Here is a 72,089-nt window from a genome sequence, read left to right as displayed (position 1 = left end):
TGCTGGAAATGATGGAGGGGGTGCTGGAAATAAAGGTGGGGGCTGCACATGATGGAGCAGGCCTGCAAATGATGGAGGAGGTGCTGGAAATGATGGAGGGGGCCGCAAATGTTGGAGGTGGCTGCAAATGATGGATGGGGTGCTCGAAATGATAAAGTGGGGCTGCAAATGATGGAGGGGTGCTGGAAATGATGGAGGGGTGCTGCAAATGATGGAGGGGCTGCAAATGATGAAGGGGGCTACAAATGATGGAGGGGGCTGCAAATGATGGAGAGGGTGCTGGAAATGATGTCGGGGAGCTGGAAATGATGGAGGGGATCTGGAAATGATGGAGAGGGTGCTGGAAATGATGGAGGGGGCTGCAAATGATGGAGGAGGCGCTGGAAATGATGGAGAGGGGGCTGCAAATGATGGAGGGGGCTGCAAATGATGGAGGAGGTGCTGGAAATGATGGAGGGGGCAGCAAATGATGGAGGTGGCTGCAAATGATGGATGGGGTGCTGGATATGATAAAGTGGGGCTGCAAATGATGGAGCGGGCTGCAAATGCTGGAGGGGGTGCTGGAAATGATGGAGGGGGTGCTGGAAATGATGGAGGGGGTGCTGGAAATGATGGAGGGGGTGCAGCAAATGATCGAGGGGGTGCAGCAAATGATCGAGGGGGTGCAGCAAATGATGGAAGGGGTGCTGGAAATGATGGAGGGGGTGCTGGAAATGATGGAGGGGGCTGCAAATGATGGAGGAGGCGCTGGAAAGGATGGAGGGGGCTGCACATGATGGAGGGGGCTGCACATGATGGAGGGGGCTGCACATGATGGAGGGGGCTGCAAATGATGGCACGGGCATGCAAATGATGGAGAAGGTTCTGGAAATGAAGGAGGGGGCAGCATATGATGGATGGGGTGCTGGAAATGATAAAGTGGGGCTGCAAATGATGGAGGGGGTGCTGCAAATGATGGAGGGGGTGCTGCAAATGATGGAGGGGGTGCTGCAAATGATGGAGGGGGTGCTGGAAATGATGGAGGGGGCTGCAAATTATGGAGCGGGCCTGCAAATGATGGAGGGGTGCTGGAAATGATGGAGGGGGCTGCAAATGATGGAGGAGGCGCTGGAAAGGATGGAGGGGGCTGCAAATGATGGAGGAGGTGCTGGAAAGGATGGAGGGGTCTGCACATGATGGAGGGGGCTGCAAATGATGGAGGAGGTGCTGGAAATAATGGAGGGGGCAGCAAATAATGGAGGTGGCTGCAAATGATGGATGGCTTGCTGGAAATGATAAAGTGGGGCTGTAAATGATGGAGGGAGTGCTGGAAATGATGGAGGGGAGCTGGAAATTATAAAGTGGGGCTGCAAATGATGAAGGGGGCTACAAATGATGGAGGGGTGCTGGAAATGATGGAGGGGTGCTGGAAATGATGGAGGGGGCTGCACATGATGGAGGGGGCTGCACATGATGGAGGGGGCTGCACATGATGGAGGGGGCTGCAAATGATGGAGGGGGCTGCACATGATGGAGTGGGCTGCAAATGGTGGAGCGGGCCTGCAAATGGTGGAGGAGGTGCTGGAAATGATGGAGGGGGCCGCAAATGATGGAGGTGGCTGCAAATGATGGATAGGGTGCTGGAAATTATAAAGTGGGGCTGCCAATGATGGAGGGGGCTGCAAATGATGAAGGGGGGCTGCAAATGATGGAGGGGTGCTGGAAATGATGGAGGGGGCTGCAAATGATGGAGGGGCTGCAAATGATGGAGGGGCTGCAAATGATGGAGGGGCTGCAAATGATGGAGGGGAGCTGGAAATGATAAAGTGGGGCTGCAAATGATGGATGGGGCTGAAAATGGAAAATGATGGAGGGGGCTGCAAATGATGAAGGGGTGCTGGAAATGATAAAGTGGGGCTGCAAATGATGGAGGGGGCTGCAAATGATGGAGGGGGAGCTGGAAATGATGGAGAGGGTGCTGGAAATGATGGAGGGGGTGCTTGAAATGATGGAGGGGTGCTTGAAATGATGGAGGGTCCTGGAAATGAAAAAGTGGGGCTGCAAATGATTGAGGGGGCTGAAAATGATGGAGGGGCTGCAAATGATGGAGGGGTGCTGGAAATGATAAAGTGGGGCTGCAAATGATGGAGGGGTGCTGGAAATGATGGAGGGGGCGCTGGAAATGATGGAGTGGGAGCTGGAAATGATGGAGTGGGAGCTGGAAATGATGGAGGAGGTGCTGGAAATTTTGGAGAGGGTGCTGGAAATGATGTAGGGGGTGCTGGAAATGATGGAGGGGCTGTAAATGATGGAGGGGGCTGCAAATGATGGAGGAGGCGCTGGAAATGATGGAAAGGGGGCTGCACATGATGGAGGGGGCTGAAAATGATGCAGGGGGCTGCAAATGATGGAGCGGGCCTGCAAATGATGGAGGAGTTGCTGGAAATGATGGAGGGGCTGCAAATTATAAAGTGGGGCTGCAAATGAGGGGGCTGCAAATGATGAAGGGGGCTACAAATGATGGAGGGGTGCTGAAAATTATGATAGAGGGGGATGCAAATGATGGATGGGTGCTGCAATTTGCAAATTATGGAATGGGGCCTGCAAATGTTGGAAGGGGCTGCAAATGATGGAGGGTGCCTGCATATGATGATAGAGGGGGATGCAAATGATGGAGGGGGGCTGCATATAATGATGTGAGGGAGGGGATAGGGCACTGCACATGAACGAAAGGGGACTGCACATGATGAAGTGGGGGTAGAATGGGGGACTGCAAATGATTAAGTGAGGGGGTAAGGGGGACTGCAAATGATGAAGAGAGGGGGGAAGGGGGACTGCAAATTATGAAATTCTGCAGACCGGATATAACTACAAGAGAAATGTGCTGTCTTCCAGGTGCAAAAATTAAAGATGTGTCTGACAGGATATCAGGACTCTTCAGACCTACAGATGACTACCCATTCCTGCTACTACATGTGGGGACAAATGACACCGCAAGAAACGACCTGGAAATCATCTGCAGAGACTTTGAAGACTTAGGCAAGAAAGTGAAAGAACTGGGAGCGCAGGTGGTCTTCTCTTCCATCCTCCCAGTGGATGGCCATGGAACAAGGAGGTGGAATAAGATTCTGCAGGTGAACAACTGGCTACGTCGATGGTGCCGTCAGCAACGATTTGGATTTCTGGATCACGGAGTGAACTACTTATATGATGGACTACTTGCTAGAGATGGGGTGCACCTTACGAAGACTGGAAAGCATGTATTTGGAAGTCGCCTTGCTACACTTGTAAGGAGAGCTTTAAACTAGAACAACATGGGAAGGGAAGCAAAAGACCAGAAAAAGCCATACACCTGACAAATGCAATTGAGAACTCTGCTATTAGAAGTGGAAAGGAAGAACAAAGACGTAAGAATCTAATTAATAAAAATAATGGAGAAAGAGAAACCAATCACAAACTAAAATGTTTCTATACTAATTGTAACGATGTATAGTAGGTTTCTATGAAGACAGTGGCTAGATGATAGAGTCACAGACACAGGTATACGTGAAAGTAGTTTGTATTAAACAAGCAGCACAGAACAGCACAGGTGCTGGCGGAGCCAGATAATGACAGCAGTGGTAACAGCAGCAGAACTCAGTCCAGTAGATAGCAAGTTGTACACCAGCACTATGTAGATGTAAGCAGACACAGTCTTAAGAATGCAGGCAAGGACAGTCACTTAGCCCTCTCCCTTGCGGGAGGGGAATCTTCGGGCACAGTGCAGTGGCAGAGAAAGTCACTAGGTAATAGATACTGGATGTGCAAAGGTAGCAGGGATAGTCTCTCAGGTGGAACGCACACAGCAGTCAAGATCTTCAGCGCATACCGTGAGTGCTGTAGTAGCGGTGAGCGGTGGAGGCAGGGCTGGAAGGAGCCTTCAGGCCGACACCGTCAGAAGGTCCAGGCAGCGGCAGTAGGCAGCAGGTAATCCAGGTGGATTCAGCAGGAAGGAAGGAGGTAGCACAGCGTGCAACTCCCAGCTAGCAGATCAGGTACAGAACGAGATATACAAGCAAGGTAGTAACGTCCAGGAAAGCTATTTAAACCCGGCGGGCGGGACCAACAGGCGGTGATGTCACAGGAACCAGTATGGCCGAACGAAGCCAGGCTTAAGGGCAACAGTAAGGGCAAAGTCCGGAACACAGCAGAATAGGAACGATGCTTACATTATTCCCCCCTTAAAGAATGTCCTCCGGACAATCTTCGACCAGGCTTGTCCGGGTACCTTAGATGAAACTGCTCCAGCAGCCGCGGAGCACAGATATTCTCCACCGGTTCCCAGGAATTCTCCTCGACAGAGTATCCTTGCCACTTGACCAGGTATTGCAACTTCCTTCTGAAGATCCGTGAATCCAGAATCTTCTCCACGACATATTGTTCATGTCCATCAACGAGCACTGGAGCTGGAGGAGAGGAAGTACGCCCTGGGAAAGAATTTGGTACAACTGGCTTTAGTAGTGAAACATGGAACACCGGGTGAACCTTCCAGGCAGGGGGTAATTTCAGACGCACCGCTACCGAATTCACTAGAGCCACGATCTTGTATGGCCCTACAAACTTCTGCCCCAGCTTGACAGTCGGTGCCCTCACCCTCAGATTCTTGGTAGACAACCAGACCGTATCTCCCACCCTATACACCGGAGCCGGCCTCCTGGTACGATCTGCTGCTCTCTTATACCTTTCCTGCGCAGTCGTCAAGGTGGTCTTCAGAGCTTCCAAATTCTGCTGTAAGAAAGAAAGATGGTCAGACACAGCAGGCACTGCAGCCTCCTTGGGGAACTGCGGCAAGATGCTTGGGTGGTAACCCTGATTAGCAAAGAACGGTGACTGCTTAGTCGAGGAGTGCTGCGAGTTGTTATATGTGAACTCTGCCAGGGGAAGCAGATCTACCCAATCGTCCTGCAGATGACTTAAGTAGCAATGGAGGTACTGCTCCAGGGTCTGATTCGTACGTTCCGTCTGTCCATTAGTCTGTGGATGGTAAGCCGAAGACAGACTTACTCTAATATCCAGAGCCGCGCAGAAACACCTCCAGAACCTAGACGTGAACTGCACCCCACGATCCGAGATCACCTCATCCGGGACTCCGTGCAGACGGACCACCTCTTGAATCAACAAGTCTGCAGTCTGTTTTGCTGTGGGTAATCCAGCGCAAGGGATAAAGTGTGCTGCCTTAGTGAGGCGGTCCACGACCACTAGAATGGTGTTCTTACCCTTGGAGACCGGTAGTTCAACAATAAAGTCCATTGAGATGGATCTCCAGGGACGAGATGGTATAGGCAAGGGTTGTAACAACCCGGAAGGCGACGCACGAGGCGTCTTGAACCGAGCACATACCTCGCAGGATGACACGTATCCCTCCACGTCCTTCCGGTACGAAGGCCACCAGAAGTACCGAGCCAGGAACTCTTGGGTCTTTGTTATTCCACGATGTCCCCCAATCTTAGAATCATGGATCAGTCGGAGGACTTCAAGTCTTGTCACCTCTGGTACATACAGCCGATTCTCCTGTAACCACACTCCTCCATTGTAATTTAGGCTTACTTCGGGGGTAGGTTGCCTTAGCAACGGATCTGCTACGTATGCTGCTTTGATCTCAGACAGAAGATCCTGATGATGGATTGCAGAGATGAAATGAGCGGGAGACACAACAGTACTAGGAGACGACTTAATCACTTCCTCAGGAGCAGCAATCCTAGATAGCGCATCTGCCTTACCATTCCGTGCCCCCGACCTGTAGGAGATGATGAAGTTGAATTGGTTTAGAAACAAGCTCCAACGTGCCTGACGTGGGTTCAAACATCTTACGGACTGCATGAATTCCAAGTTTCGGTGGTCGGTAAGAACTGTAATCGGAGTTGAGGACCCCAGCAGCAAGTGTCTCCACTCCTTGAATGCCGTCACAATCGCCAGTAACTCCTTGTTCCCTACGTCATAGTTCTTCTGCGCCGGGGATAGCTTCTGAGAAAGAAAGGCACAAGGATGAAGAACTGCCTTCTCACCTCCTCTCTGTGACAACACTGCGCCGATGGCGACATCCGATGCGTCCACCTCAAGAGTAAAGCTCAGGTCTGGGTCTGGATGTCTTAAGATGGGAGCCGACACAAATTTGTCCTTCAGCCGTGTGAACGCCTCCTGGGCTTGCGGAGTCCACCGGAACGGTACCCCCTTCTTGGTCAGTTGGGTGATGGGAGCCACAATCTCAGAGAAGTTACGGATGAAGCGCCTATAGAAGTTGGCGAATCCCACAAACCTCTGAACTTCTTTCACCGATCCTGGCGCTGGCCACTCCTGGATCGCTCTGGTCTTTTGATCATCCATCTGGAGACCCTGTGGAGAGATGACATAACCGAGGAACTGCACTGTTGCCCTGTGGAACTCGCATTTCTCCAACTTGATGTAAAGATGGTTATGCAGCAGGCGTTGCAGCACTGTCCTCACGTGGAGCCGATGTTCCTCGAGATCACTGGAAAAGATTAAAATGTCATCGAGATACACAACCATAAATACATCAAGCACATCTCGGAAAATGTCATTAACAAAATGCTGAAAGGTTGCAGGAGCATTTCGTAGTCCGAACGGCATGACCGGTGATTCGAAGTGTCCATAACGGCAGCGGAAGGCCGTCTTCCACTCATCTCCAGACCGAATTCTCACGAGATTGTAGGCTCCCCGAAGATCCAGTTTGGTGAATATCTTAGCCTGCTTCACCCTCTCCAGTAGTTCAGAGATTAAGGGTAGCGGGTGCCGATTCATGACCGTTACCTTGTTTAAATCACGGTAGTCCATGCAAGGACGCAGACCCCCATCCTTTTTCTTCACGAAGAAGATTGGTGCACCCGCAGGAGAAGTAGACGGTCGGATGAAGCCCTTGGCGAGATTCTCGTCGATGAAATCCTTCAAGGCCTTTAATTCAGGACCAGACAAAGGGTAAATACGCCCGAATGGGATCTCCGCCCCAGATATCAGTTCTATCGGGCAATCATAAGGCCGGTGGGGAGGTAACATATCTGCCCTCTTCTTATCACATACCTCTGCCAGATCCTGATACTCCATTGGTAATTGTCCCTCAGTCGTAGCTACTACCTTGGGGATAGCAGCGACCTTAGGAATAGCGGGGTTGCTGTTAGAACTTGGAGGGAACTGCACTTCCCTGGTCTCCCAGTTGATGCGAGGATTCTGAACCTGGAGCCAAGGTAACCCCAGGATAATAGGAAAGTGAGGAGAAGATATTAGTAAAAAGGACAAATGCTCCACATGGTCCTCTCCAATGCATACCTTCACCGACTCAGTCTCCATGGTTACCGGTCCCGATGTAAGTGGTGACCCGTCTACTGTCTCCATCAAGACTGACGACTCCCTCTTCACTGCCCTGATTCCATGCTTCCTAGCAAACGCGATATCCATGAAGTTTCCACTGGCCCCAGAGTCCAACATGGCGGCGCTCTCGACACACCGACCCTGGAAGCAGACCCTCAAGGATAGGTAATAGTGGGAATTCTTCTTAGTAGCGAAGGAGGAAACGACGGATGTCATCGAGATCACCACTGCGTTCAATGGAAGAGATGCCAGCGAATTCATATCGGCAAAGTCCAGGTCTCTCTGATTGTCTCTGCCCCCCGAATTGTTCAGATCTAGGACGCAGGACTCCCCCGCCTCGGAGTTACAATCAATGATAGCTGCAGCCGTCTTACGTCTCCTGACTGGACACTCGGAGATGAAGTGACCGGTCCCCCCGCAGTAGAAGCACAGGTTTTCCTTAAAGCGATGCTCCTTGCGGGCATCAGGAGGATTTCTACGTACGGCATCCACCTGCATCGGTTCGGGCTCGGGCTCGGGATTCCTCCTGCTGGTGACATCTCTGGAGGGAGAAGAGAACGGAACAGTGTTATTAAACCGTAGATCAGACCAGCGCTCCTGTCTGCGCTCAGAGAGTCGATTGTCAATGCGGATGCAGTGGTTGATGAAGTCCCCAAGAAGCACGGGCGAGTCCCCGCGTGCCAGTTCATCCTTAACTGCCGTGGACAATCCCCTGCGGAAGATGGCCTGCTTGGCTGCCCCGTTCCAGGTGGTGTCTAAAGCCCATCTACGAAAGTCCAATGCATACTCCAGCACCGAACGCTTCCCCTGCCGAAGGGTCAGCAGCGTCGTCTCAGCAGTATTAGCTCGGTTCGGGTCATCAAACATCTGCGTCATTGCGGCAATGAAATTGTCCATAGAGTTAAGCAGAGGGTCGTCGGTCTCAATCAAAGGGTTGGCCCACGCGAGCGCCTTACCAGACAGCAGCATGACTATGGTCAGAACTTTGGAGCGTTCCGTAGTGAACTGTGGGGCATGAGCAGCAAAGAAGATCCGGCACTGGTTCAAAAATCCTCGGAATTTATCCCTCTCGCCAGCGAACCGGAAGGGTGGAAGCTTCGGGAAGGTCGGTGTAGTATCCCGGGCAACACCTGCTACCTGCGTGGCTGGGGCCTGTTCCAGAGCAGCAATCCGATCAAGCTGCATAGGAATCGCTTGCTCCAACGCCAGAACACGATCACCCTGAAGAGGAGCTGCTTGTTCCAGCGCCGTAATCCGATTTGCCAGTCGTTGCAACTGTGCCTCTGCTGCCCCGGCGTTGTGTTCGATACGTTGCTCCAGCGTGTCCAGCTGGGTCCTAATGCCTGCCACATCCTGCCGTATCAAAGCAAGCTGCTTGCTTACACGTTTCTCCAGGGACTCTACACCTGCGGTCTCCATATTGGTGGCTTGTATATCCTGTAACGATGTATAGTAGGTTTCTATGAAGACAGTGGCTAGATGATAGAGTCACAGACACAGGTATACGTGAAAGTAGTTTGTATTAAACAAGCAGCACAGAACAGCACAGGTGCTGGCGGAGCCAGATAATGACAGCAGTGGTAACAGCAGCAGAACTCAGTCCAGTAGATAGCAAGTTGTACACCAGCACTATGTAGATGTAAGCAGACACAGTCTTAAGAATGCAGGCAAGGACAGTCACTTAGCCCTCTCCCTTGCGGGAGGGGAATCTTCAGGCACAGTGCAGTGGCAGAGAAAGTCACTAGGTAATAGATACTGGATGTGCAAAGGTAGCAGGGATAGTCTCTCAGGTGGAACGCACACAGCAGTCAAGATCTTCAGCGCATACCGTGAGTGCTGTAGTAGCGGTGAGCGGTGGAGGCAGGGCTGGAAGGAGCCTTCAGGCCGACACCGTCAGAAGGTCCAGGCAGCGGCAGTTAGGCAGCAGGTAATCCAGGTGGATTCAGCAGGAAGGAAGGAGGTAGCACAGCGTGCAACTCCCAGCTAGCAGATCAGGTACAGAACGAGATATACAAGCAAGGTAGTAACGTCCAGGAAAGCTATTTAAACCCGCCGGGCGGGACCAACAGGCGGTGATGTCACAGGAACCAGTATGGCCGAACGAAGCCAGGCTTAAGGGCAACAGTAAGGGCAAAGTCCGGAACACAGCAGAATAGGAACGATGCTTACACTAATGCACAAAGCATGGGCAACAAACAAGGAGAATTGGAACTACTAACACAGGAACAGAAATATGATGTAATTGGAATCACTGAAACTTGGTGGGACAATACACATGATTGGAATACAAGACTAGAAGGATACAACTTATTTGCAAGAAATAGACTTGATAAACGAGGAGGGGGTGTCGCATTGTATGTTCGAAACGCGTATATCTGCACAGAGATTGAAGCTTCAGAGACTGGGAGTTCTGTGGAAACTGTTTGGGTAAGAATACAAGGACAGAACAATGGAAAGGACACCATTGTAGGCATTTACTACAGGCCGCCTGTGCAAGCCGAAGATATAGATGAACTCTTTATGCATCAGATGGCCAAGTTCTCCAAAAAATATGACATAGTTGTCATGGGAGATTTCAACTATCCAGACATTTGTTGGGAATCTCTCTCAGGCAAAACTAACAGGTCAAGGAAATTCTTATCCTCTCTTGCTGACAACTTTATCTTCCAAAAGGTAAGGGAGAAAACAAGGGGAACTGCTACCTTGGATCTAATCCTTATAAACAGGGAGGAAATGGTTGAGGAGGTAAAAGTGGCTGGGACCCTAGGAGGTAGCGACCATGCTATTTTAGAATTTTGGATTACTAGAGGTGGAAGACCTGTGAAGACTCAGACGTCAAGGTTAGATTTCAGAAAGGCAGATTTTAAGGGATTCAGAAAGAGAATTGGAGGGATCCAATGGCTGGATATCCTTAAAGACAAAAATGTCCAGGAAGGATGGGAAATCTTGAAAAATGAAATTCTCAAAGCACAGTTGTTAACAATTCCGAAAAGAGGGAAGAATAGGAAGCATTTAAGGAAACCAGGATGGATGAACACAGAACTTAAGCACATGCTAAAAAGGAAGAAAAAAATGTTTATAAAATGGAAAGAGGGAGGCATATCTAAAGAAGAATATAATGCTGTCTGCAGAACCTGCAGGGCACAAATCAGATTATCTAAAGCTGAAAATGAACTGAGGCTTGCAAGAGATGTCAAAAGCAATAATAAAGGATTTTGGGGATATGTCAAAAGTAAAAGAAAAGTCAAAGATGCTATAGGATTTTTACAGGATGAAAATGATGAAATGGTAAGACAGGATGTTGAGAAGGCTGAACTTTTAAATTCCTATTTTGCATCTGTTTTCTCTCAGAAAGGAAATGCAACATCAACTGTTATTCACTGTCCTATTAAGGGAATAGAAGAATCCAGGATATCTATAAACAGAAAGATAGTGAGGAAACACTTAGCTAACCTAAATGAATTCAAGTCTCCAGGTCCAGATGAATTACACCCCAGAGTACTGAAGGAGATAGCAGAAGAAATTTTTGAACCCCTCTCCATAATCTTTGAAAATTCTTGGAGAACAGGAGAAGTGCCAGAAGACTGGAGAAGAGCAAATGTTGTTCCTATCTTCAAAAAGGGGAAGAAGGTGGACCCAGGCAACTATAGGCCGGTGAGTCTGACTTCTATACCAGGAAAGATCTTTGAACAAATTATTAAACAACATGTATGTCAATACCTGGATAAGAATGAAGTGATTAAACAGAGTCAGCATGGGTTTGTAACTAATAAGTCATGTCAGACTAACTTAATTTCCTTCTATGACGGTATCACTGATTGGGTGGATCAAGGAAATGCTGTAGATATAGTATATCTTGACTTCAGCAAAGCATTTGACAAAGTCTCTCATACAATCCTTATTGAAAAAATGACTAAGTATGGAATGGACAAGGCAACTGTTAGGTGGATTCATAACTGGCTTAGTGATCGGACCCAAAGAGTGGTCGTAAATGGCTGCACATCCAGTTGGAAGAATGTCTCAAGTGGGGTACCACAGGGCTCTGTCCTGGGCCCTGTATTGTTCAACATCTTTATCAACGATTTAGATGAAGGAATTGAGGGTAAACTGATTAAATTTGCTGATGACACAAAGCTAGGAGGGATAGCTAATACTAGAGAAGAGAGAGAGAGGATTCAAAAAGATTTAAATAAACTGGAGAAGTGGGCAGCAACTAACAGAATGGTTTTTAACAGGGAGAAATGCAAAGTACTACATCTGGGCAATAAAAATGAAAAAAGCATATATAGAATGGGAGGAATAGGGCTAAGTGACAGCACATGTGAAAAAGACTTGGGTATACTAATAGATCACAGACTGAATATGAGTCAACAGTGTGATGCAGCAGCAAAAAAGGCAAATGCAATTCTAGGATGTATTAACAGAAGCATACAGTCTAGATCACGTGAAGTCATTATTTCCCTCTACTCCTCTTTGGTCAGACCTCATCTGGAATATTGTGTCCAGTTTTGGGCACCACATTTTAAAAAAGACATCAACAAACTGGAGCAAGTTCAGAAAAGAGCGACCAGAATGGTGACCGGTCTGCAAACCCTGTCTTATGAGGAAAGGTTGCAGGATTTGGGAATGTTTAGTTTGCAAAAGAGAAGACTGAGAGGAGACTTAATAGCTGTCTACAAATATCTAAAGGGATGTCACATTGTAGAAGGATCAACTTTATTCTCATTTGCACAAGGAAAGACTAGAAGCAATGGGATGAAACTGAATGGGAAGAGACACAGATTAGATATTACAAAAAACTTTTTGACAGTTAGAGTGATCAATGAGTGGAACAGGCTGCCACGAGAAGTGGTGAGTTCTCCTTCAATGGAAGTCTTCAAACAGAGGCTGGACAGACATCTGACTGGGATGATTTAGCGAATCCTGCTTTGAGCAGGGGGTTGGACCAGATGGCCCAGGAGGTCCCTTCCAACTCTACGATTCTATGATTCTATGATTCTATGAAATTAGGGACGGGGACAGCAATTGAATTGAAGTTGGGGGATGGGGAGAACAAATGAGGACCTGGGGGAGAGCAAATAATTAATTTTCAGGGTGATGGGAGTAAATGTATTGAACGTGGGGGGAAAGCAGGTGATAATGAATAGAGTGTGGGAGAGAGAGAAGACATGACAATGAATTGGGGCGGAAGGGGCATATAAATATAATGAATTGGGGGAGCGGGAGGCACATAGTGGGAGACATTGAGAATGCAGTGACTGGTAATGATTTGGAGGAAGACTACAGGGGCTAATTAATGTATATATTTATTAGGTGGGGAAAAATTGCTATTTATTGTTGGTGGGGGCGCAGTGGTGAATTATAATTTATATTTGGAACGGTGGATTATTATATTTTAATGGTGGGTGCATGTCTGTATTTAGATGTGTAGTGTAGAAGAAAAGGGGAAAATGGGGAATGTGCTCTGGAAGCAGGGCTCTAGGTAACTTTGTGTTATTTTATGCAGAGACGAGTCCTGGCTGAAAGAAATGATGGCGGTCTGCGCTGCATTAAAAAGAAAAGCAAAGATGAGGGACTTCAGCTGGAGACGTCACTGGTGAGTCAGTGTGCTACCTGTACACTGACACTATACACTATAACCTGTTCACTGTGCACTATATACAGAGGTACTGTGTATAATGTCACAGGTAATCACTGTATTATCTGAACACTGACACTATATACAGAGCTTCTGTGTATAATGTCACAGGGAATCACTGTATTACCTGGACGCTGACACTATATACAGAGCTTCTGTGTATAATGTCACTGGTGATCAGTGTATTACCTGTACACTGACACTATATACAGAGCTCCTGTGTATAATGTCACTGGTGAGCTCTGTATTACCTGTACATTATATACAACGCTCCTGTGTATAATGGCTGTAGTGTTTTTTTAATTAATAATCTGTATTGTAGTATTTGGTCACTATATGGTGGTAGTATGTGATCTGGTTATGGTGTGGCGGTATTTCTCCCTGTATGTGGTATTATTTGGCACTATGTGATGGTAATATGTGGTCTGGTCATGGTATGGAGGTATTTGTTCCTTATATATGGTTTTATTCGGTCGCTATGTGGTGGTAATATATGGTCTGGTCATGGTGTGATGGTTTTTGTCCCTTGTATGTGGTATTAATGTTCACTCTAAAAAATATATGTGACTCATTCCCTTAAAGAAAAATAAATAAAAATAAACCGAAAAAGAATATTGGATATTTTAGGAAATGTTTAAGAAGTAAGAGTAGAATATCGTCCGTCCAAAAGAGTCTACCTTGTTGTGGTGGTGGCTTAAAAATACTTTTGGCCAAAACAAATGCTGCTGGTTATGCATGTGATCTGGTGTTTGCTGGGAACTGTTAATAGATTGGTGAGGACGTGGTGTAGAAGATGAGTTTTTCCAAGATCGGGCGGTGGGACTGTGGAAGGCTCGAGGTGTGGAGGCAGAACTGGGGTGGAGCCTGGGTGGAGTCTCAAGGGGTCCCGAAAATTTTGCCAGTATGGGGCCCCGAAATTCTTAGTGGCAGCCCTGACTGTAATCATGTGTGTGTTCTGCAGGACTGGTATCTACCAATATACAGTTCCTGTAAGGTGGGACTAGTGCTCTTTTAAGTAGCTTTTGTTTTTTTTATTTATTTAGTAACAGCTTAATGTGTTTCGGTCATTATGTAGCAGAAGGTGTATGGTGGTGTCATTGGTCTGATTAGCGTGTTTTGTTATGTAGAGGTAATGGTCATATTATATTATGTATTCGCGGTGTGGTGGTGATAGTAGAGTGGGCATTGTGCAGACGTATTGTTTTGGCCTTTTATAGTAGTAATATTGATCATATTGGTCTTTGCACTGTGTGTTTCTGGGTAGCAACAGTGGTATAGTGTAATTATATATACATGCTATTTTAAGTGGCTAAAGGTTGGTCTTATGGGGAGACATGCACTTTGGGGCTTGGGCCCTTCAGATTTAAGGACCCTTCCATGCCCCTGTCACACTGTGTGTTTAAATGTCCGTGTTTCTGGAGTTGTATGTTTGTAAGTAAGCTCATTTATGGTGCCATATCTAAGCAGTAACCTTAGTTCTGATACTGTATTGATGTAGTAATCTAGATTCTGGTACAACATGTATGCCATAAGCTTGGTTCTGTTTCTGTATCTTTTAGTAGACATAGTAAGCTCTGTTCTGCTTCCTTATCTCTGTAGTAAGCTCGGTTCTGCTCCCATATCTCAGGAGTAAGCTCCATTCTGCTCCCATATCCCTGGAGTAAGCTCTGTTCTGCTCCCATATCTCTGTAGTAAGCTCGGTTCTGCTCCCATATCTCGGGAGTAAGCTTCCGTTCTGCTCCCATATCTCTGTAGTAAGCTCTTTTCTGCTCCCATGTCTCTGGAGTAAGCTCTGTTCTGCTCCCAAATCTCTGTAGTAAGCTTGGTTCTGCTCCCATATCTCTGGAGTAAGCTCGGTTCTGCTCCCTTATCTCTGCAGTAAGCTCGGTTCTGCTTCCATATCTCTGTAGTAAGCTCGGTTCTGCTCCCATATCTCTGGAGTAAGCTCGGTTCTGCTCCCTTATCTCTGCAGTAAGCTCCGTTCTGCTCCCATATCTCTGGAGTAAGCTCGGTTCTGCTCCCTTATCTCTGTAGTAAGCTCTGTTCTGCTCCCATACCTCTGTAGTAAGCTCAGTTCTGCTCCCTTATCTCTGTAGTAAGCTGGATTTTACTCCTTTATTTCTGTAGTAAGCTTGGTTCTGCTTCCATAGCTCTGTAGTAAGCTCCGTTCTGATCCTATATCTCTGTAGTAAACTCGGTTCTGCTTCCATATCTCTATAGTCAGCTTGGTTCTGTTACAGTATCTATGTAGGCAGCAAGCTTGATTGTGCTCCCTTATCTCTGTTGTAAGCTCTGTTGTGCTCCCATATCTCTGTAGTAAACTTGGTTTTGCTCCCATATCTCTGTAGTAAGCTTGGGTCTGCTCCCCTATCTCTCTAGTAAGCTCGGTTCTGCTCACATATCTCTGTAGTAAGCTCCTTTCTGTTCCCATATCTCTGTAGTAAGCTCTGTTCTTTTCCCATATCTCTGTAGTAAGCTCCAGTCAGTTTCCTTGTCTACGTAGCAATCTTGGTTCCGGTCTCGTGTCTATATAGTCATCTTGCTTCTGTTACAGTATCTATGTAGGCAACAAACTTGGTTCTGCTCCCATATATATATACAGCTAGCTCCATTCTGTTCCCATATCTATGTACCAGCCTGTTATTGAAGCTTGTTATCTCTGCTGCTTTAATGCACATACTAAACACCAACACCCCCCCCAATTAAAAAAAAAAATCCCTGAATTGCTGGTTTTTGTTCATTCCACCTCCCAAACATTGGAATAGAAAGTGATCAAAAAATGCCATGTGCTCCAAAATGGTACCAATAAAAAATATCAATAAATAGAGAGATCCAGCGTTGAATGGATTGGCTAAAAATAACTTTTATTATGTGGTTACTTAAAAAAGGGAAAATTTTCCACACATTTATAAATGCAGAAAAAGCTCCATATAGATGGCGACAGATCAACGCGTTTCGACTTGAGTCTTTGTCAAGATTAGAGTTGAGCGAAATGGGTTGGTCAAATTCAAATATCACCGACTTTAGCTAAAGTCTGGTTTCGCCGATCGAAACCCGACCGTAGCGTGAGGTCGGCCATGAGGTCGCCGAGCGCCAAAGTCGTGTTTCAAATAATGCTTCCAGCACCTTTTCTCAGGCAATGATGGAGGACGCACACTGTGGGCAACGTGATGACATGGGCAGCGGCCACCACCATCTTAGAGAAGGGCATTGAAGTGATTGGCTGGCTTTGTGTGGCGCCACAGTGGGTATAAAAAGCCGTGACCGCCGACCGCCATCTTACTTCTGCCGATCTTAGAATAGGGAGAGGTACTGCTGCTGATTCTGAATAGGGAGAGCGTTAGGCATGGAAAAAGTAAAAAAATTGCTTCTGCTGATAGCGCTTTTCACTGTACAGTTAGTGTGCAGTGAAAGGGGAGGATTTTTGTTGTGTGCAGCAGCGCTGGTGGTGATTAGGCTGCCTTTTAACGCTACCTGATAGCTGCATTGCTGTGTGCACACTGCTGTTCAAACTGCTTTTTTCAAAGCACTCCAACTTCTATTATTTTGTTCTGGTGAATTACTGAGCGTTCATTTTTTTACACACCATATAGCGGTGTACGCTCCTCACTCACTACCGTGTACCGGCTGGTATCACGGACAAATAGAAGCTATCTGGGTGTGACTCTGGAAAAACAAGCAGAGGAGATTTTCCATTTTTCCAGACCTACACCTTATAGAGCTGTCTGCTTTTCCAACAGTTTTGTATATCTGCTGTTTGATTATGGTCAAAACTAGACAGAGACAGCGTGTGTCACTCCGTATAAAAATAGACGGAGATTGACAATTTTCCATACAGACACCGCATAGAGCTGTCCGATTCTCAAACAGTATTGTATATCTGCCGTTCGCATTACAGTCACATCTATACAGAGACAGCGTGTGTGTGTGTGGCACTCCGTAAATACATATATGGAGATTGTTAGTTACACAAAAAACGCATGCAGCTGTACACTTCTGATACAGTTCCGTATATCTGCTTGTTGGATTACGGTCAAATACATACTGAGAGAGCTTCTGTGACTAACAAAATATATACGTAGATGTAATTTTTTTAATACACCTTACACAGCTAGACGCTCCTCATACAGCACCATCTCTCTGCTGGTATTTTTGGTACATTTTCCCAAACATGAGGAAGTATGGTGGAAGAGGCCGCGGACGTGGACAGGGGGGCGCAGCTGGTACTGATGGTGGTGGTGCATCGGCTGGTTCTGGCAAAAGCACAATAGCAGCTAAGGCAGGAGGTGTTGAGCCTGCGTCATCATCTGGTCCAAGAAGGCCTGTAAGGTTCCCTTTTCTTGGAGTAGGAAAACCACTTTTAAAGCCGGAGCATCAGGAACAGGTTTTGGCGTACATTGCCGAAACAGCCACCAGCTCTATTGCCTCCTCTTCTGAACGTTCGAAAACTTCAAGCACGGAGTCATCAGTGCAGGGTTCTGGTCAGGAAAAACACCTTTCCTTGTGTCCTTCACCCCCACCAAAAGTTAAGGATGCGGCAGCCCACACTTCAGAATACTCTATGCAGCTCTTTTCACATACCATGCGTGGGTTATCCAGTCAAATCCTGAATTCCCCACTCCAAGATTAATCTGACATGGAGTGCACTGATGCACAGCCACTGCTAGATGATTCTGCTGGTACATTGACCCAGAGCACTACATTGCCCTCGCAGTCTACTGAACCAGAATCTGACCCTGAAAAAACTCAGGTGCCCCTTCCCGCATGCTATACCACCTTACACGGTGACACAGAGGAAGGTAAAGAGGAAGGTGCAGATGACTTTGAAGAGGAGGTGATGGATGACCCAGTTCTTGACCCGGATTGGCATTCATTGGGAGAGGAGGGTGGCGCTAGCAATAGTTCAGATAAGGAGAAGGATCCGCAGCAGGCATTGACATCGCAGAAGCGGTTATCTGCCAGGCCCGTAGCTGTCCAAAAACGTGGACCAAAAACTAAAAGAGTTGCAGGACAGCTTGGCCAGACGGTCAGCTTAGCACAGCGTGGAAGGCCAGAAAATGTATACCATAGTAGGAAGAGTGCAGTGTGGCACTTCTTGGTCCAAAATCCTACTGATGAGGCAAAGGTTACCTGTAAGAAGAGAGGAAGGACCTTTAGCCGAGATAAACAACTCAGAAATTTCAATACCAGTTGCATGCTTAGACATTTAATCAACATGCACTTGCAAGCGTGGACGGACTACAAAACCTCAGGTAGCACATGTGCACCTGCTCCGACTGAAGGTAGCCAGTAACGCTCCATCGCTTCCCTCACTGTAAGACCACCGCCACCATTAAGCACATGACCAGCACTAAATGTGGAGGTGTCATTGCAAGGCCAAAGCACTCAGGGAATCACAATGGTTTTGCAACACAACACTGAATCTAGGCCATCACCACAAAATACCATCACCAACCCCCCCTCACTCCGTCCGGTCCACCGCTACTTCCCCCATATGCAGCTCTCCAGTCCAGCTCACCCTACCAGACACTCTTAGTAGGACAAGAAAGTACTCATCCTCTCATCTGCGTACACTGTGTTTGATTGCCTACATTGCCAAACTAATCTCATTAGAGATGATGCCCTACCATTTAGTTGAAAGCGAAGCTTTCCGCGAGCTCATGGCCTACGCAGTCCCACGCTATGACCTACCCAGTCGGCACTTCTTTTCTCGAAAAGCCACCCCTGCCCTCCACCTGCATATGAAAGACCGCAATGTCCATGCACTAAAACAGTCAGTGAGTGGAAAGGTGCACCTCACAACAGATGCATGGACCAGTAGGCATGGCCAGGGCCATTACGTGTCCATCACTGAGCACTGGGTTAATGTGGTCGATGCAGGCTCCACAGGAGACAGCAGTGGTAGAACAGTGCCGCCTAGCCCACGGTATAGGAAACAGTTGGCTGTAGGTTTTCGACCCTCCTCCTCCTCCATAAGTGAAATCTCGTCCACAGAGCGCAGTCGCACGAGCACTCCATCCGCAGCTGGCAGTGTTGCACACGAGGTGTCCCACTATCGAACGGCTAGTGGTAAGCGTCAGCAGGCTGTGTTAAAGATGATGTCTTTGGGCGACACACCACGGAGGTACTGGCCGACTACTTGCAGCGACAAACTGAGTCATGGCTGGCAGTCTACATCTTGAGGCAGGCAAGGTAGTCAGTGATAACGGCCGTAATTTTGTGGCAGCCATAGCCCGTGCAAAACTTACACACATACCTTGCCTGGCTCACACTTTGGAACTGGTGGTGCAGTGCTTCCTTAATAATTATCCGGAGTTAACATCCCTGCTACATAAGGTGCAAAGACTCTGCTCGCACATCCGTCGCTCAAACGTCCACTCCACTCGTATGCAGAAGCTGCAGCGTTTGCTCCACCTCCCCAAGCACCGCCAAATCATAGACGTTGCCACAAGGTGGACCTCCACCCTGCACATGGTTGAGAGGCTGTGTGAACAGAGGCAGGCTGTAATACATTTGTGGGAGGATACACAGGCAGGCAGTTTGAGGGAAGACATGGAATTGTCGGGTGTGCAATGGTCAAAGCTGAAAGACCTCTGTAAAGTCCTTCAGTGTTTTGAGGAATGCATACGGCTGGTAAGCACAGATGACGCCATCATAAGCATGAGCATCCCACTTATGCGTCTGCTCATGCAAAGTTTGACGCACATTAAGGATCTTGCATCTGCAGCGGAGGAAGAGGAGGGAAACCTTGCTGACAGTCAGCCATTGTCTGGTCAGGGAACTGTCCTGGATGAGGAGGAGGATGAGGGGGATGATTATTTTGGGCAGGAGGATGCTTCTCAGGGGGCAAGAGAAAATGTTGGCGGTCCAAGGTCAGGTACAGTGTTTGTGCGCGACTGTATGGATGTGGATTTGCCAGAAAGTGCTCCTACACCCAGCAGTGGCAGTGCATTATTGACACCTGGAACATTGGCCCACATGTGCGATTATGCCTTGCAGATCCTAAAAAGGGACCCCCGCATGGCCAGCATCCTTGATCCATACTACAAAGGCAAATTACACAACATTATGCCACAGGAGAACCTAGAGATAATATTGGCTAACAAACAAGCAACTCTGGTAAACCGTTTAGGCTTTCCCAGCACACAGCAGCGGTGCTGTTTCTCCCACGAGCCATAGTGGGCACAATTGAAGAGGTGTTCGTGGTGCACACAGCCGAAGTGGCGTTAGAGACAGGGGTTTAATGGAATGATTTCTCAAGTACCGCTCACACGACTGCTAATACTGCATCGATTAAAAGTGACAGGAGACAGCAGTTGTCAACTATGGTTACAAACTACTTCTCCGCCCATATCGATGATGTCTCTCACAGGTCATTCCCCTTTGACTATTGGGCCTCTAAACTGGACACCTGCCTTCCCCTGATGACACATAGGTTGCCAGAAAACGGCCTCTCTTTTGTGCTCCTCTTCCTCGGACGTGCCCAATTCCACCATTTGCAGCAGCCGAATGTCCAGCCTACACATCAACATATGCCATTATTTAAACCTCCCTAAATCGGCTGCCCACCCCCCCAAGGGCTGGGGTCAACACCTGGTGCACCCAGGCAAGTGCCGTTGCTCTGAACAGGTGGATGGGCCCACTGATGGCCGACGGCACTGGCACAGGGCCCCTCATGGTACAATACAGTGTCTCTGATGGTGGGGGGGCCCACTCGCCGTCAGACACACCAGCGTACTATGAGGGGCCCTGTGCCAGTACCGTCGACCACGAGGGTGCCCCCCCTGCTTGGTCATGGTCACAGCACTTGCAAGTTGCAATACTTACCTCTCCCTGTTCCACCGCTGTGTAGTCTGGGCAGTTAAATCCTTCACAGGGATGGGAACTAGAGATTTGGTGTATTGATCGATGATGGTTAAGATGTAGCTATGGCCTGTCCTTCTGGCCTCTACCTTCAGATGATCAATGGCTACCATTTGTAATGGACGTCAACTTAAAAGCGGATGCAGTGGTGCTTTATGATCACCTTTCACAGTTGTGATAGTCACAGATGTGTGACATTCCTGCCACCATTTTTCAATGTCTCCTCTCATGCTAATCCAATAGAATCGCCTACGGCCTGTAGCTTCTGTCTTTTGCACTCCAAAATGACCAGACACATCATGATAGGCAGTGAGGACCATGTCTACATCTCTCCCTGTGATCACAATTTGATGGAGACAAGTGACGGTGATGTGATCCACTCTACTGCGTTAAAGCAATCCTTTCTTCACAAAGAATCATTTTTGCTGTCTCCACAGACACAGTAATTGAGGGTCTGCATCGCCTCTCCAACATCTACCAGGAGGTTTTCCTGCGATGAGTAATTCCCAAATTTCTGATAGCACTCGACTTTCCGTCTGTACTTGTATCCATATTGTTTCCAGTGGCTGAGAGTCTGGACTGGCTTACTGAGATTTAAATATATACGAAGATTTAAACGTACCACAACACTGTATACTGTTCAATAGAATACAATTGTGGTACACATGGTAAGTGGAAAAATAAATTTACATACTGAGATAATACTCACACATCAATCCTATACCATGGAAGTATGGAGGACATGAAAGGACAACTGCACTTAATGTAGAGAAAGACCAGTATATATGCAGTCAAAAAAGTCCAATAAAACATAATTTTATTCAAGAATACATAATGATAAAAGTATGGGCACAGAGTTGCATGGGAAAGGGGGAAGGGAAATGCCACATGCACAGATTGGCAAAATGCAAGCCGTATAAAGCACAAAAATACATACAGGCCCTGGATAGCCCACCAGCATAGAATCACATTAGTCAAGTCTATATATATAGTACCAAAAAGAATGTACAGCCGGTAAGTCCAGCAAGGGATGCTACATAGAATAAAATAGAGAGCAAGTGCTCAGAGAAAAAATTATTATAGCACATAGACATGAACAAGCGTACAGCTATTGCTGGCATTAAGATAATACATACAGCGACCTTAGGCAGGTAGCCTTTATTGGGCACTGAATGATCATGCAGCTATTTACTGCTATTCAGATACTGCATGCATAGGCATAAGGCCTTACCTAGGCATAAAACAATCATACAGCCAAAGTGTTACATAAAGGGGCCTTAGGCATATAGCCTTACCTGGGCGCTGTCAGTAGGTGTGCTAATGGCCAACCCCGCCGGCTGTTAGCACACCTAGTGTTATACACTTCAAATGCTTTTCCCTTTTTCTACTTTTTAAATTCTGGTGTAATACATACTGAGCCTGTGAGTGTCTGTGTCTGACTCCAGAAGTATAGACGGAAATTTACAATTACCCCTAGACTGGATACACCTGGTATGTGCTGATACAGTACCTTTGTTCAAAATTTTTTATTACGGTATCATCCATTGTGAGTGAGCGTGTGTGGTTTACGCCTTCTATATTAACGGTGAATCGGAGATACCAATTTTTACCCTATACTCGATACAGCTTGTATCTTGTTATACAGTTCCTTTGTTTGACATTTAGTATTACAGTCAAATCCATACTGGGTAAGCGTCTGAGAGTGACTACGGGACTATGTATACGGAGATGTCAATTGGACCCTATAATATATATACTTGCTATCTTGTTATCCAGTACCTTTTTTACAACATTTTTCATTATGGTCAAACCCAGACTGAGTGAGGGTCTGAGGGTGACTCCGGAAATATATACCGAGATTTCAAATTTGGCCAACACTGTATACAGCTCTACGCTTCTGATACAATAACCTTTTTTGCTATTTAGATTCTGGTGTAATCCATAATGAGCCTGTGAGCATCTGTCTGTTACTCCGGAAATATATTTGGCCGTTTGAGATTGCTCCAACACTGTATACAGCTGTATGCTTGTGTTACATTACCCATTTACAGCTTTTGATATTCTTGTGTAATCCATACTGGGCCTGAGATTGTTTGTGTCTGCCTCCTGAAATATATACGGAGATTCAAAATGTTTACACTATACTATATATACCTTGTATCTGGTGATACTGTACCCTTTTTCAACTTTTTATTTTATTGTGTACTCCATACTGAGCCTGTGAGCGTCTGTGTATGACTCATGAAATAAATATGGAGATTTACTGTTATCCCTAGACTATATAGAGCTGTTTGCTTCTGATACAGTACCATATATCTGCTGGCATTTTGGGTCCATTTTCCAAAACATGAAGAAGTATGGTGGAAGAGGACGCGGACGTGGGGGGCCACCTGGTACTGATGGTGGTGGTGGTGCATCTGCTGGTAGTACCAAAAACACAATAGCAGCTAAGGCAGGAGGTGTTGAGCCTGCGTCATGGTGTAGCTCTGGAAGGCCTGTAAGACTCCCTTTTCTGGGAGTAGGTAGACTGCTTTTAAAGCCGGAGCATCAGGAACTGTTTTTGGCTTATATTACTGAAACAGCCTTCAGCTCTGTCGCCTCCTCTTCTGAAGTTTAAAAAATGCAAGCACTGAGTCTTCAGTGCAGGCTTCTAGTCAGGAGCAACCCCTTTCATTGTGTCGTTCACCCACACCAAAAGTGAAGGATGTGAAAGCACACACTTCAGATTACTCTATGGAGCTCTTTTCACATACCATGCCTGGGTTAATTAAAAATGGGGCTCATCATATACTGGAGCATTCCAAATGGGGGACATCAGACACTGGAGCAGCATTTACTGGGCTCATTATACACTGGAGCATTAGAAATGGAGCCCATTATATATGGAGCGTTATTTTGGCCCATCATACACTGGAGCATCATCCATGAGGCCCATCATATACTGGAGCATTCCAGATGGGGGAAATCAGACAGTGGAGCAGCATTTACGGGGCCCATTATACACTGGAGCATTAGAAATGGAGCCCATTATATATGGAGCATTATTAGGGCCCATCATACACTGGAGCATCATCCATGAGGCCCATCATATACTGGGGCTTTCCAGATGGGGGACATCAGACTCTGGAGCAGCATTTACAGGGCCCATAATACACTGGAGCATTACAAATGGAGCCCATTATATATGGAGCATTATTTGGGCCCATAAGACACTGGAGCATCATCCATGGGGCCCATCATAAACTGGAGCATTCTAAATGGGGCAGATCATACACTGGAGCAGCATCTATGGGGCGCATTATACACTGGAGCATTACAAATGGGGCCCATTATATATGGAGCATTATTTGGGCCCATAACACACTGGAATATCATCCATGGGGACCATCATATACTTTAGCATTATGTGGAGCTCATCATATACTGTATGGAACATTATATGTGACCAATTATTCTGTATGGAGAAATATATGGGGCTCATTATTCTGTATGGCGCACAATGTGATGGCCATACTGTATAGAGTAATATACTGTCCTTTTTTGAGCTATTATACAATTTAAAATAGATCAGTCATGTCATGTAAGCAGTGAAGTATTTGTCATTGTACTATACCTATATTTCTGTGCCGTATCGGAGCATCATGAGTTGTGGTATGTGTTAAAGGGGCGCACTGACACTCTTTGGCTCAGGGCACCCGAAAACCTGGTGCCCGCCCTACAACCCCACCACTTTAGCCAAATAACCGCCAGTTTTCAATGCGTAACTATTATTATGAAGTAAATTAAGGTTGACAAGTTTCAGTAATAAGAGTAGATGTTTTTGACATTGAAATGGGCAGTGTTGGTGTTACTGTCCTCCACTCCCTGCCGACTTTGCTTCCCCATTGACTTGCATTGGGTTTCGTGTTTCAGTCGGCCTCCGACTTTTCCCTATAGTCGGCCGATTTCGTTTGACCCGACTTTTGCATAAGTCGGGTTTCATGAAACCCGACTCGACCCTATAAAAAGCAAAGTCGCTCATCTCTAGTCAAGATCTGACTACTTTTTTAAGTAACCACGTAATAAGTTATTTTTTAGCCAATCCATTCAACGCTAGATATCTCTATTTTGTGCACTTTTTCTGATTGCTCTGCCTGGATCGTTGTGGGAAGATGGCTTTTGTTCTAGGAGACATCAGACATTTGCGGTAAGCTGACTACGCTTGTTTTTCAATAAAAATGTCAACTCGTCCTGCAAAAAACAAGCCATAACATGACTCTGTGGACCAACATATGGAAAAATTATAGCTCTCAAAATGTGGTGATGTAAAAACTATTTTTTTGCAACAAAGAGCGTCTTTTAGTGTGTGACAGCTGCCAAACGTAAAAACCCGCTATAAATCTGGTATCGCTGTAATCGCACAGACCCGAAGAATAAAGTCGCCTAATCACTTATACCGCATGAGGAACGGCATATAAAATAATTAAAACCAATTGTTCCAGCAAATCTTGCATTCAAAAAGTCAAATGGCGCTCCTTCTCTTCTCTTTTTTTCCCTGTTCCCTTGTCAAAATAAAAAAAATTTGAATCTGAAGAAATTTTTGTGAAAAAGATACATGTTGATTTTTTTTCCACATTTCAAAAATTCCTGTGATGTACCTGAAGGTATAATAAACTTTTGAATGTGGTTTTGAGCACCTTGAGTGGTGCAGTTTTTAGAATGGTGTCAATTTTGAATATATTCTGTAATTTAGACTCCTCAAAGTGACTTTACATGTGATGTGGTCACTAAAAAAATGGAGTAAAAATGAGATCGCTGGTGAACTTTTAACCCTTATAACTTCTGAACAAAAATAAATTCCAACTAATAACTAGTTTGTTTGACATAGCTCTGATTTAAGGGCATGAGAATTCAAAGTTGGAAAATTGCAAAATTTTCGCCGAATTTCCATTTTTTCACAAACAGAAGTCATATCAAAATTTTTTTACTACTATCGAGAAGTACAGTATGTAAAAAAAAAAACAATTTCAGAATCACCTGGATCCATTGAAACGTTCCAGAGTTATTACTTCATAAAGGGACAGTGGTCAGCATTGTAAAAATTGGCCTGGTCACTAACATGCAAACCACCATCGTCGTGAGTATAGGGGTTTATATATGGGTGTGGTAGTGCCTATTTTGACCCCATAGGCACTTTTTGGTAATTACTAATTGGTATACAGTGGATGTTGCAGAGTAAAGTTCATCCTGCTACAGCAATGCTAAACATGTGGATGGTAAGTGTGGTTTGGGCACACTGCAAGGCTCAGAAGGGGAATTGCTGTATTGGTTTATGGAAGCCATGTTTCTTTTCGAGAGTCAGTAGAAATGTGGAAACCTATTTTTCCATCATGGTCCTAAGTGGAAGGCTTGCTTTTTGCTGGATGAGTAGAAGTTTTAATTGGTATAATTTTTTGCTACAACCTGTGTTTGTTTTTATGGCTTTTTATTCCAATATTTGGGAGGCAGAATGAGCAATGGCAGTGGAACATCATGATCTACTGGTTCATAGTTTAAGATCTACTGTTTAATTGTAAACTATTATTGTCTTACTGAATAATTTGAATTGAGATTTGCTATCAACATTTTATGTACAAATGTTGTAAAATTATAATTAACAATATTTTATTCAAAAATATTTTGTTTTTATTTTTGGTAGATGACTGTAGCAGGAGATCAGAGGGACATCTGACATATTCATTTATTAAATCAGAGGACCTTGATCGCACACAAGATGCAATTGAGAGAATTTTCCAGATAGATCTTCACTGCGAAAAGATGAAGGTCTATCTTCTGATTCATCACGGAAATATTTTAACAACAAAACAAATCTTGTGAAACAGATGAGAACTCACACACTGGAAAAATCATGCTCATGTTCAGAATGTGGGAAATGTTTTGCATCTGAGTCACATCTTACTGTACATGAGAAAATTCACACAGGGGAAAAGCCATATTCATGCTCGGAACACGGGAAATATTTTAAACAGAAATCAAATCTTGTTAGACAGGAGAGCACTCACACAAAAAAGAAGCCATATTCATGCTCAGAATGTGGGAAAGATTTTAAGTATAAATCACGTCTTGTTGCACACGAAAGAATTCACACAGGGGAGAAGCCATATTCCTGCTCAGAATGTGGGAAAGATTTTAAGCAGAAATCTTATCTTGTTATACACCAGAGAATTCACACAGGGGAGGAGCCATATTCCTGCTCAAAATGTGGGAAAGATTTTAAGCAGAAATCTTATCTTGTTATACACCAGAGAATTCACACAGGGGAGAAGTCATATTCGTGCTCAGAATGTGGGAAATATTTTAGCGCTCTAAATTAAGTCTTGTAAGACATGAGATGACAGACAGATGAGAATGTTCCATCCTGACTATACCGCAATACAGCATACTCATATCATGATGGGTGTTACTAACTTAATACTACAACTATGGTCCCTTTTGTTGGTCAATTTTGACAATTATTTTTGCTGTCAAATCCTATGTATAATGAACATTTGCAAAATGTTATAGTTTGCCAAAGTATACTAGATGATTGTGATTCATTCATTGATCCAACTTCATTCTCCCAGTTACCTTTTCCTGTTCCCGCATTATGACATTAAATAGCCAGGAAAATATTATCTTAGGCTGGTTTCACATTTGCGTTTTTTTTCGCGGTATTTTAGCGCTAAATAGCGCATGTGTTTTTTTTCCTATACTTTGCATGGGATGCGCTTATGTGCGCATACACATGCGTTTGTACGCGTTTTACCGCGCATGCGTTTTTTTGTGGTATGCGCTCGGGCGCACAAAATGCAACCTGTTGCATTTTTTGAGCGTCCGACTTGCCTCAAAAAAACGCATGCGCGCGCAATGCGTTTTTTTACAGCAAGACACCAATTATAAGTCTATGGTGAGCATATGTGCGCATTGGCATGCTTATGTATGCTTTTTTTGCACATGCGTTTTTTTTTTTACCATTAGTTTAGACAATGGAATTTAGGGGTTTGGGTTAGAGTTAGGGTTAGTTAAGGGGGATTAGGGTTAGGGTTAGGGTCAGGGTTAGGGTTAGGGTCAGGGTATGGTTTGGTTAAGGGTTAAGGTTAGGGTTAGGGTCAGGGTTAGGGTTAGGGTCAGGGTTAGGGTTAGGGTTAGGGTTAAGTATGGTTTGGTTAAGGGTTAGGGTCAGGGTTAGGGTTAGGGTCAGGGTTAGGGTCAGGGTTAGGGTTAAGTATGGTTTGGTTAAGGGTTAGGGTCAGGGTTAGGGTTAGGGTCAGGGTTAGGGTTAGGGTCAGGGTTAGGGTTAGGGTCAGGGTTAGGGTTAGGGTTAGGGTCAGGGTTAGGGTTAGGGTTAGGGTCAGGGTTAGGGTTAAGTATGGTTTGGTTAAGGGTTAGGGTCAGGGTCAGGGTTAGGGTTAGGGTCAGGGTTAGGGTTAGGGTCAGGGTTAGGGTTAAGTATGGTTTGGTTAAGGGTTAGGGTTAGGGTCAGGGTTAGGGTTAGTAAAGTCATGGTTTGGGTTAGTGTGAGGGGCCACCTAATGTTGGAAAAAATTGCAAACGCGGTAAAAACGCGCTAAAAACGCATACAAACGCATAAAAACACTGCGTTTTTTTCATGCATGCTCATAAAAATGCTTGAAAAAAACGCAGCAGTTGTATGTAGTGTTGAGCATTCCGATACCGCAAGTATCGGGTATCGGCCGATACTTGCTGTATCGGAATTCCGATACCGACTTCCGATATTTTTTCAATATCGGAATTCGGCATCGGAATCGGAATTCAAAGTTGATTGACAGACTGACGTCATCATGATGCGCGGTGTGTGCGCATCATGATGCGCCGTCATTTCGGGCCTTCCGGGGGTCTCTGCCGGCCTGCCGGGGGGCTGTGCCGGCCTGCCGGGGGGCTGTGCCGGCCTGCCGGGGGGCTGTGTGGACTGCCCGGGGTCTGTACCGGCCTGCCGGGGGGCTGTGCCGGCCTGCCGGTGGTCTGTGCACCCTGTGGGGGTCTGTACCGGCCTGCCGGGGGGCTGTGCCGGCCTGCCGGTGGTCTGTGCACCCTGTGGGGGTCTGTACCGGCCTGCCGGGGGGCTGTGCCGGCCTGCCGGGGGGCTGTGCTGATGTCCGGGGGTCTGTGCAAGCATCGTCCGATGGGACTACAAGTCCCATCGGGCGATGCCTGCTACCATGACAGTGATTGACACATTAGCCAATGATGGGACAGTAGTAGTCCCATCATCCGGCTAATGTGTTAAATGTTAAAAAAAAAAAAAAAAAAATACTACATACATACTACATGCATGCTACATACATACTACATACTACATACATACTACATATATACTACATACATACTACATGCTACATACATACTACATGCATGCTACATACATACTACATACATACTACATACATGCTACATACATACTACATACATGCTACATACATACTACATGCATGCTACATACATACATGCTACATACATACTACATGCATGCTACATACATACTACATGCTACATACATACTACATATATACTACATACATACTACATATATACTACATACATACTACATACATGCTACATACATGCTACATACATGCTACATGCATGCTACATGCATGCTACATACATGCTACATGCATGCTACATACATGCTACATGCATGCTACATGCTACATACATACCACATACATACTACATACATACTACATACATACTACATGCTACATACATACCACATACATACTACATACATGCTACATACTACATACATACTACATACATACTACATGCATGCTACATACATACTACATGCATGCTACATACATACTACATGCCACATACATACCACATACATACTACATACATACTACATACATACTACATGCTACATACATACTACATATATACTACATGCATGCTACATACATACTACATGCTACATACATACCACATACATACTACATACATGTTACATATATACTACATGCATGCTACATACATACTACATGCTACATACATACTGCATACATACTACATGCTACATACATACCACATATATACTACATACATACTACATACAATACATTCATACAATACATACATAGACATACAGTACATATAACATAGAGTAACATACTTACCAATACTTGTCACATTGTTCCCCGAAGCCATTGTCGTCTACGGAATAAATATTAACATAACAAACCACAAAAATACTCACCCACGATCCGAAGCAGTCCACGAGTGTGTCCCACGACGATCTTGGGTAGAGAACTGCAGCATCAGATGATGCTGCCGTTCTCTACTGGCTGCAGGAATCCAATGACGGAAGGTAGGTATCCTTCCGCACTGTATTCCTCTGCCACTTAAAAAAAAAAAAGTCCCTAGTCTCACTTTATGCCATTGCTGCGTGGGAAATTCCCACACAGCAATGGCATAAAGTGAGACTAGGGACTTTTTTTTTTTTTAAGTGGCGGAGGAATACAGTGCGGAAGGATACCTACCTTCCGTCATTGGATTCCTGCAGCCCGTAGAGAACGGCAGCAACAGCTGATGCTGCAGTTCTCTACCCAAGATCGTCGTGGGACACACTCGTGGACTGCTTCGGATCGTGGGTGAGTATTTTTGTGGTTTGTTATGTTAATATTTATTCCGGAAAAGACAATGGCTTCGGGGAACAATGTGACAAGTATTGGTAAGTATGTTACTCTATGTTATATGTACTGTATGTCTATGTATGTATTGTATGAATGTATTGTATGTATGTAGTATATATGTGGTATGTATGTAGCATGTAGTATGTATGTAGTATGTATGTAGCATGCATGTAGCATGCAGTATGTATGTAGCATGCATGTAGTATATATGTAGTATGTATGTGGTATGTATGTAGCATGTAGTATGTATGTAGCATGCATGTAGTATGTATGTAGCATGCATGTAGTATATATGTAGTATGTATGTAGCATGTAGTATGTAGCATGCATGTAGTATATATGTAGTATGTATGTAGCATGTAGTATGTATGTAGCATGTATGTAGCATGCATGTAGTATGTATGTAGTATGTATGTAGCATGTAGTATGTATGTAGCATGCATGTAGTATGTATGTAGCATGCATGTAGTATGTATGTAGCATGCATGTAGTATGTATATGGTATGTATGTAGCATGTAGTATGTATGTAGCATGCATGTAGTATATATGTGGTATGTATGTAGCATGCATGTAGCATGTATGTAGTATATATGTAGTATGTATGTAGCATGTAGTATGTATGTAGCATGCATGTAGTATATATGTAGTATGTATGTAGCATGTAGTATGTATGTAGCATGCATGTAGTATATATGTAGTATGTAGCATGTAGTATGTATGTAGCATGCATGTAGTATATATGTAGTATGTAGCATGTAGTATGTATGTAGCATGCATGTAGTATATATGTAGTATGTAGCATGTAGTATGTATGTAGCATGCATGTAGTATATATGTGTTATGTATGTAGCATGTAGCATGCATGTAGTATGTATGTAGTATATATGTGGTATGTATGTAGCATGCAGTATGTATGTAGCATGCATGTAGTATATAAGTAGTATGTATGTTGCATGTAGTATTTATGTAGTATGAATGTAGCATGTATGTAGTATGTAGTATGAATGTAGCATGTATGTAGTATGCATGTTGTATGTATGTAGCATGTAATTTTTTTTTTTTTTTTTTTTTTTTTTTACATTTAACACATTAGCCGGATGATGGGACTACTACTGTCCCATCATTGGCTAATGTGTCAATCACTGTCATGGTAGCAGGCATCGCCCGATGGGACTTGTAGTCCCATCGGACGATGCCTGCACAGACCACCGGCAGGCCGGCACAGCCCCCCGGCAGGCCGGCACAGCCCCCCGGAGCCTGCACAGCCCCCCGGCAGGCCGGCACAGCCCCCCGGAGCCTGCACAGACCACCGGCAGGCCGGCACAGCCCCCCGGCAGGCCGGCACAGACCACCGGAGCCTGCACAGCCCCCCTGGCAGGCCGGCACAGCCCCCCGAAAGGCCCGTACAGACCCCAGAGAGGCTGTACAAGGGCAGGAAAGGGTTTTTCTTATTCCGATACCGGAAGTCCCATAGACTTGAATGGGACTTCCGGTATCGGAATCGGCGATACCGATACTTTTTTTAAAGATCGGCCGATACCATCCGATACGATACTTTGAAGTATCGGACGGTATCGCTCAACTCTAGTTGTATGCTTTTGTATGCGTTTTTTCAATGCGTTTTTTTGCGGGAAAAACGCTCTGCAAAAAAAAGCAAGTGTGAAACTAGCCTTACTTGTACAATTACTCAGTAACAAACATTTTTTTTTAATATATTCCTTTCCATAAAGGGGTTGTCTGTCTCGTGAACAAAGTACATTTGAATCAATAGATCTTGGAATAAAAATAATGTCCACAATTGAAGGTTTAAAAAATACCCCCCTGCTGAGATAATCTTAGAAATGTGTCCCTGCTGTGTTCTGTGTAATGGCGAGAGGATACAGACAGGACAGGGTGGGATCACAGCGGATTCTTTCTGTGAGGTAAAATATGTATTTAACAGGAATGGAAATGTTTGACCTAACAAAATCAGCGGTGATCCCATACTGTCCTGTCTGTATACTCTCTTTTGCTTCCCCCTTGCCCAGGAGCTGTGATCTGTTGAGATAATTTTCCTCCATGGTCAGACACAGACAATACACAGTGCACAGCAGAGGCACATTTATACGATTATCTCAGCACAGCTATATATATAGTACTTTGTTCAGGGGACAACAACTGAAGAGCCCTGCTACTGCAATTATAGCTATGAAAAACACAAAGGAATTTGGAATTGGCAATTTCCCCTCTTTTGGAAATATATCTGCATCAGCGCACACTGTAGGCTTCTCCAATACGGTTTTGGAATAAATTTTGTAATTTTATTTTTTTTAAATACTTATTTGGTATCCCTATTGGGCTATCTGAAAGCACGAACAAAATGCTGGGAAGAGTTTTTTTTAATTGGATATTTTTATTAGAAATTTTAATGAGAAATTACAATAAGACACCTTCCATACCTTTCCTTTCTCCCTACCTGGAATGCTAGGATACAACTATCTATAAAGAGACCACCTGCACAGAAGTATTGGGCTACAGCAACATCATATGTTATACAGAGCTATAGCGCTATCTCCATGGTTCTTTATACAAGGACATATAGATCAGACAAAGTCCTCATATTCAGGCAGTTTCTATTATTCTCAATCGCTCTTTATATGAATAAGATCAGTGAGTCTTATTATACCGAGCAGAGAAGCTCCAGAGACAATGACCCCATCCCGGTCTTATACACTGGAGGCCAGGCCCGGAGTATCCAGCCACGGGACCCGGATTCTCTTATTTTTGGCTCTAGCATTTCTTGTAGAATAAATCCCTTTCTCATACAGTCCTGTAGTAATGACTTTGCTAATCACGTTTTTGTAAGAGGGTTAATCTGAATCCAACTAAATGTTATCAATTTATGTGCAAGAAACAATAAACGTCCTTCCGCAGTTTTACCGTGTGTGTAGTGCCATTTATTTTACATACCCTAACAAACAAAGCTTGGGGTCTCCGACCAAACCTGCTGATTATGGTATATTTACAACTCTAGGTTGGGCCACTCAACACTGTCAGCTGCATCCAATGAGAATATGGTTCCTCCTCTGTAATTATCTGATGGGATCTGAAGGCTTAAGAGATGCCTAATATTTATGGAGGTGGAATTATCAGACATAAATATGGTTTTCTACTGATGTATGATTGGATATAGTATTATCCACTATCTATTGGCCAGTACTTTGCCCAATATCTAGACATAAGCTGTTTAAAGAGAGACAGGCCAGTATGAACCTGGTAAGAAGGCATCTTTCCCAGACTTTAGCAAGACAACAACAATGGTGTACTGCACTGATGGTGGCAAAGATTCCCGAACCAGAGATTTATTAAACACGTCCACTAGCTTGGGTGACAAAATATCTTTATTTCTTTTGTATATTTTCCTTGAAAGGCCATCCACCCAAGGAGGCTTTTCAGTGGTCAGAGATCCTATAGTTACAATGTTTCCAAGCTTAGAGCCACATTAGGAAAGTCTCTTGATTCCGTAGATGGTGTTGCCAGTTTGGCCTGATGGAGAAATGACGTGATCTCGTTCATTGTTTGCGATACTGTGGAAGTATATTTTCAGTACGGAAGGTGAATCATGTAGTTGAGCTAATATGTATAACTCCTTGTTGGAGATGAGTTACATTTTCCCATTCTTCAAAATGTTTAAAGAAGAATTACTACTTATCGGCCATGACCATCTAGTTTTAGTTTAGTCTGTGCTCTGTGTAATCTGTCCTAGGTTCTCACTAAAGGGTCTTGTACAAATCTGTCTTAAGCCTCCCTCAGTGTCTGGTGCAATCCATTATCTAAGGGCTCACATTTGTCTTATTTATATTCTTTAAGGGATCCCCTAAAATCTTCTTTCACTGTGTCACATGCTCTATGCATCGAGGCCTTCCCCGCATGCATCCGAAAGCATTCAGAAGGTGGACTCCCTATTGCTCCCCACTATCAATCACTGGTAACCAAAAAAAGGTTTAGTTTCCAAAGTTTAGGTATCATAACCCCATATATCTCGGAAACTGAGGACTACGATGAGAAGAGTGATCTGACAATGTTCCAGAAAGAAGGCCAATACTATGTATGGATATGGAAATTTTCAATGATCCAGTTTCCTTGTAAGTTATTATTTTACGACATATCAGGACATTAATCTATATTTCCATGATTACTTCAGCACCTGTTGTTAGAACATAACGCAAAGGCAAAATCGCCTACATGTAATAAATCACCTAACTTTAATCTACTGAGTAGGACCTAGTAACAATTCTACTAAAAAAGATTCAGTACACAGAAAATCAGACGTTTCAACATGAAGCCATGGCCGAAAGTATTGATGCCCTTAAAATTGTTCTAGAAAATGGTGTTTCTCCCTAAAAATTTTTGCAATGACATATTTTGTTATACATGTGTTAATTTCCTATTGTGTGTATTGGAACAAACAACACAATCATCAGAGCAAAAAAAGGCAATTTGGACATAACCTGGGAGATTAGCTGGACAAAATTGTTGGCACCCTCAACTTAATATTTTGTGTCACACCCTTTGGTATAAATAACTGCAGTCGCTTCCTAAACCCATCAACAAGCATCTTTCACCGTGCTTGTGGTGCAGGGCGGTAGCCATTGGGAAGATACTAGTCTCTTGCACCCCGGATCAGAACATGAAGGTGGGGGGTCCTGGCTCGGTGTGTGGACTTGTGGTGTGTATGCCCGTGCAGGCCACATGTAACTAATGATGATGATTTGCCAGGACCAGATGTTTGACAGTTCAATGACGGAGACCATAATTCAAAAATAAACATTTTACTGAACAGGACCTTGGTAGGCAATATATAGCATAGACATCAGGTTCGCAACATGTTTAACGTTTTCTTCACAATACAGAGCATTTTCCACAGTTTCAATTCCTTCATCTTTACTCATTTATTCTCTATTTCTACCATTCCCCTTCACTTCACCACAGCCCAGCCTAGTATTACAGACCAGATTGTAAGAGTCTATGCTCAACCCATGGTTCCGCATCCTTTTCCCATTAGGAAAGCTACTTTGTCAATATGGCCGGTGCTTATCTCTTCTCATCTCACCTGCTGTGTCCCATTTAGGCCCTTTACCTTTCTAAATTATAAACCCTAGACCACACTGATAGGTGTCCTTATCCAGGACCCATGTCTGATCGATCACTGTTTTGCTATACTGCTCAGGATCTCACTATCCCATGTCTCCTCTCTCATTATGAACACCCACGTCATGCAGCATTGCTCATATTAGACCTTAGATCTTTCGGCCTTCCTGACAGGAACTGTCATTTGTTCCTTGAGCTTAGCCCCTTCCCACTGTGGGCTAATAGCAATCAATAACTCTTGCTGTCCCTATAGTCAAAGAACACACATGGATGCATTACTTATGCAAGTCACAGTTCACATTACAATACCACTTGTTCTTCAAGGCGTAAACGCAGGCAATATGTCCTCCTTACAGCTACACACCCAACGGTCAGATATGCTTAGATCTCTTACTGTGATATGATGCCAAATAAGGAGGCAGACTCTTCTTCACCTGATGGAAGGCTGCCACAATAAATACTCTTGGCCCAGAATGCAGCCAGCTGGGCTGGAAAACAAACGTTGCTCTCCAGATAAGTACTTGGTGCCTCCAGATTGAGTTTAAGGTCCCACACTAATAATAATAATAATTTTATTTCTATAGTGCCAACATATTTCACAGAGAATTACATTTTAGTGGGGACTTGTACAGATAATGAAATACATTACAGAATAACAATAATCACATAAATCAATAGAAACCAAGAGGAGTGAGGGCCCTGCTCGCAAGCTTACAATCTATGGAGCTAGCAGAGAAAAGGTTTTATTATGAGACCAGAAATCTCTGCGTCACATCAATAAAGAGAGTAAGTGATGATCCAGAGAGGGGCTTCCGGTGGTTGTTTGAGGTCTCCAGATACAAGGAATAGCGAAATATAATCATCATGGAGTCTTATATACCAGCTTGGGCCGTGTAAAAGTATTTTATTTAAAAAGTACAATAGTTACACAAGATTTTACAGCACGTTTCGGCTAGATAAGCCTTCATCAGGTATCTACAAAATAATGCCCCATATAACCTACTTATACCTGCTCCTATTTCACATAAGTGGAGTTTCCCAAGAAGAGGATCCGATCATTGTTATCCTCTTATGTATTCATGTGGTGGGTAATAACATTCAGAGTGGACAAAAATACATGTATATATAACTCAATTGATGAACATCATAACATTTTACTGTTTGTCTAGAAAAATTAAAATATCCAACTAAGAGCAGTAATTTCTCCAATATACATACAATATACATACAAATCTTCCAGGATGTGATCCTTTGATAAATTTTCATCACATTTACTACACATAGATAGTGCTGCTTCTCCTCCCTTTCCAGGTTATACTTACTCAAATCAATAAAGGGAATTTGTCCCAGTCAAAGAAAGTCTCTTGTCAGAGAGAGGATAAAAAAGATAAAAACCTTGCCCAGTATTCACATGGTGCCACCCCGCACACACTGCCCCTCAAGCTCATACCCAATTGGCTTTGCCCCATCCAAATCATTCATACATGGCTCTATCTTATCACCTCATACACACATGACTCTGCCTTATTCACATCAAAGTAATAATGCTCCACATTGTCCACATGTGGGGAAGGTGACTTGACGGAGTAGGAGGGGACGGTTTGTGCACTAGAGATGGAGATTGACAGGATAGAAGGGTGACAGCTGGGAAAGGTAGACAAGAGAGTGCAGTACCTAGAAATGACCACAAGATATCAGGGGGGAGTAGTTCAGGACTCAACAGCAGCTTAGGAATTGAGAAACGCTTAGTCATGGGGGGCGGGGATGTGGGGAGGAGGACTCCCAGACAGTGAAAGGACAGGTACCCAGGGGACCGCCATCAGGGTTCCTGAGGGAACGAGACTGGGAGGACAATAAAGGGAGAGACTTGACTGAAGTTGTCAGGGAAACAGGTGGCAGGGCAAGTTTAAAAGGAGCAGGGGGCGCGCTGAAGTGGCAGTTGACAGAGAGCAGGACAACAGACAGGAAGCCGTGTGAGACAGAGAGGACCGAGGGAGCAGACGGTGTGTTGTGGAGAGACCGACAGGGGCCTGTGAAAGGAAAACTACGGACTCACCGACTAGTGACACATGAGAGACTTGCACCGGCGGCCGCTCCCCGCATACGGTCCCATACAGCAACTCCCGCTGTTTCCCACCCTGTTGTGACAAGGCAGCTACCTCGGGCGACCGCTGCGATGACAGACCATTCCTTTACAGCGGTCAGGACACAGCCCACCTGCCTTCTCCCACAGCTGCGGCACTGTCATCACCGGCCCCAGGGGGCGCCACCTCGCTACAGGCGGTAGTAGGGGCCCCCGTCCGGTTTGCTAAGGGACCCTGAGCAGAGGTTGGTGAATGGTTATATTTAGAGACTGCGTCATCACCGCGTCCAATCAGCACCGTTTCTTCAGGGCCTGTTGTGCCCACCGGCATCGCTTCTTCAGGGCCTGTTGCGCCCCACCAACACCGTTTCTTCAGGGCCTGTTGCACTCCACCGGCATCGCTTCTTCAGGGCCTGTTGCGCCCCACTGACATCGTCTCTTCAGGGCCTGTTGCGCCCCACCGGCATCGTTTCTTCAGGGCCTGTTGCGCCCCACTGTCATTGTTTCTGTCGTGCCTAGTTTCATCCCGGAGTATCGAGGCGTCAAGGCAGCCGCATCAGCGACCTCTACGCGGCCACGCCTGTGATCCTGACAGACCCCTGGAAGGATAAGTGTACTATAGGAGATAAGGACCCCCAGTTTGGTCATACTTGGCCTATAGCACCCGGGCCAACCGGGTTAGTCGCATTTACCACAAGAAAGTGTTGTTAGGTTTGTTGAGTCCCTGCGTGGACTGGTGTTTTGTTCATACTTTTTGTTTGCTCAATATAGCCCCAGCGGCTACAGTTTATAAAAGTTATTTTCACAAACCACACCCAGTCTCGTGTCTCATCACTGCATCCTGTGAACCTGCTAGAACCCTACAGGGAGATAGGAACCCAGGAGGGGAATTCCCGGTGAGAGAGGGGATAAATAGGACTTGTTGGGGTTCCAGGCAGGCTAGCCCCGAGAGGAGCTCGGTAGAAGATGGTGAACAGAGAAGAGCTTGACCAGGGGACTGACAGCAAAGAGACAGTCAGGGGGGTGGCCCTGACCCGACGGACTGCAGGACAGACGAGGCCCCGGGGGTACCGATTGGACGACGACCTTGGGCAGGTGAAGCGCTGGCGGTAGATTGGTCTAGGACAGCCCCAGCGAGGGACGTTACTTCGACTGGAAGAAAGGTGCAGGTACCCGGGCCTGGAGATGGAGAACTGTAAAGAGGCTGCGGTGCGTGGTTGTTGTCGTCAGGAGGACGGCAAATAAAATCCGGAACTGTTACAACTGAACTCTGCCTTTCTCTGGTCCTTGCTTCGCCTGGTGTCTGTGTCGTCCAGACGTGGTAAGCAGTGGACCATCCCCCAATCCCGGCCCCTACCACACACACATGGCTCCATCACATCCACATCACACTAATATTGCTCCACCCTGTCCACACATGGCTCTGCCCCATCCACATCACACTAACAATGCTCCACCCTGTCTACACATGGCTCCACCACATCCACATTACACTTACAATGCTCCACCCTGTCCACACATGGCTCCGCCCCATCTACATCACACTAACAATTCTCCACCCTGTCTACACATGGCTCCACCACATCCACATTACACTTACAATGCTACACCCTGTCCACACATGGCTCCGCCCCATCTGCATCACACTAACAATGCTCCACTCTGTCCACACATGGCTCCATCCCATCCACATTACACTAACAATGCTCCACCCTGTCCACACATGGCTCCGCCCCATCCATGTCAAACTGTCAATGCTCCACCCTGTCCACACATGGCTCCGCCCCATCCACTTCACACTATCAATGCTCCACCCTGTCCACACATGGCTCAGCCCCATCTACATCACACTAACAATGCTCCACCCTGTCTACACATGGCTCCACCACATCCACATTACACCTACAATGCTACACCCTGTCCACACATGGCTCCGCCCCATCTGCATCACACTAACAATGCTCCACCCTGTCCACACATGGCTCCATCCCATCCACATCACACTAACAATGCTCCACCCTGTCCACATCGCTCCGCCTCATCCATGTCAAACTGTCAATGCTCCACCCTGTCCACACATGGCTCCGCCCCATCTACTTCACACTATCAATGCTCCACCCTGTCCACACATGGCTCCATCACATCAAACTAACAATGCTCCACCCTGTCCACACATGGCTCCGCCCCATCCATGTCAATCTGTCAATGCTCCACCCTGTCCACACATGGCTCCGCCCCATCCACTTCACACTATCAATGCTCCACCTTGCCCACACATGGCTCCACCCCATCCACATCACACTATCAATGCTCCACCCTGTCCACCCCATCCATCTTGTACACACACGGCTCCACCCAGTTTATGAATAGCTCCTCCATGGTCTCCTTGCACACACACGGTTCTGTCCCATCCACTTCACAAACAAATTGCTCCTTTCCATCCACCTCACACACGGCTTTCTTTTTTTTTTTTAGTGTTTTTCTGAGTTTCTATCTGTTACTGAGCACAGTGTGTATGGTCACCTACATATCACTTTACCACTAGAGGTTTGTGGGTCCTTGTTTGGATCTCTTTTGTTAATACACTGCGGGTGTGGCCCCCCGGGGCTGTGCACCTTTACCAACCCAGATTACCCCAGACTGGTGTTAATCACAGTCAGACATGGCTCCTATCTCTTCTCCTGCCAATATGAGGCCTTGGTGAGCACAGAGAGGTGAGTCACTGGGGTCCGGGACCTTCCACATTGGGCACAGCTTGTGGTGGTCGGACGGCTTTATCACCCCAAAAATGTTACCCAAGTCCCTCATGTGTTATACGGGTATAGTAATAGTGGCGGCCATGTGTTCATTATTCGCAGTGTGCTGACGCACCGTGTGTACATGGCTGTATATTGGCCGCAGCGTATTTGTACCTGTACAGATAAGGCCACATGCACACAGTGAGTATTTGGGGAGTTTTCTACCTCAGTATTTGAAAGCCAAAACCAGGAGTGGGACAGTCAGAGGAAAAGTGTAATAGAAACACGTCACCACTTCTGTATTTATTACAATCTATAAATATATGCGGGGACAATACAGAGACCTTTCTAGTGATCTTTTTACTCTTAGACCTGTGACGGGGACAAGGGGGCATCCTCTACGTCTGGAGGAAAGAAGGTTTAAGCATACTCACAGACGCGGATTCTTTACTGTAAGTGCAGTAAGACTATGGAACTCTCTGCCATATGATGTTGTAATGAGTGATTCCCTACTAAAATTTAAGAAGGATCTGGATGCCTTTCTTGAAAAGTATAATATTACAGGGTATATACACTAGTTTAATATTGCGTTGATCCAGGGAGCTAGTCTGATTGCCGTATGTGGAGTCGGGAAGGAATTTTTTCCCCAATGTGAAGCTTACTGTTTGCCACATGGGTTTTTTTTTTTGCCTTCCTCTGGATAAACATGTTAGGGCAAGTTAGGACAGGATATGGGTTGAACTAGATGGACTTAAAATCTTACTTCAACCTTAATAACTATGTTACCCACTCCTGGTTGTGGCTTACAAATACTGAGGTAAACTAGCGTAATATTCATCGTGTGAATAAGGTTTCATAGTGCGAGGAGCGGTCTCTGAGCTTTCTTGTATCGATCACATGACACAATCCCAGGTCCTGTGCGCACAGAGCAGCCATATATGTGGAGTGCGGCTCTGCAGGTGGAGGTAGGTGCTGGAGATTCCTCATTACTGGGTGCAGGGGCATCAACACCTTTTTTACTGAGACAATTGAGCGTATTTTTGTGTTGCCATTATTTAAGAAAAATATCTTTTATTTTGTTCCTATTCATTTGAGCCAATTAAGAATGACAGGAAAAAGGAAACAAGTATTACTCAGATAGTACAGCGCCGCTTTCTTGGCCCCCACACACAGTATATTTCCACAGTAAAGCCATGCCCGCACATAGTATAATTTTGCCACAGTACTGCTATTCCCCCACGCACAGTATAATGTACCCAGAGTACCGCCATCCCCCCACACACAGTATAATGTACCCACAGTACCGCCATCCCCCTGAACACAGTATAATATTCCCCCAGTACCGCCATCCCCCCACACACAGTATAATGTTCCCACAGTACCGCCATCACTCCACATACAGTATAATGTTCCCCCAGTACCGCCATCCCCCCACACACAGTATAATGTTCCCCCAGTACCGCCATCCCCCCGAACACAGTATAATATTCCCCCAGTACCGCCATCCCGCCACACACAGTATAATGTTCCCCCAGTACCGCCATCCCTCCACATACAGTATAATGTTCCCCCAGTACCGCCATCCCCCCACACACAGTATAATGTTCCCCCAGTACCGCCATCCCCCCGAACACAGTATAATATTCCCCCAGTACCGCCATCCCCCCGCTCACAGTATAATGTTCCTACAGTACCGCCTTCCCCCCGCACACAGTATAATGTTCCCCCAGTACCGCCATCCCCCCACACACAGTATAATGTTCCCCCAGTACCGCCATCCCCCCACACACAGTATAATGTTCCCCCAGTACCGCCATCCCCCCACACACAGTATAATGTTCCGACAGTCCTGCCATCCTCCCACACACAGTATAATGTTCCCCCAGTACCACCATCCCCCACACACAGTATAATGTTCCCCCAGTACCGCCATCCCCCCACACACAGTATAATGTTCCCCCAGTACCGCCATCCCCCCACACACAGTATAATGTTCCCCCAGTACCGCCATCCCCCCACACACAGTATAATGTTCCCCCAGTACCGCCATCCCCCCACACACAGTATAATGTTCCCCCAGTACCGCCATCCCCCCACACACAGTATAATGTTCCCCCAGTACCGCCATCCCCCCACACACAGTATAATGTTCCCCCAGTACCGCCATCCCCCCACACACAGTATAATGTTCCCCCAGTACCGCCATCCCCCCGCACACAGCATGTTCCCCCAGTAACACCATCCCCCCGCACACAGTATAATGTTCCCCCCAGTACCGCCATCCCCCACACACAGTATAATGTTCCCCCAGTACCGCCATCCCCCCACACACAGTATAATGTTGCCCCAGTACCGCCATCCCCCGCACACAGTATAATGTTCCCCCAGTACCGCCATCCCCCCGCACACAGTATAATGTTCCCCCAGTACCGCCATCCACCACACACAGTATAATGTTGCCCCAGTACCGTCATCCCCCCACACACAGTATAATGTTCCCCCAGTACCCAGTATCAGCCCTTGGTTTATGCAGGACTCTGCTGTCTGTGCTGGTTCTCATCTTCCTGGATGAGGTGAATATTCCTACAGTACCGCCTTGCCCCATGCACACAGTTTAATATGAGTAAAAATCAGCTGTCGTGCAGGGAATAATGTCGGCCCATCGCCGGACCCCACATCAAAGTTGGGGACGCAGCATATGAAGTAAAGATAGGTCATGTCATGAAGGGGTTAAAATTGCACACCAGAAAGGCTTGTATAGGGCGCTGGTCACACATAGGTGGCGCAGTGTGTCTGGCTTACAACCTATTAGTGACACCCACACTATTAGATTAGGCGACTGCCCAGCGCTATATAAGTGCACCCCATGAGGACAGACACCCGAGTTTACAAGGCCAACATTGATGGGCTCGGCTGCACCCGGAATAAAATTATCATGCAAAAACCTAAATCTAATATATATGAGGTATTGGTAGGTTGTTACTCCTAAGCAATCCCCCTCCAGGAGTCGGCAGGCTGGGAGTGGTTGTCTCCTCAGTATTTTGCTCCTGTGTTGCCGCCATCTTTATTATATTTTTGCTGCATCTTGTGCATTAGTTCTGAGATCTCGGCAGGTAAATGCTGTTTTCCTTTGTTGCTGCGTTAATTCTTGAATTTTGGGGGAATGCTAATTCCTCTTTTTGTGTCTTTGCCTCTAATGTTGGTGCAGATGTGAAGCAGCGTATTTAATAGCACAGAACAGCTTGGCTTCTGCACTAACAATACAGCGGTGGTTTTTATTTTTCAGTCTTCACATAGGAATCTATAGAGAAAATGCCCCAGAACTGCACAGGTCAGCGGCGTCTCTAGACGAAGCATTGCAGGAATTTTCATGGAATCACATCCACTTTGCTTAGACAATTAGGCCGTGTTCACATGTAGTGTAAATGTTGCTTTTTTCTGCTGCTTTTTTGTACAAACCTTCTGCTGCATTTATCTGTCCAAGGCAAGTGGATGTGATTTCATGAAAGCTTCTCCCACTGTGTGTGGCATCCCAGGAGTCCAGTTGCCACAGTGGCGTTGCCTCCCTTAGCAAGGAGGGGTTCCTTTACCAGGTGTCAGTAGGAGAGAAGTCGAGCAGAACCTGGCGAGTGGTGCTGTGATTAAACTCGCGCCAGAGCTGAGCGCCAGGAACCGGATACCGGAGTCCGTGGTTGGGCGAGTACTGATGTCCCGGCAGTTATCCTGGCCCTATCTAATACCTGGCGGCACAGCAGAATACCAGAGCCTGGAGCCGACACAAAGGAGCAGCACCTGTGATAGGCTCGAGCTGCCTGCCATGCAGGCAATGGTTTGTTTTTTAAAAACAGAGAGAGACAGCAGCAGGAGGGTGAGCTGTTAGGCAGCAAGGAAAAAGGGAGGACAGCGCAGAAGGAAGGCCTCTGTACCTACCTGGACATGTGTATCCAAAATTGCTTCCAGTCTGCCCAGCTCTCCATTATGATCTTTTACCAGTGCCCCAGTCTGTACGATCAACCATCAAGTAAAGTAAAAGAAAACTACAGCCCTTGTGTCCTCCAGTGATCTCTTGCGCCCTGAGTCCTGCACCACAACGTACATGAAGCCTTTCAAAAACGGAACTGGTAGCCCTGGGGCCCATCTCCACCTGTGGGGAGCTGAACCATCCCAGCTGCGTCACCATCATCAATCCCAGCGGTCTCCTTTAGCAGCGTCGGCCATCTGTTGTCGAACACCACAGGTCGCGCCACGTTAAATCCCATATACCGTGCATATGTCCCATTTTACTGCACAGCCAGGGCCACTGAGTCGACTTCCCCAACGAACTGTCCGACCCGGTTCCAAGAACCCCATGGCCCTGGTGGGTGTGTCATGTGCAATTTTTGTGTTTTGTTTCTCTGTAGAGCAGATCTGGGCAAAGTGCAGCCCACTAACCGAGACAGCTGAAGGGCTGACATGTGGGTCTCCCCATGTCCTCGCCCCCTGCAGCACATGTCCCAATATCACCAATATCTACATCTGCAGGATGCAGACAGCAGTGGATCCATTGGTGGAGGATGGAGCCACCGGTTCCTTCTTCTACCAATAAGCATGTGCAACTGAGACAGATGACGCGATGTCACTACATCACATCTGCTGTGTGGAGACCCAGAGCAGAGCATAGGGGGAACAGGAGAGAGGCGAGTATGTCTGCCTGTATATAGAGATGCTATATGAGGTCATGTACTGTATATAGAGATGCTACCTGAGGTCATGTACTGTATATAGAGATGCTATAGGAGGTCATGTACTGTATATAGAGATGCTATAGGTCATGTACTGTATATAGAGATGCTATATGAGGTCTTGTACTGTACATAGAGATACTATGAGGTCATGTACTGTATATAGAGATGCTATATGAGGTTGTGTACTTTATGTAAAGATGCTGTAGGAGGTCTTGTACTGTGTATAGAGATGCTGGAGTGGGCCGTGTACTGTATTTAGAGATGCTGGAGGGTGCCTTGTACTGTGTATAGAGATGCTGGAGAGGGGTCCGTGTACTGTGTATAGAGATGCTGGAGAGGGGGCCGTGTACTGTGTATAGAGATGCTGGAGAGGGGGCCGTGTACTGTGTATAGAGATGCTGGAGAGGGGGCCGTGTATTGTGTATAGAGATGCTGGAGAGGGGGCCGTGTACTGTGTATAGAGATGCTGGAGAGGGGGCCGTGTACTGTGTATAGAGATGCTAGAGAGGGGGCCGTGTACTGTGTATAGAGATGCTAGAGAGGGGGCCGTGTACTGTGTATAGAGATGCTAGAGAGGGGGCCGTGTACTGTGTATAGAGATGCTAGAGAGGGGGCCGTGTACTGTGTATAGAGATGCTAGAGAGGGGGCCGTGTACTGTGTATAGAGATGCTAGAGAGGGGGCCGTGTACTGTGTATAGAGATGCTAGAGAGGGGGCCGTGTACTGTGTATAGAGATGCTAGAGAGGGGGCCGTGTACTGTGTATAGAGATGCTAGAGAGGGGGCCGTGTACTGTGTATAGAGATGCTAGAGAGGGGGCCGTGTACTGTGTATAGAGATGCTAGAGAGGGGGCCGTGTACTATGTATAGAGATGCTAGAGAGGGGGCCGTGTACTGTGTATAGAGATGCTAGAGAGGGGGGCCGTGTACTGTGTATAGAGATACTAGAGAGGGGGGCCGTGTACTGTGTATAGAGATGCTAGAGAGGGGGGCCGTGTACTGTGTATAGAGAGGGGGGCCGTGTACTGTGTATAGAGATGCTAGAGAGGGGGCCGTGTACTATGTATAGAGATGCTAGAGAGGGGGCCGTGTACTGTGTATAGAGATGCTAGAGAGGGGGGCCGTGTACTGTGTATAGAGAGGGGGGCCGTGTACTGTGTATAGAGATGCTAGCGAGGGGGCCGTGTACTGTGTATAGAGATGCTAGAGAGGGGGCCGTGTACTGTGTGTAGAGATGCTAGAGAGGGGGCCGTGTACTGTGTATAGAGATGCTAGAGAGGGGGCCGTGTACTGTGTATAGAGATGCTAGAGAGGGGGCCGTGTACTGTGTATAGAGATGCTAGAGAGGGGGCCGTGTACTGTGTATAGAGATGCTAGAGAGGGGGCCGTGTACTGTGTATAGAGATGCTAGAGAGGGGGCCGTGTACTGTGTATAGAGATGCTAGACAGGGGGCCGTGTACTGTGTATAGAGATGCTAGACAGGGGGCCGTGTACTGTGTATAGAGATGCTAGACAGGGGGCCGTGTACTGTGTATAGAGATGCTAGACAGGGGGCCGTGTACTGTGTATAGAGATGCTAGAGAGGGGGCCGTGTACTGTGTATAGAGATGCTAGAGAGGGGGCCGTGTACTGTGTATAGAGATGCTAGAGAGGGGGCCGTGTACTGTGTATAGAGATGCTAGAGAAGGGGCCGTGTACTGTGTATAGAGATGCTAGAGAGGGGGCCGTGTACTGTGTATAGAGATGCTAGAGAGGGGGCCGTGTACTGTGTATAGAGATGCTAGAGAGGGGGCCGTGTACTGTGTATAGAGATGCTAGAGAGGGGGCCGTGTACTGTGTATAGAGATGCTAGAGAGGGGGCCGTGTACTGTGTATAGAGATGCTAGAGAGGGGGCCGTGTACTGTGTATAGAGATGCTAGAGAGGGGGCCGTGTACTGTGTATAGAGATGCTAGAGAGGGGGCCGTATACTGTGTATAGAGATGCTAGAGAGGGGGCCGTGTACGGTGTATAGAAATGCTAGAGAGGGGGCCGTGTACTGTGTGTAGAGATGCTAGAAAGGGGGCTGTGTACTGTATATAGGGGGTTGTTTCAGTCTCATACTGTTTATAGATGGGTTGAAGCTTTGTGGGGGCTCATGTTGTATATAGGGGGGGCTGTCGCTGTGCGGGGGCTCATACTGAACATAACGAGCTGTGTGTGGGTTTATACTGTATATGAGGAATATGAATTCTGCTCAATAATAAGTGATACAATTAATATTAATATATAATTACTAGCTTGGCCTGTGCGAAATTTTCGCACATTGGTCGTCGGGGGTGCAGGCAATTTCAGAAAAAGGAAGCTGGTCAAGTGTAAATGTATTTCATGAGATGATGAACACAGACAGGTATTTATATATGTAGATTGGTAATACAATAAATTGGTTTAAGTAGAGGCCAAAAAATGTCTTCCGGTTGAGGTGCCACCTGCAGGTCATTGTGTTTTTCTGCAGGTTTATGAAAATAAATGTTTAAACTGTATTTAGTGATAAAATCGTGAATGTGTGGTTTGTTTCGCTCTTTTCTTGCTGAAGGGAGCAAGCTTACCTTTCAAATGGTGTATCATTTGTGTGTGTGGGGCGAAGTAATCAGTGACAAAGCAGTGCATGTATACAAATGTGCATATGTGACTCCCCTGCAGTGAAGTGTGCAATCCTCCAATGTGCCTGAAATAGGCTGCGCAAGCACTTGAGCAAGCTGGAGAAACCCCAAGGCAAATGTTTGGATTTGTTTGTGATGTCTGTAAGCAGCTTTGTGGCAGTGTGCTTTGGGGTAGTGTGCTGCCACCTGCAGGTAATTTGACCTTTCAAATGGTGTATCATTTGTTTGTGTGGGTGGAGTTTGAACGGAGCAAGTGCGCAATTCAATAGGCAGTGCATGTTTACAAATGTGTTTGCTTATGTGCCTCACCTGCAGTGAAGTGTGCAATCCTCCAATTTGGCTAAAATAGGCTGGGCAAGGAGTTTGGCAAGCTGGAAAGCCCCCAAGGCAAATGTTTGGATTTGTTTGTGATGTCTGGTTGTGTGCTTTGGGGTACTGTGCCACCTGCAGGTCATTTTTTCTTACTGCAGGTTTATGAAAATTAATGTTTTAACTGTATTTTGCAATCAAATCGTGGATGTGTGGTTTGTTTAACTATTTTCTTGCAGAAGGGGGCAAGTTTACCTTTCAAATGGTGTATCATTTGTGTGTGGGTGCAGTATGAACGGAGATACAAAGTAATCACCCAAAAACAGTGTTTAGAAATAATAAAATAGATAATTAATATGTTAATATTACTAAAGAACAGAATTAATTTCAGCCTATTGCTTTGGCCTTCACAACAATCAGTCTCTCATGTGGCCCCTTGGGGAAACTAATTGCCCCCCCCCCTGCTCTATAGACTTCTATGTGGAGTTTAAAAAAAAAAATGTAAGAAAACGCAGACCCAAAGCTTTTCTGTACATTAAAAAGCACATTAAAAACACTGCTTTAAATTTGAACCAAAAAAGCATCAAATAGGAGGAAAGGAAAATTATTAATCAGAGCATATTGTTATTGTGTAGTTTGGTGCAGATCCTACAGAAAACAAACACGGCCTTACAACAGACACCAAAAAGCTAGATGTCGTACAGTGACGATACATGAAGATGGGAAAGTTCTGACTGCTGTGCCTGTGAAGGAGCAAAAAATAATCCACAGGTCGCAGATACATGGTTTGTCCCTCTTTCTGGTCTATAAAAGTTGGGAGGTATGGTCAGGGCTAGTTTTAGACAAAGTGGGGTACTAGGCAAATGTGGAATGAACACAAATGTAATAAACTGCAGATTCTGAAGGTGTCGCCATGGATCTGAGACAGACCAAGAGTTAAAGGTTAATTTACAGGGATTTTTCTCTCCATGCAGGGAGGAGCAGTAAGGGGCTTAAATGTGACAGTGTAAAACAGCACAATGGAACTGAAGAAGACAATAAAACAGTGATGCAGCTTTGAAACGGTTAAACTAAGATAATTATAACTTAGCAGTCCTGGGAAAGCTTGACTGAAGAGTCTACTTCTCCCACGTTGGCACAGACAACAGCGGCACTTGCAGTCTCTAAAGTCTCTACTCTGAATGAAGCTGGGACCTCCAGGGGTGAAAGCAGGGATACAATGCGAACCTGAGGCTCCCCTGCTCTGAGTCTCTGTATGATGCCCTGTCTGTCTCTCTGCAGGAACGATGCTGCGCACACTCTGAAGTCTCTTTACCACACTCTGGGACTCTGGCTTGTCACTACGGTTCCTGGGACTGCACGCTCGTGTAACTGTCTCTGCACTGTCAGGGGGGGAAGTCTCCTCTAGTCACAGAGGCTACCGAGTCCACGTACTCACACACGGCACTCTCAACGCCTTGTCCTTCAGTCTGTCCTTTGACAGGGAGTTCTCTCTCTCTCTCTGGGAGCGCGTGCTGCTGCCTGATCTTTGTGCCGCACGCTCTGCTCTCGCGCCCTCACCCTGCAGAGCTTCCTGTTCACCACCCTTTCCCTTTGGTCACTGTCCCCCACGGTCACTTGGTTCAGTCAGTACAAGCCAGAAAGTGTTTCCCCTGGCACCCTGCTCTCTGGCTAGGTGTTTCCGGACACGAAGCATGAGAGGTAACCCCTTTTGGGCTCTTCTTCCTCTTCACATCCTTACACAAACACACACGTGTATATGGAGTGCCCGCCAGGACTATCGGGGTACTTGGCACTGGGCCCGTTGCTCTCAATGGGAGATGTCATGGAAGCCACGACCCGGTCCATGACCCTGGGGCTCCATGGCAAAAGGGGGTGAAAGATCAATGAAATAGAATAGTTTGTGAAGCCACCTGTGGTGTTCAGCAAGGAGGATGTTAAGCCGACGCTGCATACAGATCCTCTGGGGCTGGTGGTGTGTTGCAGCCAAGATGGTGAAGCTCCCCACAGGTGGAGCTGTAGTCCCAGGGCAGTGTAGATGTAGGGGCAGCTGAGAGGCGCAGGCAGTGTAGAAGCTAGTACCCAGATGTAGTGGTACCAGGTGTGTTGGAGCAGGAATGACGGGAGGACACCAGGGCTTGTAGTTCCAAAGCTTTACTCACAATCTGTAGTACACACAGGTGCCTGCTTCCGTGCTGTGTCCTCCAGGTCAGGGACTCAGTCAACCTCCAGGCAAAATAGGACGCTCCCTTCCAACACTCCGCCAACATGTGCCTTTCTGAATGTCTCCTCTATAGCACCTTTAAGTGTGAAGATCTCCTAGTACTGAGTTACACTGGAGTTCCTCCTGACAGATGTTCCCAAAAACTATACTTGCACGGCAGACAGCTGTAGCCTGCTTCGGGGACTCCTTACTCCTAAGTCCCGGCTCACTATCCAAGTTGCTGTTGTGCCCCAAGTCTGAGATGGGAGTAGTGCATTTACAGCCCACTACTCCACCGGTGTCTGCTGCAGAACCATTAGTGTCCATACAACCTCGGGGACCGGGCCCCAGCCTTGCGCTTAGAACTTCTAGGCAGGGTTCTCTTCTAACCCACGTCCTCTGTTCCCTTTTACTCCTACATTCCGTACTAGTCTTTCCTTCTTATCAGGTTTCTGTTCAATGTCCTTCTCTTTCTTTCCTTTCCCGTGCCAGCAGACCCAGGTCACTGAGATCTGCTGCACCTCCTTCCTCCATCCCTCTTCCAGGGATCTGCGTTCCTCACTCCTCTCTGAGTGACTCTCCGACTGACTGACCTCAAACTAACTGAAATTCTAAACCTTCCCACTGTTTTATGTATTCTAAACTCCACCCGCCTCCCAGCACGTTTCGTGTTCAAAGCAGGGAGCCATCAAAGGTGCTCTGCTACACTCCAAGCAGGGAGCCGCAATGTGGCTTTGCTGAACTACCTTGTTGTGTGGGATGCGAGTGTTGGAGCGTGGTTAGGAGCCTCCAACTCACCTGGATGGTGAGGCACCACACCTCAGGAGGAGGTGCAATACCTCTGTGGCAACTGATCCCTCAGGGGCGCCACATATGCGTGTTAATAGTATAAGTTAAAATAATGCAATAATATATATAAACACACATGTACTGTACATGGAATACACTTATATTCACACACGCTGCACAACAAATGCTCAGTAGATGCACATTACATACAGCATATGTATGCAGGACAACAAGCTTTCATATAAACACATACACATCTCACATCCTGCAAACACGTCAGATGTACACACTGCTTTATGTTGAAGATAATGAAGATGCTCCACACTCTGAACTGCAGCTTCTCCCAGGAGCAGAACACACAAGTGGACACTTATCTGGCAGCTCATCTTGGTAGGTGCAGGGTCTCTGGCTCTCCGTCCCCCTTAGAAGCGCTCATCGGCCAGTGTTATCTATCACTCTGATGGGGAAGGTTCAGTGACCAGTGTTCTTGGCCTTCTCTGCACTCCCCTTTTTCAATGCCAGGACCTCACCAAAGGTACCTGAAGTTCGTCAGAGTGAAAGGCCTGTGGTGACATCACAATCACATAAAGTCACACAACACCACCATGACTCCTGGAATACTTCCCAAAAATCACCCCAAACAGAATTATTTATTATGCTTGACTTATATAGCTCTATCATATTCTGAAGCGCTTTACACACATTATCATTGCTGTCCATGATGGGGCTCACAATTTAAATTCCCTATCTTTGTAGTGTGGGAGGAAACTGTAGAACCTGGAGGTAACCCACGCAAACACGGGGAGAACATACAAACTCATTGCAGATGTTGTGGGTCGCCCTCCCAGGGCTGTGCGGTACTCGGTACCGGTCCGGTCCTTCAGAGGGGAGTGTCACAGCAGCGGTGACCCGGTCCGTGGCCCTAGGCGCCCATGTAAAAGGGGAATAAAGTCTATTGATGATTTGTGACGCCACCTGTGGTGTTTGGCAATGAAGATGTTAAGCTGACGCTGCAGACAGATCCTCTGGGACAGATGGTGGGGTGCAGCAGTGATGTTATAGCCCTACACAGGCAGGGCTGTTGGTCCCAGGGCAGTGTAGATTGGTGTTGGGGACGAGGGTGCCGTGTCTGGCACAAGGATGTAGCAGTGCCGGAGAGTTTGTTGGAAGAAGGCAAGGACACAACAGGGTGCAGTTTCTTTACCTTTACTTGGCAAATGCAGTCCAGGGTCCCGGTTACAGATGGCATAGGAGCTGGCTAGCCTGGAAGCAACTCAGGAATCTCTCTATGCAGACATGTGGTGTAGTCTCCTTCCTAGCGCGAAGTTGAGGTACATGCAGTACTGTGTAACACTGAAGTTCCTCCTTCTTATCTTCTCTTAGAACTACCTTGTATGGCAGACAGCTGTAGCCCTCTATCTCTCTTGGCTCACCCGTCGCTGTTGTGCCTCCGAGTCTTAGGTGGAAATCGAGCATTTACAGCTTCCTACTCCTCTGGTTTCTGTTGCAGGACCTTCAGTATCCATACAACCGTGGAGACCAGGCTCCAGATCATGCGCTATCACTGGGAGGCAGCTCTCTATCCTCAACTCAACCTCCAGCTTCTCTCCTCACACTAACTGCCCACTCCCCTTCCTGGCCCTCAGAGAGCACTCCTCCCCCAGTTCTGGTTCAGAGCTCCCTCTGCTGGCCCGGAGTGAGAACTGTGTTGCATGACATGGTTAACTGCTAGAGAGACCCTTCATTGCTTCCAAGCCTGACATTACCCTCCCTGGAGGAAGGCAATGCCACTGTGGCGAACATACTCCAGGGGGCACCACAGTTGTCCTTGGTGGGATTTCAACCAAGGACTCCAGCGCTGCAAGGCTGCCAGGCTAACCACTTAGCCACTGTGCTGCCCTAATGGAATAGAAAATTCTAAGAAAAAGGAGACTTTGTGCATCCAAAGACTCTTATCTGGTCAGTCAACCATTGCTCAGTCTTAGTAAAAAAAGAATGCTTATGGAGACACAGATGATAACTACAGAAAAACAACTATATTCTGAAAAAAAAGATTTTAACCATTACACCCATCAACTCCAATAACAAGTCCACCAAAATCTGTGTTTCCAATTGCCCCCGCTACCTGCTGAGCCCCACAGTGTACCTAAACTGCAGTTACCATACATGTTTGGCACTACTGTAGTGAGTATGTCAGTCTTATATATTTAACTCTGAAACGCTGCTTCATTCCGCTTCCCTTGAGTGACAGGTCTCTACCTATAGAGGCATGCAGAAAGAGACCTGTCACTCCAGGGCAGTGAGACGCCACAAGGGATCCGTCTGTCTAATTGGTCTCCAGTGCTGATCTGTCCCAGGCGGCATGAAAATGCTTTTTAACAAAAATTAACTTTGCTACATAACGAAGTTTCTTCACTGCCTAAAGTCCGTGGTCAGTGTCTCCAATACAAAATGGAGGAGACTTTATCTCTCTCTTTCTGTATGCCTAAAAGAAAATGAAGGAGGTTCTATCTTTCTCTGTGTAAATCTGTGTATCGAGGAGCAGTGTGAGGGATCTGTACGGTAGAGCATAGTGTGTGGGGACAGTATGAGGGGACAGTGTAAATATTGGAAAGGGATTGGGGACCTGGGGCCCACCTATAATGAGGCCAGTTGAGTATTTGGCCTCAGGTGGCAGGGAGACAGAGGGCGGCAGCCGCCCTGCAGTCAGATAACATGGATCCCACAATCCTGTTTGTCAGTATGAGTCACTGTGTGAGAAGATAACAGAGAAGAGCTGCAGGACTCAGGAGGGAGGACAATGCCTGACTACTTTCACTTTTAATATATACTCCAGTTGGTTCTGCCTCCTCCACCCGCTCCAGCCCTGAAAGTGTGATCGGCCATCTACCGCTCTGAAGCAAGTGACTGTGACTGTGTTCATCACATACCTGACCGTCAGAAGATAAATGCTCCCTCTTCTCTTCCCCTGGGGTGGCACAGGGCGTGCTCTCCTCTGTAGTGATGAGTCCCCATGGTTGTGTTACCTTACGCACCATGCCCTCAAAGTCTGCACTGGCAGCTTTGTGAAGGGACAGACTTCTCACAGGACATGGTGACCAAGCACAACACCAGCTCCTGCCCTCAATGCAACTTCAGGTAACTTTTCAGCTCACATACTGGCTGCTTTATGTAGGGTACAGTGAGGTGTGTGTGCAATAATTTTTCATTCTTTCATTTCAGCCATTTGTGGTAAATTAAAAAAAGTTCATTTTTTCTCATTAATGGACACTCTGCACCCCATCTTGAATGAAAAAAAAAACAAATGTAGAAATTTTTGCAAATTTACTAAAAAAGAAAAACTGAAATATCATATTGCTGAAAAAACTGAAACCAAAATGGAATTTCCTGGGGAATATGTTAAGTAACATACTTTCCAGGGTAATGATTTGTATGTAAGGCAAAATAAATAACCACCCAAACAAATGTTCCTCCACCACTTGGGGTATGTTCACACAAAGCGTTTTTGATGCGTTTTTCAACTTTAGCATTGCTTTTGACCAATGCAAATGCATTCACAGGTAAATGTCATTGTAACATTTAACAACTTTATCTGGCCATATGTGTGGTGTGTGACACATCATCAGACACATCCTGTTTCATTTATGAAGGAGGAACTCTGAAAGTTACAAAGCCTATTTTTATAGGGGCATCAGGCTGCATTTAATATTCTTAACGGGCCATCAGCTGGCTATGCTTTGTTGTACCCATTATTAAACAGTGGGCATCCTATACTGTTATTGCCTATGCAGCGAGTGGCTGGGCTGCCAAAAATTAGGACACACCCCAATACCCCTTTGACGAGACTTACAGGAGGACTTAATGAAAAAATGTTTCCATTATAAGAAAGTTGGTCTCCCATACAGTTTGCCCATGAAGTGAATGCAAGGCCTGCCCAACCACAAACTTACACGCACCCCACTAACTCTTTGAACAGTTGTACTGGATGGCCACATGAAACCAAAGTTCCCATTATTATAAATTTGATAGTCCCATACTGTTTGCCAATGTATTTATTGCAAGGCCTGGCCTGCCCCAAAGCTACACGCACCACAATAACCCTTTGAATGGACGTAGTGGATGGCCACAGGAAGCCAAACTTCCCATTATTAGTAAGTTGGTACTACCATATTGTTTGACTATGCAGTGAATTGCAGTGTTGTGACTGAAGAGCCTCCATTGGTGAATTGCAGTGGTGAGGCTAAAGAACACATGGCAGTGGAGAATTGCAGTGATGAGGATGAAGAGCTAGCAGTGGAGAATTGCAGTGTTGAGCCTGGAGAACCTGCAGTGGAGAATTTCAGTCTTGAAGCTGAAGAACCTGCAGTGCAGAATCTCTGTGTTGAGGATGAAGACCCAAAAGTTGAAATTTGCATTGTTGAAGCAGCTGACCAACCCCTACAGTTCCCATTGTTATGAACTGGATCTCCCATACTCTTTGGCTATGCAGTGAATGCAAGGCCTGCCCCAAATTTGCATGTACCCCAATCCCCCTTGGAAGAAACGTGGGGGAGGGCCTCGTAAAAAAAAATCCCATTACAAAAAAGCAGGTCTCCTATATTTGTAATGCTCATACACTAATTGTATGGGCTGGCAAACATTTCCCCCTGGGGGGTACACATCAATATAATGTGTATACATTTTTTTTACTGACATCAAAAACACCCTTTAACACAATAACCTTGCGTTGCATCATGGACCACGGTCACCATGGTGATCTAGTGGTGCTGGATCAGGAGAAGGAGGACAACACTGACACTGGGAAAAGGTTGAAACGTTACAGGGGGCCAAATACTTTCACAAGGCACTGTATTTGTGCCAGATTGCTAACAGGCAAGACTTCTGTGTCCTCTTCAAGAGGATGACTAACCATGCGCTCCTCCTCCCTATCCTCAGGCCATCCAGACTGAACAGACGGTATGACAGTTGTGCTTGTAGTACTGTCTAGAGCACATGAAAGTAGCTCCTGTTCTACCTCCTCCTCCTCTTCCTCATTGTCATCCAATCCACTTTGGGATGAGATGAGGCTGGGCTGTGTGTAATCACAGTTTATGGTTCCTTACTCCGTCTCATCAATCTCTGCCTGCAATGCATCCTCTTTGATTGTGAGCAGAGAGCATTTCATAAAATAGAGAAGTGGGCTGGTGTCACTAATTATGGCGTCATCGCCGCTCACCATCTTGGTGGAGCCGACAAATGCCTCATTTTTTAGCCCACAGATAGGTGAGACGTGTGACGGAGATACCATGTGGCCTGTCTTATTTTTTTTACAGTAAAATAGTGTCACTAACTAGGGTAGCACACAGCAAAACAGTTGAATGGAGGCCTGAAATGCCACAATTTTTAGCCCACAGATAGATGAGGCATGTGAAGGAGATACCACACTTTCAAATATCTGGCCTGTATTTTTTTTTTTTTGACACAGTTTACTGGCAATCAGTAGGTTTAGGCACAACAAAAACAATTCTATGGAGGCCTGAAATGGCACAATTTTGACCACAATGATATACGATCTGTGTGGCGGACAAAACCCCGTGGATAATATCTGCCCTGTAGCCAAATATTTTTTGGCAGCAAAATGGTGTCAAGAAATTGTATAAGACACTCCAAACATTTTTTACAGTACCACAAAAATGGCAGAATTTTCTGCGCACATTGATGTGATGGCTGGGATGGGCAAACCCATTTAAAATAGCTGGATTTTCACACTGTACTATAAAACGGATCTGGCCGTATTCTGCAGTGTCAACAAGAAAATGGAGGAAAAAAAAGTGTGCTGTGGATTGATTTTGAATAAAATAATCAAGATTAAGATGCAAAAAAAAAATTCCTGGCCACTGATACCTGGGGCTATGTATATACCTTCAATATATGTAATAGGCAGCAGCAGACAGTAATGGAATGGGCCTTCTTGACATATGCAATGAAGTATGCCAAATATAATGCCTGCCTGCCTAGCAGTGATATCTGTATACCCACATACACTCCCTGCCTATCTAGCACTGCAATCTATATACCCCGTAATTAGTCCTTAGAAGGACTGTTGGTTTACCTGGATTTATAGATTCAACAATGGTATACCCACCCTAACTGATACCCAACTTATTCTGTCCCTATTGCTGCAGCAACTCTCCCTACACAGGTGATTCCAGAGCTGACTGTGACGAGCAGGGCGGTGCCTGGTCTGATATAGACTTGATGACGCTGTACGGCCAGCCAATCACTGCAATGCCACAACCAACATGGCTGCAGCATTACAGTGCATGGCAGACAATCCCTGTATGCTGATTGGTGCTCTAAAGAGCGGCAAACATGCAGGGCGGGGACCTGAACTCCCGCCTAACAATCCCAGAAATGCTCGACGCTCGCCGAGTACTGCGAGTACAGCGATGCTCAGGCGAGTACCGAGCATTACCGAGTATGCTTGCTCATCACTATTTTTTGAGTTTTCCTTTTTTTCCCTTATCCTGTTCAAAAACCATAACTTTTTTTAAAAATAATTCTTCAATCTACAAAACTTTATCAGAAATTTGCTTTCTGTGGAAATATTTGTATTAGTTCTGAATGTAGTTCCATATAAAAATCTATTCCAGCACCTCAAAATGTAAAATCGGTCCTTATTACTTTGTTTAGAAAGTTGCACTTGTGCCGTTGTATGTTATTTTGTGAAAAACTTGTAGGAGTTTTGAATAACCTAAATATTTGAATAAAAACTTGTGACCAGCAACTTTTTTGTAATTTTCCATCCAGGACATTGGGTGAGGGCTTAGATATTTTGAATGTAATGTTTTTCCCAGTGTTTGAAATAATGCAGTGATCAAAAATGGTAATACTTGCTGTAACGGGGTCTTCTGTGCTGTAATACCTCTTACTAGAGTTGAGCGACTTTGGTCGGATTGGGTTTCGTGAAACCCGAATGAAACAAAATAAGTTTCAGATGAAACTCGTCCGACTAGAGCAAAAATACTCGGAGTTTCGTCCGACTTTTATTTCCCATTGACTTGCATTGGGGTCGGGTTTCGGACGAAACTCCGACTTTGTTTTGCTCTAGTCGGACGAGTTTCATCTGAAACTTATTTTGTTTCATTCGGGTTTCACGAAACCCGATCTGACCAAAGTCGCTCAACTCTACCTCTTACATTACCACCCCGTGTTTCAGGAGGTCCACTCTGCTTTTCCTCACTTCTGGATGAAGGACGCTGGCTCGAAAGGCTTTGTAACATGGGAACATATAAAAGATCACTGCTTCTCCACGTATTTCCAGTGTGACAATATTTTACTCACCGGTCTCAGAATATATATACATACAGAGGACAGGACAATCAATATGTGTCGGGCCAGTAGATAACAGGCTCCAATTAAGACGCCAGACGCACATTACAATAGCCGCAGGTGGCCGGCGACCCCCGATCATTTGCCGTGAGATTTACAAAGGTTGGGGGAGGTCAGAAGTGGGATATCTCATTTACCTCTGCCCAGGGGTCGCAGCCAGTCAGTTGCTGCATTAGGGGTATGCATCTCACATTGCATCTCACATTGCACCTATCATACATGCATCTCCTATTCGGGGTGCTGGGGGGTTCTGTAACTCTTGCATTTCAATTTTTTTCTCATTCAGGCATTTATGGGTTAACTAATTTTGTATTTTAATAAATCGTACTTTTTCGATACCAAATATGATTATCTGTTTATTTTCATTTTCTTCATTTTGGAAGCGGAGAAAGGGAAGTGGTTTTTTATGTATATAATGTCTGTTCTTTTCCTCAACTTTGTACTTTATTTTGTGGCCGCCCTAGGGAACTGGATCCTGTGGTCTTATACTATATACTGCATTACTATTGTATTGCAGAACATGTGTGATCAGCTCCCATCATCCCGCCTCTCCCCTACCTTCTAAGTCTCCAATTATAGGATATATTGATAGAAAAATCACGCTTCTCCCATAAAGAAAAGCCCGTGACTGAGCTTCACAGGAGGGCGAACATGGCAGTTAGAAGATATTCACCAGCACACAGTCAATGACAATATTTAAACAATTAAATTGCAGTGATCGGAGCTAGCTCCAGTTGCTGCACTTACACATAGATGTCAGCTGTGTAACACAGACGTCATATGCCTGATCGGACACAAAAAAAGATTACAGCCCAGGGAACACGGGAAACATTCATGCATGTGGTGATGGAGTCAGTGATGGACTTTGGCTGGATATGTTTCTAGAGCCGTAGTAGGAGATGAAGATGTCATCCTCATCATGAAGTAGTTATTTCTCATGTCACGTGTAATGAATATCTCCTGCAGTATTGCTAATGCCAATTCCAGGGTCGGTAAATGAGATGAGAATTAGCAATTAAAGAGATGTTGGCTATGTAACACAGACTACATCTGTCTGATCTGACACGACAAGATTATATCCGGGGGAGCACAGGAAACATTCATACAGGCGACCGGTGGTGTTGTAGTCAGTGACGGACTCTGGCCAGATATATTATCCAGAACCATAGTAAAAGATGAAGATGTCCTCACCATGAAGTAGTTATTCCTCATGTCACGTGTAATGAATATCTCCTGCAGTATTGTTAATGCCGATTCCAGTGCCGGTAAATGAGACGAGAATTAGCGTTATGGAAGATGAGAAACAATTAGCTGCCGACTCCGAGGGAGAAACTGCTTGTTTCTGTGGCCTAAAATATATGTTTTATTTGGTTAGGTTCCCTGCCAGTCTCTTATTTCCTGGTGAGTCCCGACGAACCTGTTACCCTTATTGTTAATCAGTAGCCCTATCAGGGGATCTTGGAGAAGACAGTATCATTGTATGTATCAAGTTCCTTTAGGATGTCACCATACATTACTTCATGGAGGAGTGGGAGTATTTAGAAGGACACAAAGATTTGTACAAGGACGTCATGATGGAGGTTCCCCAGCCCCCCACATCTCCAGGTAATAGACAGGGCTAAATACAAACAGCCTATAATTCTGTATGTTAAGAGTGAATTCAGTCTCTGTATGTGTTTCCTCCAGTCTCTCCAATAATAGGACAACACCAGAGAGATGTCCCCGTCCTCTTCTTCCACAGGACTGTAAACAAGAAAATCCCGATGTTCCTCAGGATCATCAGGTAGATGGAGAGAAAGTGTCATGAGATCTCCCCTATGATGTGTAAACGGTTGTGAAGGTCTTGTGCTCAGTTTTGTTCTATCTACCAGTGTTACATGTATTATATATTTTATACTTGTGTAATGACAACGTCGGAGATGGCAGGATTAGAGCCGATCATAGATGTGACTTCTCCATCTGTCTGTGACTTTTACAACATTTGTTTCAGGAAAAAGATCTTACCCATAATAATATTACAGAGACATATGTGAGGAGTGATGACGGGTGTAAAGAAGAGATTCCTACGTATGACTACCCAGGTGAGTAGGAACCAGTAAATGCAGAGAAGTCACAGTCTTCTCAGTCACTGGTTGTGGATGCTTTATTATTGCTGTAGTCCGGGTATATCACAATCAAGTAGTCACCATACTGCCACTGATCCATCACTTCCTGCTCCATCCTAAACTGGCCCTGTTGCTTCGGGTTTTGCTGGACCTTTTTCTGGAGTGAAATCCATGACAATGGGGTATTCGAGATTCAAGGTAGCTTCCAGGTCCCTATATTGTACTTATGCCCCCATATTGTAGTTTTGTTCCCATCTACATTCCCATATTGTAGTAATGTTCCCATATTTTATATCCCCTATTGTGCCGCTCTTCACATACACACATATTAAAAAGACAAACAAAAAGAAAGATTCTTCTCATGTGACCTCTGTTCTCTTGGAGTCTTTTCTGCACATGTGGCCCGCAAGCACTGTAGATCCCTTGAAGATCGCAACCTGGTTGAGGAGTGGCTGACGGCAGCTCTTCATTTCAGCTGAATGTGCGTCCTTGGATGCACATTCAATGGAAATGTATTGCCACTCAGACACTCTGCACGACAATACCAATGCCAGACACTGGCCAATCAGAGGCCAGCAGATGACATCTGTGTGCTGGCACATGGCTGTGATGTCATACGCTGCCACGTCAGCATGCCTTTGTCAGTTGCTGATTGGCCAGGGGCTGGCAGTGACATTGCTGTGCAGAGAGCCGGTATCGGCACAACAATACATTTCAATTGAATGTGGGTCCAATGATGCATATTCAATTGAAGTAAAGTGCTGCCGTTGGCATCTCCTGGACCAGGCCATGATCATCAAGGGATCTACTGTGCCTACTGGCCACATGAAGCAGCCTCAGGGTCCTCATACGGTCTGCGGGCTACGTCTTTGAAACCCCTGATCTAGATCGATATGTTTTGAAACTCTCAATTTGCATGACCTTAAAAGAGATCCTACAGCAAATAATTAATAAATAACATTTCCCCTATTACATCAGCATCACTTCTCAAACATCATTTTGTAATTTTTAGGAAGTTACAAGGCTTAAACTGTTTAGCAGCAAGTGTTCCTATGTTCCAAGAGATTTACAAAACCTTTTTTTGGTGGAACTAAAAAAAATCCCTAAGTTTGTTTGAGGGGCCTATATCTTATAAAACTGCACTCCTCATACTATCCAAAACCACATTCAGAAAGTTTATTAACCCTTTACTAAGCGGAATGTAAAAATGAAAACTTCCTCTCTTTTTATTAAAATGTTCATTTATGTTTCAGTTTTTTTTAAAAAAAAAAGTGAAGTAGGAAATAGACTGCTCATAGAAACATAGAATGTTAGATGGAAGGACCTCCAGCGTTGTGTCCAAATCCCTGCTCAATGCAGAATTCACTAAACATCTTAGACATATCTGTCCAGCTTCTGCTTGAAGACTTCTATTGAAGGAGAATTCGCCACCTCTCGTGGCAGCCTGTTCAACTCAGTGATCACCCTCCCTGTCCAAAACAATTTTCTGATATCTAATCTGTATCTTATCCTTTTCCGTTTCATCCCATTTCATCTCGGAGTCTAGCTTGTTTGAAAGCGGTGAAGTCATCTTGTGTTTTCTTCCAATGCCACTCCACAACCTTGGACACTTGCCAAAGCTTTTTAATGAGGTTATTGTGCCAGGGTTGTGAATTGATTCCCTACACTCTGCCATGTACGAGAAGGGCAACTGAGTCAATAGCTAATGCAAAAGTGGCATTGTAGAAAGCATTGGCACTGTCTGTTTTGTGGAGTGAATATGAAAATGATGATGATCTCTCTAGAAAGTGACATCACTTAAGATATTTATAGACCGCTATTAATTCTTCTCTTAGCCTTCTTTTTTGCAAGCTAAACACTTACAGATCTATTTACCATTCCTTGTAAGACATAGTTTGCAGTCCACTCACCATCCTGGTAGCTCTTCTCTGAAACACTGTAACAAGGTTAATGTGTTTTTTTATATTATGGTACCCAAAACTGGACACAGTATTCCAGATGTGGTCTGACCAAAGAGGATTAGAAAGGGATAATTACTTCACATGATGTAGAATATATGCTTCTCTTAATACATCCCAGAACCGTCTTTGCCTTTCTTGCTGTTGCATTGTAGGTATGTGTGCCGACTGGGGGGGTGGTCCCTTTCGGCCACGGAAGAGATGGGAGGCAGATGCAGAAATCTGTTCAATCAGGTCTAAACTTTATTGGGTGTTATCTTGACATCCACAGCAGACACAACAGCTTCTGCTCCTTGGCCTGGGTACCTGTTACCTTCCTTCTGCTTCAATTGACAAAGACCCACCGTGGCTGCCGTTAGACCCATGGCCACAGCGCTTCCCCCTGGCTAAGTCACCCTGCTGTACACCTACTCACTCTTCGGTACCCAAACCTTCCGTCAGCCACTGCCGTTCTTTCCTGTGGTTGCCTTCACAGGGCCACCCCCCTCTCCAAGCAACAGTCTCTGGCTCTCCTCTGTCCTTCCTGAGCCTCTCCTCTTTCTGTCCTCTCCTGTGCTATTCTCACTTCTCTCTTCCGCGTGGGTGTCTCTCCGCCCTGCCCCTGGGACTCTCCTTCCTTATATCTCCTTTTGCTGGAAATCCCCTTACCAGTCCCGTAACTCTGCCTACCATGACTATGCGGTTTCCTAGCCTTAAGCTGCTGTTAAGCCCTTTTCTCACTGCTCTGTCTCCATCTTGTGGCCAAAACCTGGTACTACGTCATCCTGCACTAATTCCCAGCTGTTACCCATATACATACAATAAAGCATAGTGCACATCACCCTTTACATGTTCTTTCCATCTCAGACAGGTCCATAGGTCAGTCCACCCCCTAAAGCATCACTGTTGACTCATGTGCAGTCTGTGTTCTATTAGTATAAGAAAAAAATCCGGCACTCCCGAATGCAAAAAATAGAAGTTCCTTTTTATTTTTCACAGCTTAATAATCCACATGATGTACATTCAATAACGTTTCGGTCTCTATCATGGACCTTCTTCAGACATGTGGAGCTGTGAGGATCGCCACGTGCAGAAAAACATGCGCTGTCAGTTGTGTGCTGCCATAATAAGAAGTGCGCTGTGTTCTATTAGTATACCCAAGTCTTTTTCACATGTACTGTTGCTTAGTTATATTCCTTCCATTCTGAACATATAATTTTTGCTTTTCTTACCCAGTTGTAGAATTTTGTATTGCTCCCTGTTAAATACCATTATATGAGTTACTGTCCATTGCTCAAGCTCACCACCCATATTGAAAAGTTTCCTACCTCCCATATACTAATGTGCCACAAACAGGAATTTTATATCACCAACCAATTCCCATTTTATTTAGGTGTATCCATATAAATGTCCCACCCTGTAGATCCTTCTGAATACTATTTCTGTCTTCTCTAGTGTTAGCTGTCCCTCCTAGCTTTACATCATCTTCAAATTTCATTATTTTACATTCAGTTCCCTTAGCAAATATGATTTATAAAAATGTTGAACAACACTGAGGCCAATGATATATTATTCTGGATGTTCTCCTTAACACCTTAATGTCCAATGACGGACACAGTCCGTCATCAGACATCTCCCCTGCTTTGATGAGGGCTACGGCGCTGAGCCCGCATCAAAGCCGGGACATGTCAGCTATTTTGAACAGCTGACATGTGCCCACAATAGGCGCGAGTGGAATCGCCGTCCGCCCGCTCCTATTAACTAGTTAAATCCCGTTGTCAAAGCTGACAGCGGGCATTTACATAGCACTTCCGGCCGCCGGGCCGAAAGTAAGCTCATCGCCGACCCCCGTCACGTGATTGTGGGTCGGCGTCATGTTGCCTGGACAACCAGAGGTCTCATAGAGACCTCTATGGTTGTTCCAGGCTGATGGCTTTCAGCGTCGCCCGGTGGTCGGCCCTGAAAGCACAGGAGTAAATCTGCTACATATGGGCGATCTCCTCATCGTCCATATGTAGCAGAGCCGATCGAGTTGTGCATGTTTCAAGCCTCCTATGGAGGCTATTGAAGCATGCCAAAAGTAAAAAAAAAATGTTTAAAAATAAAAAAAATAAAAAAAAACCTAAAAGATCAAATCACCCCCCTTTCGCCCCAATCAAAATAAAACAGTAAAAAAAATCCCACATACACATATTAGGTATCGCCGCGTTCAGAATCGCCCGATCTATCAATAAAAAAAAGCATTAACCCGATCGCCAAACGGCGTAGCGATAAAAAAGTCAAAACCCCAGAATTACGTTTTTTTGATCGCTGTGACAATGCATTAAAATACAATAACGGGCGATCAAAAGAACTTGTCTGCATAAAAGTGGTATCATTAAAAATGTAAGCTCGGCACGCAAAAAATAAGCCCTCACCCGACCCCAGATCACGAAAAATGGAGACGCTACGGGTCATGGAAAATGGTGTTGTTTTTTTTTGTTTTTTTTTTTTTAGCAAACTTTGGAATTTTTTTTCACCACTTAGATAAAAAAGAACCTAGACATGTTTGGTGTCTATGAACTCGTAATGACCTGGAGAACCATAATGGCTGGTCACTTTTAGCATTTAGTCAACCTACCAAAAGAGCCAAGCAAAAAACAAGTGTGGGATTGCACTTTTTTTGCAATTTCACCGCACTTGGAATTTTTTTCCCGTTTTGTAGTACACGACATGGTAAAATCAATGGTGTTGTTCAAAAGTGAAGAGTAAAGAAAATCTGTAGTTCCAGCTGCGTAAAAACCACTTTAACTTGCTTTATTTGTGTTCAGTAAAACAGGATGTCAAATGACAATAAATTCTCTCCAGGACATGCCAATACACATGGGACAGGTTTCAGGCTTTACGCGTTTCGATCTGTATGATCTTTATCAAAAGCCAGATATTAGATATTAGAAAAAAACAGGATATATGAATGTAAAAGTTAACGTTACAATGAAGTAAACCATGAAAAAATCTTTACCTGTTGGAATAGTATGTAGAGGTCCACCCGAGTATGACCTCCCCCCCCCCCGCAACGCATGTTTCGGCAAATGGCCTTTCCTGTTATGATTGAGTCACCGAGGAGGAAAAAAACAAAACACAAACTCAGCCCAGAAAATCAGACAGGTTGGAAACTAGCGGATTACAGACCCCTGATCCTATCACACAACTAGCAGTAGCCGTGGAGTGTTCCTACGGTGATCCTAGACACCTCGTCACAGCCGGAGATCTACACAAGTCTAAAGAGAGAAAAGAGAAAAACTGACTGCCCCAGAGCAGACCCCAAAGCAATAGGCAGCCCCCAACATATAATGACGGTGAAGCAAGATGAAAACACTAACACAGATAGAAAGATAGGTTGAGCAAACAATGGGGCCCAAGCTAACTAAAAAGGACATGACAGAAAAGCTGCTGTCTGCAATCCGAGAAAACCCTGCCAAAAAATACTACCAACACAACTGATAAGCAACAAGGACCCTGAAGTTACTAGACTTCAAACCCTATATCAGCACTCAGAATATTCTGGAAGCAGAGCAAAAGAGAACACTGATCAAGGAAAAAGAATCCAGCACGCCCCTGGCTGGGGATGGCTGAACTCAAAAAAACAAGGTAAACAAAACCAAAACTAATAAGTTCAATAGCAGAGCAAAAACTTATCTATGGGAAGCAGGAATCAGACTGGTCTCCAAGAATCCAGCAGAGAAATCACCAGCGACTCAGAAGGGCGTCGGCTGCCTTATATCCAGTCTGTAGTTCCCGTTACCCAGTCACGATCCACCTGATCAGGTGTTTGGTTTCTTTCATCCAAATCATCCTCACTACCTTCCTTCACCAGAAGAGGGAGATCCTCAGACACAAAAGATGAATGAACAGATGAGCTCACAATACTTTCCCCGTGATAAAGGCCATTTGCCGAAACGTGCGTTGGGGGGGGTCATACTCGGGTGGACCTCTACATACTATTCCAACAGGTAAAGATTTTTTCATGGTTTACTTCATTGTAACGTTAACTTTCACATTCATTTATCCTGTTTGGTTCTAATATCTAAAATTGGGGATGGGTGTTATGTACATTCAATATTACCATCATAATCATGTCTAAGTCACCTGTGTTCCCCTTTTTTGTCCATTTGCCCCTTTTATGCCCCACTTGGTCGCCTTTGTGCTACTATGGTCATGTCTGACTCAATTCCCTTTTCCTTATCTCCTGATCATGCTACAATAAAGATTTAATTTTATATCTTTTGTAAACATCTAGTCTCTTGGACTTTTTTTGATCGCTTGTTTTTCTTGTGCTAATGTTCATGTTTTTTGCGATTTTCCATACTAATCCATGTATAAACTCATTACATATTATTGTTTACTAGTATATGTTACAGAATTGCTCTAGTTATTCTAATGGGTTTTTTATCCTTAATATGGTTAAGAACTCAGGGATGCAGGTGTGAGTCGTCAGAATAGCTGCTGTGTGACAAGGTCCCAACGATCGCTGTATCGTTGCTGCATTGTTGAGTAGATCTGCTTGTTTGACAGTTTACTAGCGACCATTTAGTGACCTACCAGCTATCCTTACCAGGTCATATCGTTGTCGGGATCGCTGGAGCATCACTATGTGTAACAGGACCCTTAAGGTCTACTGTTTAATTGTGATCTGCTATTGTCTTACTGAATAATTTGAATTGAGATATTGCTATCAACCTTTCATGTACAAATGTAAAATTATAACAATGTTTTATTCAAAAATATTTTGTTTTCATTTTTAGCAGATGACTCTAGCAGGAGATCAGAGAGACATCTGACATCTTCTTTATCTAAATCGGATGACCTTTGTAACACAAAAGATACAAAAGAAGATAAAGATAGTTTTTCAGATAGACCTTCATCTTCTCGCAGTGAAGATATATCATCTGATCCTTTAAAACAGGTCCCATCTTCTGATTCATCACGGAAATATTTTAACAGCAAAACAAATCATGTGAAACAGATGAGAACTCACACACTGGAAAAACCATATTCATGTTCAGAATTTGAGAAACGTTTAGCATCTGAGTCACATCTTACCGTACACGAGAAAATTCACAAAGGGGAAAAGTCATATTCCTGCTCGGGACACGGGAAATATTTTAAACCGAAATCAACTTTTGTTAGACAGGAGAGCACTCACACAATAAAGAAGCCATATTCATGCACAGAATGTGGGAAAGTTTTTAAGTATAAATCACGTCTTGTTGCACATGAAATAATTCACACAGGGGAGAAGCCATATTCCTGCTCAGAATGTGGGAAATATTTTAGCCATAAATCAATTCTTGTTAAACATGAGAGAACTCACACAGTGGAGAAGCCATATTCATGCTCAGATTGTGGGAAATATTTTAGCCATAAATCAATTCTTGCTGGGCACCAGAGAATTCACACAGGGGAGAAGCCATATTCATGCTCAGATTGTGGGAAATATTTTAGCAGGAAAACAAATCTTGTTATACACCAGAGAATTCACTCAGGAGAGAAGCCATATTCATGTTTAGAATGTGAGAAATATTTTATGCTTAAATCCCATCTGGTTAGACACCAGAGAATTCACACAGGGGAGAAGCCATATTCATGTTCAGCATGTGGGAAATGTTTTAGCCAGAAATCGCATCTTGTTGTACACCAGAGAATTCACACAGGGGAGAAGCCATATTCATGCTCAGATTGTGGGAAATATTTTAGCCAGAAATCAATTCTTGTTAGACACATGAGAATTCACACAGGGGAGAAGCCATATTCATGCTCAGAATGTGGGAAATGTTTTAGCTCTAAATTAAGTCTTGTAAGACATGTGAGAACTCACCCAGGTGAGAGTGTTCCATTCTGAGTATACCCCAATACAGCATAATCATAACTTATGATGGATGTTGCATGCTTAATCCTACACTTGGGACCCGTTTTATTAGCCAAATTTGATCCAACATTAGATGAACATTTGTAAAATTCTATACGCTATATTTTAGCAAAAAATAGTATAAGATTTTGTTTAATTGATCCCACTTCATTCTCCCATTTACTTTTTCCTGTTCCCTCATTATGACATAAGATATCCAGGATGATATTATCTTACTATTGCAATTATTCAGTAACAAATTGGATGGTTTTTTTTTTTTTTTTTAAATCTCCCTTTTTCCATAAAGTTTTTTTTCCCATTAACAAAGTACATTCTAATCAATAAATCTTGGAATAAAAAGAAGTTTCACTACTGGATGTGTTAAAAGATTGCTCCTGTGCGGAGAGAACCTTAGAAATGTGCCCCGTGCTGTGTACTGTGTAATAGCTGTGTCTGACCGTACAGGAACATGTTCTGAACATACCACATGTCCTGGGCGGGGGAAAAAACAAGTGGATGCAGACAGGACAGGACGGGATCACAGCTGATTCTTCCTGTGAGGTAAAATATTTTAACTGGAGTTGAAATGTTTTACCTCACAGAATCTGTGATGCCACACTGTCCTGCCTGTATACTCTCTTTTACTTCCTCACCTGCCCATGAGCTGTGATCTGTTAAGACCCTTTTCTCCATGGTCAGACACAGCCATTACACAGTACACAGCAGGGGCACATTTATACGATTATCTCAGCACAGGAATATATTTTTTTTTAACATATCCAATTGTGGAACTTTATTACTCCAAGTTCTCTTGATTAAAATGTACTTTGTACAGGGGAAAACAACTGAAAAGCCCGCTACTGCAATTATAGCTATGAAAAACACAAAGGAATTCGGAATTGGCAATCCCCCTCTTCTAGAGATAAAGCAGCCTTTTATTTTAAATACTTATTTGGTATCCTTATTGGGCTATTTTAAAAAACAAAATGCTGGGAATATTTTTTTCTTTTAATCAGATATTTTTATTTCAAATTTTAAAGAGAAATTTCAATAAAACACCCTCCATACCTTTCCTTTCTCCATTTCTCCCGATCTGGAATGCTAGCATTCAATTATCTATAAAGAGACCCCCTGTACTGAAATATTAGGGCTGCAGCAGCATCATATGTTATACAGAGGTATACCGCTATCTCCATAATTCTCTGTACAAGGACATATAGACCAGACAAGGTCCTCATGTTCAGGCAGTTTCTATTATTCTCAATCGCTCTTTATATGAATAAGATCAGTGAGTCTTATTATACCGAGCAGAGAAGCTCCGGAGACTATGACCCCTTTCCCGGTCTTATATGCTGGAGGCCAGGCCCGGAGTATCCAGCAACGGGGGCCTGGAATCTCTCATTCTTGGCTCTATCATTTCTTGTAGAATAAATCCCTTTCTCATACAGTCCTGAAGTAATGACTTTGTTAATCATGTTTTGTAAGAGGATTAATCTGAATCTATCTAAATGTTATCAATTTATGTGTAAGAAACAATAAACGTCCTTCCGCAGTTTTACCGTGTGTGTAGTGTCATTTCTTTTACATACCCTAACAAACAAAGCTTGGGGTCTCAGACCAAACCTTCTGATTATGGTATATTTACAACTCTAGGTTGGGCCACTCAACACTGTCAGCTGCATCCAATGAGAATATGGTTCCTCCTCTGTAATTAACTGATTGCTTAAGAGATGTCTAATATTTATGGAGGTGGAATTATCAGACATAAATATGGTTTTCTACTGATGTATGATAGTGGATAATACTATATCCAATCTATTGGCCAGTACTTTTCCCAATATTTAGACATCCAGTACTTTTCCCAATATTTAGACATAAACTGTCTAAAGAGAGACAGGCCAGTATGAATCTAGTAAGAAGGCATCATTACCAGGCTTTGGCAAGACAACAACAATGGTGTACTGCACTGATGGTGGCAAAGATCCCCTAACCGTATATTTATTAAACACTTCCACTAAAGGGTGACAAAATCTTTATTTCTTTTGTATATTTTCCTTGGAAGGCCATCCACCCAAGGAGGCTTTTCAGTGGTCATAGATCCTATAGTTACAATGTTTCCAAGATTAGAGAAGCTTTAGGAAAGTCGTTTGATTCCGTAGGTGGTGTTGCCAGATTGGCCTGATGGAGAAATGACATGATCTCATTCATTGTTTGCGATAGTGTAGGAGTATACATTGCTCAAAAAAATAAAGGGAACACTTAAACAACTGAGTATAACTCCAAGTAAATCAAACTTCTGTGAAATCAAACTGTCCACTTAGGAAGCAACACTGATTGACAATAAATTTCACATGCTGTTGTGCAAATGGAATAGACGATAGATGGAAACTACTGGCAATTATCAAGACACCCTCAAAAAAGGAGTGGTTCTGCAGGTGGGGACGACAGACCACATCTCAGTACCAATGCATTCTGGCTGATGTTTTGGTCACTTTTGACTGTTAGTTGTGCTTTCACACTCATGGTAGCATGAGACGTACTCTACAACCCACACAAGTAGCCCAGGTAGTGCATCTCATCCAGGATGGCATATCACTGCGAGCTGTGTCAAGAAGGTTTACTGTGTTTGTCATCGTAGTGTCCAGAGGCTGGAGGCGCTACCAGGAGACAGGCCAGTGCACAAGGAGATGTGGAGGGAGCCGTAAGAGGGCAACAACCCAGCAGCAGGACCGCTACCTTAGCCTTTATGCAAGGAGGAAGAGGAGGAGCACTGCCAGAGCCCTGCAAAATTACCTCCAGCAGGCCACAAATGTGCACGTGTCTGCACAAATGGTTAGAAATTCCATGAGGATGGCCTGAGAGGCCGATATCCACAGATGGGGGTTGTGCTCATAGCCCAACACCATGCAGGATGCTTGGCATTTGCCACAGAACTCCAGGATTGGCAAATTCGCCACTGGTGCCCTGTGCTCTTCACAGATGAAAGCAGGTTCACACTGAGCACATGTGACAGAGTCTGGAGATGATGTGGAGAGCGATCTGCTACCTGCAACATCCTTAAGCATGACCGGTTTGGCAGTAGGTTAGTAATGGTGTGGGGTGGCATTTCTTTGGAAGGCCGCACAGCCCTCCATGTACTCGCCAGAAGTAGCCTGACTGCCATTGGGTACAGAGATGAGAGCCTCAGACCCCATGTGGCTGGAGTGTGTTAGCAGTTTCTGCAAGACGAAGGCATTGAAGCTATGGACTGACCCTCCCGTTCCCCAGACGTGTGGGACATCATGTCTCGCTCCATCCAACAATGTCACATTGCACCATAGACTGTCCAGGAGTTGGCGGATGCTTTAGTCCAGGGCTAGGAGGAGATCCCTCAGGATACCATCCGCTGCCTCATCAGGAGCATGCCCAGGCATTGTACAGTAGGGAGGTCATACACAATACGGCACATTTTTTCCTTTTCATGAGGCATTTCCACTGAAGTTGGATCAGCCTGTAATTTGATTTTCCACTTTGAATTTGAGTATCATTCCAAATCCAGACCTCCATGGGATATTCATTTTGATTTACATTGAAAATTGTTATGTTTCATTGTTCTGAACACATTCCACTATGCAATGAATAAAAATTTGCAACCGGAATATTTCATTCAGAGATA

At 45.1% G+C, this 72,089-nt stretch overlaps 1 protein-coding gene across 1 annotated transcript; it reads left to right on the top strand.

The window, feature by feature from the left end:
• Positions 1–26,703: 26,703 nt before the first annotated feature.
• Positions 26,704–69,992, top strand: LOC141052987 (uncharacterized). Its single transcript, XM_073550312.1, has 5 exons — positions 26,704–27,181; positions 59,912–60,110; positions 60,192–60,288; positions 60,496–60,586; positions 67,332–69,992. Exons 1-5 carry the CDS (start codon positions 26,704–26,706, stop codon positions 68,426–68,428), a joined length of 1,962 nt encoding a protein of 653 aa, XP_073406413.1. The 3' UTR covers positions 68,429–69,992.
• The last annotated feature ends 2,097 nt before the right edge of the window (positions 69,993–72,089 follow it).

This window comes from Dendrobates tinctorius, unplaced genomic scaffold, assembly GCF_039654945.1.
Source record: "Dendrobates tinctorius isolate UK_male_01 unplaced genomic scaffold, ASM3965494v1 ptg000164l, whole genome shotgun sequence".
Classification (NCBI taxonomy): Eukaryota; Metazoa; Chordata; class Amphibia; order Anura; family Dendrobatidae; genus Dendrobates; species Dendrobates tinctorius.
Note: the sequence above shows the minus strand (reverse complement) of the source record. Positions and strands in the feature narration are given on the sequence as shown.

What these genes read in the sequence shown, in the direction of transcription:
- LOC141052987 (XM_073550312.1), top strand. Translation starts at nt 26,704, where the DNA reads ATGAGAACTCACACACTGGAAAAATCATGCTCATGTTCAGAATGTGGG. An exon ending in ATGTTCCTCAGGATCATCAG is followed by an intron (nt 60,289 to 60,495) that starts GTAGATGGAGAG and finishes CATTTGTTTCAG; the next exon opens with GAAAAAGATCTTACCCATAA. An exon ending in TCCTACGTATGACTACCCAG is followed by an intron (nt 60,587 to 67,331) that starts GTGAGTAGGAAC and finishes TTTCATTTTTAG; the next exon opens with CAGATGACTCTAGCAGGAGA.